Source organism: Rana temporaria, chromosome 1, assembly GCF_905171775.1.
Source record: "Rana temporaria chromosome 1, aRanTem1.1, whole genome shotgun sequence".
NCBI classification, from domain to species: Eukaryota; Metazoa; Chordata; class Amphibia; order Anura; family Ranidae; genus Rana; species Rana temporaria.
The window spans coordinates 290,115,408-290,187,496 of NC_053489.1; positions in this window are offsets into that span (position 1 = coordinate 290,115,408).

The following is a 72,089-nucleotide window of genomic DNA, read 5'->3' on the forward strand; positions in this document are numbered from 1 at the left end:
ATGCTGCTCTGATTGGATGAGCGGATCAGCTGCATGTTAGCATGGCTGGGAGGAACGTAAGTCCACTCAGCTGCAGCTTGTTAACATCAGTAGGCACGCATCAACACAAGGGGGGAGGGAGGACCCTGGCAACTATATAAAGCGGCACTAGACAGCTGGTAAGTAACCCCATGAAGAAATCATTTCGATGAAACATGTCGGGGAGTGATTACTGAAGTCACAACCGCACACCTTAACTTTCTAAGCTTGAACGTGGAATGGTCTAATCTGCCACCAGCTCAATTACCTAAGCAGCGGCTCCAGTACACCTGCACAAGGGCTGTGAGTAACACTTGGGCTATTCGTTGGTCCGCTGTGACCACTAGTTCACCTGGAGGATATCTTTATTTTTTGTTTTACACCGTGTCAGTTTTTGGATTTATAACAAGAGTTACCTTTGTGAGTGCATTCTTTGGGAGATTTGTAGTGTGTTATTAAAAGTTGTGTTACAGTATCACACTATTGTGCTCTCTTTTTCTTATTTGCATATGGCTGTTATCTTGGAGTTTTCTTTTTGCTTCGGATCTCCATCTGTTTAACTGAATGCTCCACTCTATATGAAAAGAAGGAGTTCTATCAACTAAACTGAGGGGGTCAGTTAACAAGCCTGTGTGCCTAAACACGAAAGTGTCAGGCCATTTGTTGCGGTGAATTTGCATTTCTGATGGGTGGTGGAAGCACGCAGTCACTGTGGTGTGGTGAAAGCACTTATTGAAGATCGGGAAGGATTTTTTCTTTTCCTTTGCTCTCCATTTATGAACTATTTATATATATATTTTTGTTCACTTAGACAGTTCATGGACTTTATTTGCCAACCTGGTATTTTTTGATGCGATTTTTGCACGGATTTTTGGACACTTATATATTGACTCACTTAGAGGGTGGATTATTTATTTATTTTTCACTATGTCACTGTACCAAGATTATATTTGTTGATTTACATTTTCACTTATTTTTTTGAGCGCTGTTTAATATCACATTTGGCACCTTATTTATAATAGGTATCACTGTATTTGCATATTAACTATTTTGGATTCTATAATTTTTAAAGCAGCAGCTCTTGCATATTTATTAATTTATTAATTTATTTTATAAATATCACTAGTGTTCACATTTATTCTCCAGCTACGCGCAGTGAGGGTGGCTCACATTAGACGGCCCTTATCTCCACCCCTTTTTTCTAAAAAATATATATTGCAATTGTCCTTTAAAACAAACTCAGTTATAAAATTCAGCAATGACCTATACTACAATTGGATTCTGCTCATATATTTAAATACTTATGCCTCGTACACACGATCGCGATTCCCGAAGAGAAAAGTGCGATGTGAGATTTTTGTCACAAATTCTGACCGTGTGTATGCTCCATCACACTTTTTCTGTGAGAATTCCTGTCAAGAAAAGATTGAGAGCAGGATCTCAATTTTCGTGACAGGAAAAATTCCTATCGGGAAACGCGATCATCTGTATGCAATTACGACGCAAAAAAAACAGCGCATGCTCAGAATCAAGCAGAAGAGCCAAACTGCCTATTGAACTTCATTGATCTCGGCTCGTCGTTCGTGTTTTACGTCACTGCGTTCTTGACGGTCGGAATTTCGTCCAAGATTAGTGTGACCGTCTGTATGCAAGACAGATTTCAGCCGATTTCCTGCTGAAAAAAAACGCTGTTTTCTTGTCGGAAATCGCGATTGTGTGTACGAGGCAAAAGTCATTCTGAGTGGTCATGAATGATTAATAACTAATTAGGTTTTATTATGTGCTTTAAATGCTTTCTTAAAATAAATGAATTAATTAGGAGCCTTATAAAGTTTTACTGTATGCCTTGGTTTCAGTACATCAAATAATTATGCAATTTGTAATAATTATTCACGTGATTAAATATTTGAGGTGGCAATAGACAGTTTTGGTGGCAGTGCACAGTTATCAACCAGAAAAACTATTCAATATGAAATGCTTTCGACCAGATGAGCCACATTCCTTTGAAGAGTAGCACAAAAATACTGGTCTCTATGGGCCTAATCCACAAAAACCCGGCGCAACGTATTTTTTCCCGTTTAAGTTACACCGCCGCAAAATCTCTACCTAAGTGCCCGATCCACAAAGCACTTACCTAGAAATTTTGAGCGGTGTAACTTAAATCCGTCCGGCGCAAGGCGTTCCTAATTTAATGGGGCGAGTCCCATTTAAATTAGGTGCGCTCCCACGCCGGACGTACTGCGCATGCTCCCGACGTCATTTTCCCGACGTGCTTTGCGCGGTTTTACGTTGCGCCGGGTTTTGAGAATCGCGACGGGCGTAAAAAAAAAAAAAACGAGTTGCGGCGGGAAAAAAATGTTTTTAAAAAAAAAAAGACAGCGACGCGGGATAGAAGGGTCTACTTTTACAAGGTGTAGACAGTTTAGGCCTTGTAAAAGTAGCCCTAATTTTGCGACAGCAAACTAAGCGTAAAAGCTTTGTGGATCTTCGTAAGTGCTAATTTGCATACCCGAAGCGGCATTTCGACAAGAAATGCCCCCAGCGGCGGCTGCGGTACTGCATCCTAAGATCCGACAGGGTAAGTCCCTTAGACATGTCGGATCTTCTGCCTATCTATGTGAAACTGATTCTGTGGATCAGTTCCATAGATAGAAAAAGGGATATGACGGCGTATCAGTAGATACGCTGGCGTATCCCTTTTGAGGATCAGGCCCTATGTTTTTTTAAGTGGAAGCAATGATCTCAGATTTCCATGTGCACCACTACAGGTAGGAGAGTGCAAGGTCTTGACTATTTTTTTCAGATATAATATGGGACTGTGAGAATATGCTTAACATTGTGCACAGTAAAGAGTTATACATGTACAAATGTATTATTCAGTTGAGAAGTGCTAGCTAATAAAAGAAAGCTGAAACTGAACTATCACAAATTTGTACATATATTGGATACAGATAATTGTATTGATATTGGTATTCAAACTGAACTGCTAATTACATTGATAATAATGTTGATAAAAATAACATAACTCTGTATAATTGCTATGGTGGAATTTATTAAATTGATGCTTTGTTGTTAATATAAATGCAATTTGGGCATTCGAAAATGGAATTAAAGTAGAAAAACACTTTTTTTCATTGAGTAAGGGAAGTTTATAACCCCTGTCAGCTTTTATTTGCCATCTGTGTCCCATTGGGAGATTTCCCTTCACATCCTATCCCATAGCCAAAACAGGAAGTGAAAGAAATTCCTCTACAGTGAGAGAATCCTGGGGTATTACCAGGGTCACTTGAACTAGTGTCCTCTCTGGACGATTTCTCCTCTGTTACTGTTCTGGTGTCAACCCAAAATTTTAGATTTTCTTTTGCCTTGGTGAAATACCAGTAAACAGGACAAATAGAGAGGGTGAATTTCTCTAACAGGGACACAGAAAGTAATAAAATATGACAGGTGTTCTAATCCCTCTCCTTGTTTTTTTTTTATAATCCCTTTTTTTTCTTTATTATGACCAGTTAAAAAGAAAAAAGACATTACAGATATACATCCTAGACATATATCAAACTATAAAATATAAAACCCTTTTACCGTGTAGCCTTCCTTCCTCTTTTTCTTCGGGTTACTCTAAATCCAATCTCTTCTTTTTTTTTTGGCCATGGACCTCCCTTACTTTCTTCCCTCCTCCAAAAAATAAAAAGGCACCCCACTCACTCCTCACTCTACACACCCCGTTTGTGCTTTTTTGGTTTCGAAAGGGGCTGAATTGCTCCTTATCATGTGTTTTCTCTACCTGTGTTATTAAATTCCCACTTCTATCTTGACTATCCTTTTCTCCTTATTAGCCTATTGCATTTCTTTTCCAGCCTTTCCCCGATCCTTCCCTTCTTACCGTCCCTTTATGTGTTATTTTAATTTACTCTTTTATTTAATACTTATTATTTTCTTTTACAGATGTGAATATTCTCTGTGAAATTCATAAAAGTGTCCAAAAAAAGGGGGGGGGTGACCTTCTTACCTTTCCCATTCATCCCTCCAGCACACTTTCCCGGGTTTGGGGGAGGCTACACTTACACACTCAACCCCCCCCCCCCAAAAAAAAACATACAAAAAAAAAAGACGGTCACCTGGCTCCCCCCCCCCCGGCTCCTAGACTCAATCCATCCCCCTGCCCATGTATCTTTGAATTTGTCCTGTTGGTCTCTCACTGTATGTACCCATCTCTCTACTTCCATAATCTTCTCCACCTCCCTTTTCCCTATCGTGGGGCATATGGATTGCTTCCAGTATCTAGATATTAGTGCCTTAGCTGCATCTAGCAAATGTGGAGTGACGCTTCTTTTATAACATTTTATAGAAGCTGGAATCCCGTGAAAGAGGAAGTGTGGCGGGGAGGGCTCTATAGATCTAAGTGTTAACTTTTTTATCCAAGGTGTTATCTCCTCCCAGAATTTTTTAATCTTGGGACAATACCACCATAAGTGGAGAAACAAGCCCCTCTGGTTACACCCCCTCCAACATTTGAGGCTTTAGTTGAAATTAAACATTATATAGTGAAAATATCATTGAAATAAAAGGCTATCTTGCATTTATATCACTTGATTTAAGGCTAAAGAAATGTTAACAACATGTAACTTTATAATGCAATATGTTTTATGTTACATTTGCTACTAAAGATTTATATAATTTGTATGTATATAATTTGTTTCTTTTCTTGTGTTAAGAAAAAACTTATATTATACTGTATATGAAAATATTTTTTAAATTAAGTCTAAAATTTAGCACCTACTTGAATATCATTAAATTTCCTTTGCAGATTTTACCAGCATTTTCCAATCTCTATAAAGAGGTAATGTTTTTTTAGTTAGAGAGACAAATTATCCAGTTTGAGATTCAGGGGTTGTTTCACTAGAACTGGAGAATGCTAAATTCTGTGCAGCTGTGTATGCTAGCCAATCAGCTTCAATCTTCAGCTTGTTCAATTACAGTGCCTTGCAAAAGTATTCACACCCCTTGGCTTTTTACTTATTTTTAATCTGAATTATATGTGATGGATCAGAACACAATAGTCTAAGTTGGTAAAGTAAAATTAGAAAAATATTACATAAAACAATTTTTCAGAAATAAAAAACTGATAATTGGCATGTGCGTATGTATTCACCCCTTTTGTTAGGAAACCCATAAAATGCTCTGGTGCAACCAATAATCTTCAGAAGTCACATAATTAGTGAAATGATGTCCACCTGTGTGCAATCTAAGTGTCATAAAAAAATATCCAAATCTTTGATGAATTAATATTACATATTAATATTTAACACTCAACTTAACACTGCTGAATACTGGGTAACAATGGTGTGAATGTGAAACACCCTTAGTTGACACAACAAAAATAAAACATTTTAAAGCTAAGGTCCACCCCAAAATTTTTTTTTTACAAAAAGACCAAAAATGTTAATTTTATTTTTTTATGGCTGTTGCTAGGCAGATCGTCCTAATCTGCCACTTCCTATTCCGCAGTGATCTTCTGTCTTCTCCTCCTCACATTGTCTTCTGGGGAATGGGGTGCGCTGTCTTCTGGGAACTGTGTGTGTCCCAGAAGAGAGGCTGCCATTCACAAAGCGTTGCGCGACTCGCACATGCGCAGTAGGAAACGGGCAGTGAAGCCGCAATGCTCCACTGCCTGTTTCTCTTACTTTAAATGGCGGCCCTGGGACCCGATTCGAAGGACGGATCAGCCTCGGGCGGCCGACATCACAGGCACCCTGGACAGTGTGCTTATTAAAAGTCAGCAGCTACAGTGTTTGTAGCTGCTGACTTTTAATTTTTTTTTTCGCTGGACCTCCGCTTTAAGCAGAAGGACTTTAAATTGACACAAACATATGCATTTTGAGAACAAGATACTGTTAGATAAAATTATATACTTTTTTTTTTTAATCCAAAGGAAACACTGGGAGGTTAGCTCTCAATTTTATGTGCATTCATACAACAAATGCATTTGCTCAAATATGTGCTTATGTGATTTACTGCTGTATACAGAAAATAGGAAGTTGATAATCTTTTAAAGTTTTTCCTAAAATGTGTAGTCCAGTGCAGGGATAATAAGGTTTGATCAAGTAACAAACTCTGCAAGAGATCAGTAAGAATCATTAGACAACTAAGCCTCTAAAATACAGTTCCCCACATGTAGTCAATATATCACTCTAAGTATTGTGGGCTACTCCTGTTTACCCTCTCTTCCGTAGCCATGTGGAATACTCATCTTCTCTAATCCTTGTCTATACCATTTCCAAAGTATTTTACAAGCTCAGAGTGAATGACTTTAATGCTTTGCAGCAGCTGAGCTAGTAGCACATGATATCTTAAATGTAACAATCAAAGGAGCATGCAAGATTTTGGAATTTCCGCTGACTTGCAGATGTGCAATGCCCAGATCCAATAGATCTAATACGACTTTAAACAAAAGCAGCTCAAACATAATAACATCTTACTGCCATGTGTCAACACTCAAAGCATTTGGGGAGACGAGAGGTAAGAGGTTCTCTGATGGGGATTTAATATGTTTTATATTCCTTAGTATCATGTCCACAACCATTCCACTTATTTCCTTCTTCAAAAGAAATGTACAATATGTATGCAATAAATTCAATAACTTGTGTAATACTAAACAGTTTGACATCATAATGACCAATCTTGAAAAGGAACACAAGATCTAGGGTTTAATAATAGTTTAGTTTGTATATTATTTTGAAAGCACAAAAATCTTGTGGACATGAATCAGTGGTCATGAGGCCTGTTCGGTCCCAAGACAATATCAGCAAAAGCAAATCAAAAAATCATTTTGTGCAATTACAACCATATTTTATGTAAAGAAGGAAATGAAGAAAATAATCCAAACTTACAAATATTTACAAAAATGGTATGATCTGTTACACACTATGTAAAAAAAAAAAAAATCTAACATTGGATATTGATTATTTAATTCAATTTAAAGTATTTTCTTATTCAAACCTTTAGTGGGCAACTTTAACAAAAATATAGTTCCCCTAATGCCGCGTACACACGGTCGGAATTTCCGACAACAAATGTTCGATGTGAGCTTGTTGTTGGAAAATCCGACCATGTGTATGCTCCTTCGGACATTTGCTGTCGGAATTTTCCGACAACAAATGTTTGAGGGCTGGTTCTCATTATTTTTTTCGATCGTCTGTATGCAAATTCTGACGCACAAAAATCCTACGCATGCTCGGAATCATTGAACTTAATTTTTCGTGACCGCGTTCTTGACTATCGAAATTTCCAACAACTTTTGTGTGACCGTGTGTATGCAAGACAAATTTGAGCCAACATTCCGTCGAAAAAAAATGCCACGGTTTTGTTGTTGGAATGTTCGATCGTGTGTATGCGGCATAAGAAGCTAAAAATTAGCATTACCCAAAATAAATCCACATTCCCAAAGCCAGGACCAAACAATGTTCAAGGAGTCTAAAGCCCAGATTTGCATTATGAAAGCGAAAAAGAAGAACAATATTATCAGAGATGAAGATCACTTTATAAAATCACAAAACCATGTTACCAAATATTACATATAAACACAGTTGCTGTAGACTAGAACCAATTTTTCTGAGCCAGTCCAGAAACATGCTATCAGTTACATATGAGCTAATCCACAACAATAATATTTGTGATAGCCACTGCAACAATAGAGTTGGGACCAGAATCATGTTACCATAACCATATCATCAAAGACAAAACCTTGTGTCTATAACTAAAAATTATCACCAAAGAGCAAAAGATCTAAAATCAAGGACAATGCATCTAGTCAATCTCTGCATCTAGTCAATGCATCTAGACATCACTGCGGCCCAGTGCTTAAAGCAGCATGACACTCAAGACTAAAAATGTTATTTATTGCAGTTTAAAAATCATTGATGTGGTGGATGCATCAGTTTTTAAAAAAAAAAATTCAGAGAGAGATTTGAGGCATTGACAACAGAATGATCAAGCAGTCTGGAGCCATCCATATGAAATCCTGTAAATGTCCATGTATCATTTATGGGATTTAGTATTGTTTATGTATGTGAAAGCGCAGCACTTTTTTTCTTTATAGAAAAAAAAAAACAGGTGTCATAGTCAAAACTACCTAAAAAAGTAAATTTTCTGCACCCACCTCCCCATTCACGGACTTCAATGAGATGTGAATGTAAGTTCAGAACTTTTGAATATTACATATAGTCGACATACTTCCCCTGGGCATAATGAAAAAATAAAAATGAGGAAACGATGCCACATATATTAATCTAACCCTGGGTATAACCTGATCACATTTGCTCATCCTTAGTTCATATACTTCAGTCATGTAGCTACACAGATTCTGAAAAATGTATTGGTAGGAGCAACCTAGTTTTTTTTAGCTAGGGTGCATATTTATAAAAAGCAGACAAATCTAAGCATAATTGCCTGCACATTGGTGCCAATTCTCATGCTGCAGCTTCAAGTTGAATAGGATATGAACCTGTAATAGTACAAAGTCGAATGGGAACTTCAGGTCAAATTCTTCCTTCTATGGTGTTCAATGTGCTGCAAACCTGAGCGTTGACTGAGTGGGGCTAAACACATCAAATCCTTCATATAAATCAATGATGGTAAGTAATAAAATGAATACAACTTTAAATGGTGAATGCAAGTTAAAGATTGCAACATCTGCCATAATATAAATAAGGTGAATGTAACGGACACTTGGAAAATCCAGTAAGCCAATAAATTACCACTTTTTAAATATGCCCTTAAATCTCTCAAAAAAGGATGTTTATTGGCACATATAATAATGCCCCTAAATCTTAAATCATTACAATCTTTATTTAGTAATTTACAGTAGGACTATCTTCCAGTTTTCTCCTGTTCTTTATATTACTCTGTATGTTTTTGTTTGTTCTCAGAAAATATAGATATTCTATATGCTCAGGAACCTAAAGTGTAAAGAAACACCAACAATTTTGTATGTCTTATTTGTTCCCTTTTGGTAAGCTAAATATATATTTGAAAGCGATTTGTAAGATCTGTTCAACAAGTGCAAAAAAATATATCCTTTGCTCCCTGCATAGGACAATGTGTGCTTTAGAATTCAGAGCCAAAAATTCACTGGGAATTTACTAATATTGTAGCAGACAGCATTTGGAACAGCTGTACTTAGTAACCAGTCAGCTTTTAGCTTCAAATTTCAAAGCTTTACTGAACAAATTTAAGCTAGAAGCTGATTGGTTACTTTTCACAGCTGCTCCTCCAGTCTGCTCATTGTGTTGCAATGTCAGAATGGAAAGTATGAGCTCATTGTTTGGACCGATTGTAAGTTTGGTTCCAAACGCTGACTGTTCGGATATTTGACCGAGCATTTAGGGTGTACAGTGTAGATGAACTTAACAGGCTACATCTGTCAATGGTTGCTAAGGAAGCAGCAGGTGCTTGTCATTGTTGTTGGAAAGAGGCCCTTGCCCTAATTAACATGGGGCCATGTGGCCTGGCATGGTTCAGGAGGGGGGATGCATACTCAACCACCCCTATTCCTGCTCGGATTAAGGGTCTGGTAGTGATTTTTATGGGTACCTCACACTTTTTTTGGTATCTGCAGATTTCAGATACTCACCCATCCAGGGGATCCAGTGATGTCACGCTGAGATCCACTCATGCCTGGCCACAGCTCTGTCCCATGTTGTCATGTCTTTTCTGCCGTCATCGAGAAGCCCGCCAGCTGTTCCTGGTTTAGTGGGCAGGCCTTCTGATGATGCGTCAATAGGCCTGCGCCTTCCACCTTTTCTGAATGGAAGGCTATGCCTCCTGGGATATGTGACATGCATATCCCGGGAGGCACAGCGGGCAGTATGCACGTCAGTCGCCTAAGGCGACTGACGTGCATGGGGAGGCAGGGCTGCACTTCTTACCTGAAAAAAAGGTAAATAAAAACAAGCAAAAAAAAAAAACACACACTGCAAGTTGTACAGGGGATTGAAGGAGGGTGGAGTGGAGGGAAGTAGTGGAAGAGGGTGAAGGTCTGCTTTAAAATGCGTTTTTCCTTTGTAGCTGTCAGTGGTATAAAAAAATTCACTGCTCATGGCTACATACAATTTTTAAAACATTTTCCCCAAGGCAGTGCTCACCCGCATGCTATTTTTTGTTACCCCCTTTCCTATTAGCCCAGTCAATGGACATTTTTAATGGACAGATTCAGCTCCCATTGATTTTAATGTTGTTCAGGTTCAACATCCGTCGAACCAAACCCAGAGAAGTTCTGCTCATCACTGGAGCATACTTTATTTCTGGCCAGTGTCAGGTTAAACTCTGTAGAGGCCCCTAGGCATTCAAAATCTTGGGGCCCTCTTCACTGGTTTCTGGGGGGTTTTCATACACGTGGCCTAGTGGGATAACATTCAATCAAAGTGGTTGTAAATGCATTAAGATAAAAAACCTTCTTCAAAGCTTAATTCTGGGGGATTTTTGCCTGCCCTACCCCGCTTATCCTTGGAGAGGGACTCACATGAAAAGGCAAGCAAGGGTGAAAGAGGGATTGAAATTGGCCTATAAATGTGCTACTCTGGAGCCACCTAGGGCAGGAACAAGAGGAAGGGGGGTGTCACCAGTCCTTTGCCCACTTATTATCTTTGGGCACTCAAAGTTCACATATGAGGATGAGATGGAGAAGGAATAGCTTAAGAAAGAATTGAAGGAGGAGTAGAAAAAGGAAAAGGTGGAGGTGGGAAAGAGGGATAAGGAAGAGGTGAAGGGGAGGAGGAGTAGAGGGAAGAGGACTTGGAATAGGGTAAGGATTGGGAGGAGGAGGAAGAAGTCAAATCAGCAAGCTCACCACCACCACCATGCGGCAGCACTCCTTATTTTCAGAAGGGTGATCAGCCTATCATTGGCAATACACTGTGTGAATTTTTGCCAGTTTCAGAGAAATTCCCTCAGAGGGTGGTCCTAACCTTTTAGATTGTCTAAGGAGCCTGCTAGAAAATTGTGGGGCAATCAGCGGCTGCTTAGAGACAGCCTCTGTTTAGGTACAGTAGGACATTCATTCATTGTGGATGGAGGAATCTTTTTTGGGGGAGGAATAGGTGGCGATACAGGGATTAACAGTGTGTTTGAGTCATGTGGGGTTGTGGTTCCAGTGTTTGTTTTTTTTTTTTTTTTCAGGTTGAAATGAATCACATTAGGTTGATTCTTCTATATTTAAGTAAGTCTAAATGTAAAATAAAAAAAACGATTTTGTATCCAAAATATGTGATGCCAGAATAACGTATTGCTGATTCTGTAACACAACATACAGCCTAAAGTTCAAAATGGCTACAATTCAGTATCAAGATCCTCACACCCCCCCCCCCCCTCATTTCCCTATAGGCAATGGGTTAGTTGCTAAATTCTAGTGCCATGAATTTCAAGCAGGATTCAGTAAACCATGCCTATAAATAGAGTAATCAGAAATAGAATAACAGTGTTACATTTACTCTACATTTCACTCAATAGCAGCCATGAACTTGGCTACATCTAGAACTTTGCTGTTGTATTTTAAGGGATATAGGCAACTACACCGATGCTTGATCACCTCTACAAAATCTTTGGACAACCCCTGCCCCCCACTACCACCCCATCACCTTTTGTTGGCATACAGGTATCTCTGGTTATGGGGTTTGTGTTGTCTTCTGTCCTTTGCCTCATTGAAAACGGTAGCAATCAGGATTGTCAGCAGAAAGCCTGATGAACATTAGACTCATGCTCACAAATCTCCCTGTGTCTTTGAAAGAACCCTGTCATCCAGATGCCAATGCAAGAGAAGGGGATACAAGATGTGGATCTGAAGCACACAGGAAATACATCTCCATAAAGAGGACCTGTCACTTACCTTTTGACAATGTCACCAATTCAGCCTCTTCTGACAGTAATACATTTAAAATAAAAATAAAAATATAGAAATCAAAGAAAGAAAAAGCATTTACAATGTTATCAAATAATTAAAAAAATATCAAACAAAACATTGTATGCACAACATATCAGCACACACATATTGCATGCCTGTAAGTATTCCTACACACATTAAAAGTTTAAATAAGATTATAAGGACAAAGTAGAAAAGTAATTGCCTTTAGTCTACGTTCCTTAAGAAATGAAATATCATGTGAAAATAAAATAAAAAAAGCTAAGTGAATTTTGCAATTGATTTTCACTTAGCACCTAATTCACTTAGATAAGTAAAAATGCCACTTTAAAAGTGAACACGTTCTACTCTTTTGTGTAGGGTCGGTGACTTAAAAACCCATATTGTCACAGTTGGTGTATTTAAAATTTTTAAGTATATGCTAAACAAAAAAGTTTACCTTGGATGTTATTTAGATTAATAACTATTCTGCCCTCTCAGTTTACCTTTAGATAGATTTAGCTACATTTATCTTATTTACACACATGCTGAATTTAGTAGCCCTTTATAAACATTTTCTAATATACTATAATATTTCATTTCATTTCTGTCATGTGGACTATTTTGGGTAACTGAGTCTTTTAGCCTTGTGGTTTGCCTTACCTTCTTGGCACTACATTAAAACATATATCTAGTATGGTCTAGTATGTTCTTATGTTCATTATGAATATTGTCAATGTTTCAGTGTTACAAAATAAACACATCCATATTTAGTGAAGTGAAGCTAAACCATATCCTTGTTCTCCAAAATGTATCCATACACATCTACTTAATTGCCCTGTAATCTATTTTTCGTTAAATAATTTTTTTACTGTGTTTTTCTTCTTCCTTGTAAATTTCTCTGCATCCTGAGCAGTGCATGTTAGTTGTAGTCATGTGCACTACTCTTTGGACTATGGAATTTGTAGTGTGCATAGTCCCTAGCTGGGAGCAAGCAAGTGAGCGTAGCTACATTTCTAAATTCAGTGGGACCATGGGGAACACATATAACCACCCTCTATCAGGAAGTTGGATCACAGCAGCAAAAAAGGAATTTGGAGGGGGCTAAGAGCAATAGAAGGGACTAAATATGGATTATTTAATAGTACATGATAAAATTATGAAATCATAGTTTAAAGGAGCCTCTTTCAACCAGGGTGCCTTGCCAAAAAAATTATCAAATATTGTATACAAGCCAGCAGATTGATCAAGCCTACCTTTTAGTTACACAAAGTCACTGGTTTTCATTGTGCACCATTGCAGCTTTCTAGAAACTAGCATCCTAACAACCAATGATGTCATCAATCGACAAGTAGGATGTCTGTTGTCTCCATGGCATCCCTGTTTGTCCCTCCTTTGCCCCTTTCCCTCAAAATTGGGGTCACATTAGCTGACTGATGGAGAGAAATTGAGGGAAAAGAGAAACGTTGGAACACTAATCAGTACTAGTGTTCAAAAGTGTATTTGCTTTGGAAGAATAAATCACCTCTAATGTTGGGTGTCCTACATGTTAATGTTGCTGCAAGGTAGAATAGTTTTTATATTTAAGAATGGGGTGCCTTGAGATTGTCCATAATTTTGGAGGGTGCCTTAAGATTGTCCATAATTTTGGAGGGTGCCTTGAGATTGTCCATAATTTTAAAGGATGCCCTGACTGAAAAAAATCTTGAGAAACACGGGTTTAAAATGTAGGGGATAGCTATGGTTACCTATACACCAAAGGTTATTTCATTAATTATCTGTTGATTGTTGGTCTGTATGTGAAGAATACATGCATTTACTGTTTGTATACAATCTGCCTGCCATCTCAGATAAAAGCGAAACAAGAAATCTGATCAGGCAAATACTGCATATGCCTATGCATATGCTTATGCCTGCTGTTCTAGCTCTCTGTGTGACTGAGATGTGTGGCATTAAAGGACAGCAACTAATAGGGATGAGCCGAACACCCCATTGGTTCGGTTTGCAGCAGAACATGCGAACAGGCAAAAAATTTGTTTGAACACGCAAACACCGTTAAAGTCTATGGGACGCGAACATGAAAAATCAAAAGTGTTCATTTTAAAGCTTAATATGCAAGTTATTGTCATAACAAGTGTTTGGGGACCTGGGTCCTGCCCCAGGGGACATGTATCAATGCAAAAAAATCTTTTTAAAAACTGAAGTTTTTTCAGGAGCAGTGATTTTAATAATGCTTAAAGTGAAGCAATAAAAGTGAAATATTCCTTAAAATTTTGTACCTGGGGGGTGTCTATAGTATGCCTGTAAAGTAGCACATGTTTCCAGTGTTTATAACAGTCTCTGCACAAAATGACATTTCTAAAGGAAAAAAAATAATATAAAACTACTCGTACAGATTAAAGTAAACATAAAAAAATTAAATGTGTTGGGTCCCCCTAAATTCCATTACCAGGCCCCACAGGTCTGGTATGCATAATAAGAAAAACCCTGCGCCAAATGTAAAAAAAAATGGCGTGGGGTTCCCCCCAAAAATACATACCAGACCCTTATCCTAGCACGCAACCTGGCAGGCCACAGGAAAAGAGGAGTGGATGAGAGAGCGCCCCCCTCCTGAACCGTACCAGGCCACATGCCCTCAACATGGGGAGGATGTCCCCATGTTGATGAGGACAAGGGCCTCATCCCTACAACCGGTGGTTGTGGGGGTCTGCGGGCGGGGGCTTATCAGAATCTGGAAGCCCCCTTTAACAAAGGGGAATTCCAGATCCTGGTCCCCCCCATGTGAATTGGTAAGGGGTACATTGTACCCCTATCATTTCACAAAAAAAAGTGTGAAAATGTTAAAAACTACAAGAGACAGCTAGAGACAAGTCCTTTAAAAATAAAAAAATAAAAATAAAAAAACGATTCCAGCGATGTAATCCAGTCTCGTTGTCCAGCATTGTAATCCATTCTCGATCTTCTCCAGCGATGATCCATTCTCCAGCGATGACACACACGATACCGCCTCCACTGGAAGCACTCGGCGGAATGATGCGCAAGCAGTTTGACAGCTCTTTTATAACCGAGGGCAGGGCCACTTGTGACGCATGACCCAGCCCCCTCTGACGTGTCACGAGAAACCCCCGTTGTGTCTGAGGGGGCGGGGTCACCCATTCACGTCACAGGTGGCCCCGCCCTCGGTTATAAAAGAGCTGTCAAACAGCTTGCGCGTCATTCAGTCAGGTGCCTCCGGTGGAGGTGGTATCGTTCGTAGTGGCGATCCAGGACCAGGATCGCAGAAGGATTACGGCACTGGAGGTTTTTTTTACCCCGTTACCAATTCACATGGGGGGGCGGGATCTGGGGGTCCCCTTTGTTAAAGGGGGCTTCCAGATTCCGATAAGCCCCCTCACCCGCAGACCCCCACAACCACTGGGCAAGGGTTGTGGGGATGAGGCCCTTGTCCTCATCTACATGGCTGTCGTCCCAGAAGGAAGCCTCTTCCGAAGGTGTGGCAAAGCCCGCAAACTGTTTGCTGAAGATAAGCAGACTAAGGACATGAATTACTGGAACCATGTCCTGTGGTCTGATGAGACCAAGATAAACGTATTTGATCCAGATGGTGTCAAGCGTGTGTGGTGGCAGCCAGGTGAGGAGTACAAAGACATGTGTGTCTTGCGTACAGTCAAGCATGGTGGTGGGAGAGTCATGGTCTTGGGCTGCATGAGTGCGGCCGACATGGGGGAGCTACATTTCATTGAGGGAACCATGAATGCCAACATGTACTGTGACATACTGAAACAGAGCATGATCCCCTCCCTTCAGAGACTGGGCCACAGGGCAGTATTCCAATATGATAACGACCACAAACACACCTCCAAGATGAACACTGCCCTGCTAAAGAAGCTGAGGGTAAAGGTGATGGACTGGCCAAGCATGTCTCCAGACTTAAACAATATTGAGCATCTGTGGGGCCTCTAACAGAAGTTCAGGATCGCAAGATCTCTAACATCCACCAGCTCCATGATGTCGTCATGGAGGAGTGGAAGAGCACTCCAGTAGCAACCTGTGAAGCTCTGGTGAACCCCATGCCCAAGAGGGTTAAGGCAGTGTTGTAAAATAATGGTGGCCACACAAAATATTGACACTTTTGGCCCAGTGTGGACATTTTCCCTTAGGGGTGTACTCACATTTGTTACCAGCGGTTTAGACATTAATGTTTTTTTTGAAGGGACAGCAAATTTACACTGTTATACAAGCTGTACACTCACTACTTTACATTGTAGCAAAATGTAATTTCTTCAGTGTTGTCACATGAAATTATAAAATAAAATATTTACAAAAATGTGAGGGTTGTAGGCAGAACTTTGAGAGGGGCAGCAAATTGAACCATGGCCGCCTTTCCTTCGCTTCTATTTACCCAGCAAATTGACGAGCAATATTTTTTTCCCAGCTATTTTGTGTGTCATGATGACAACTGCCCCCGGGCCATCCTGGCTGCCCTTATACTACCCTGGCCTGCACCTATACTGCCCTAGCCTGTCCATATACTACCCTAGCCTATCTATATACTATTTAATTATTATGATATAAAATAATGGATGTGGGGGGCTTCTGGTGGGCGTGACTTTTTGGGGGGGGGGGGGCAGCTTTTCTTTTCAAATGTTTTTATTAGTTTCATCAGATAAGAATAAGTAACAACAGTACATTGTTAACAGTACATTGTTAAAGTACAAAGCACTAACGATAAGATAACGCGTTGCACATACAACTACAGAGAAATTATCAAAAGTGAGGAGAACATTCCTGCTATTCTGGTTTTGTAGAGGAGACCTAGCCTCCTACCACTGAATGTGGAGGCGTCAATCTCTAAGTTGGGAAAAGTGCAGTCAAGAAACTCCCAACTCTACACAGATGAAGTCATTAAATGGACCTGTAATCTGACAAGCTGTTTATCAGTGCAGAGATTGAAAATAAAACAGTAACAACAACAACGGTTCCCATTCAGTTGAAACCTAGGCTTCAGGTGGCAGTGAATGGGAAAATAAGAAATAGCACAAGTAGTATTGTACAATTAAAAAAGAAAGAAAGAAAATAAGGTAAATAAAAATAGGTAAATAATAATTTGGCAAAGTGAAGTGTAGTATAAAATAAAATAAAATAATAAAAAAAGAAAAAAAATATGAACGAGAAGAACACATGTGTACCGAGGTTAGATGGTTAATATATATCAATAATAATTCACTAATTCAGCATAGTGCGGTCACACCCTATTGGGGCACGTTTTCAAGTAATGTCCCAGTCTAAGTTGGCTAATTTAGAAGTCCATGGAGTCCATTGACTTTCAAAGGCAGGAACTGAGTGAGATTGGATGGCAAAGTGTTTCTCATAAGAATATTGTGTATTGACCCTTTGGTATACTTCAGAGATGGTTGGCGCTAAAGTGGATTTCCATTTGGAGGTGATGGTAAGTCTGGCAGCAATCAATATATGAGTGATTATGTTTCTAAAGTTTCTTGGAATACTGTTAATGGTCAATGAGAGGAGGGCTAAATGAGGAGTGGGAGGCACAGAGGAGCCTGTGATGGACGATAGCAGTTTGAAAACTGTGCTCCAAAAATCACAAACCACTGGGGGGGGCAGCTTTTCATTCTTGGACCCAAGCAGCACAATGTCTTGGGCCAGCTCTGGTTCTATTCACTTTTGTGAGATACTGTATACTGGAATTTATGTAGCTATGGCACTATACTAGTAATGGCAATGATCAGCGGCTTATAGCGGGACTGTAATAACTGCGTGACTGCTTTTTCCACTGGACACAGCAGATCACAGTGCTTGGCACTGGGCCACTGTGATTATCCCAGGTACCATTTATCACTGTGACCAATCACAGTGATCATATGATAACAAGTAAACACAACTGTCATAAATGGCTTTCATTCATGACAGCTTGCTTACTACTGTCATCACTGTGATCCATTACAGTGATCGCATGGTACATTCACAGCAGCACTGTACCTTATTATAACTATAGCCAATCACAGCCATCATAGTAGCCATTCATGACAGTTAAAACAATTGTTTTTTGCAGTGATCATCACTGTACAAGAAATCATAGTGTAAACAAATCCAGATGACTTTCCCAGAGTAGTACAGTGTCACTATGGTGACAATACACTCCTCTTCTTCGAGTGCCCCCTCAGCAAGCCATGTGCTGAGGGGGCTCCCGTCAGCTTCAGTACAACCAGCCTGTCTTTCTTGTAAATTCACTTTTAAAAGAAAGAAAATGCATAATGTATGGCCAGCATTAGTATCTTATAACAGATTTATCTGGACACTCACAGTGCTATCACTACTAAGTACCAAACAGCAAAAAGCCTTTCGATCTGTCATATTCTCATACTAATCAAAAATATTCTTAACATTTTGAAAGTGCTGAGCACTGTTTAGCTGTTTTAGTGAAGGTAATTTTGGGTATGATTTGTATAATAATTTATACCCAAATACAATACACATCATAAACAGCTGAATGTAGTGAAAGTGCAGGCTGTGAGATGTAAAACTTTATACATCTTCCCCATCATCTCTAATCACATGGACACCTGCATCTTTACATCTATACAGTTTCTGAATTATTTGTTCTGCTTTTAAGTGTCTTTTGTGTATCTTTAAAGGTACGTAGCTGCTTCTTCTGTAGATATAGGCCCGGATTCAGATACAATAGTGTATCTATCGGCGGGCGTAACGTATCTCAGTTTCCGCCAAACAGATTTTTTCCTTCCAACCTCCAGCTTCATCCGGAACGTCGGGAGGCCCTGTCTGGGGCTGTTCAGGATCTGCTGGTCAGGGGAGTGATTGTGCCGGTTCCCTCAATGGAACGGTTTCAGGGGTTTTACTCCAATCTGTTTGTTCCCCAAGAAGGAAGGGGTCCGTCTAATCCTGGACCTCAAGGCCCTCAACTGTTTTGTCAAAGTGCAAAAGTTCAGGATGGAGTCGGTTCGCTCTGTAGTGGCGGCACTCAATTAGGGGGATTTTCTGGCATCCATGGATATCAAGGACCGTAATGCGAGGCTTTCTCCCCGGTGTGGTAAAAGCCTCTTGAGGGGGTGAGCAGGAGTGTCAGGACGCCCACTAACACACAGCTCCTTCCTCTATCTGCAAAGTCGAGAGTGTCCTGACTTGCCTGCTCGTCCCCTCAAGAGGCTTTCTATACACCAGGGAGAAAGCCTCGCATTACGGTGTTGAGTTACAGACAGAAGAACAGGAAGTGAGCATTTCTCAGAAGAAATAAGGACATTTAAAAGCAAAATCGAAGGATGAGGTAAGTGAAGGAGGACTGCACTAGGGTAAAGGAAGCTATTTAGGGGAAAAAAATCCTTTACAACCCCTTTAACGGAAACACCAAGAACATCTGCTTATCTTGGAATGCCGATACTTCCTGCATGACATTCCTGCATTTAGAAATCTTTAGACAAGACTGTTCTTTTAAAAATATGATTTTTTTTTAATCCACTGACAGAAACGGGTACATACCACTAGATAGTTGTCATCAACATTCATGGCCGTATAATATCACAAGAGGCCAGTTTATTCTCCTACGGCAAAATTGTACTCTTGAGGCAGATTATTACACACAGGCCAATGTACTGGCTGATCGATTCTTACAAAAGGGGTACACAAAGGAACATATAGCAGGTGACATCCAAAATATTGGGAATATGGATTGAGCCATCATAGTCGCAGATTCCAATAAAAATAGAAGTGATAATAAATTTGAGTACAAAATAATTTGAGAGTATAACATTCAGCATAAAAATGTTTTAGGTGCAGTATTACCCCCAAGATTTATTTACAAGAAACTACCTACTTTGAGGAATGTTTTGGCTCCAAATGTTGTTGACCCTCCTGTCACAAAGGAAAATAGACTTTTTACTTTTCTGTCAGGATTCTATGCATGCGGAAAAGGCCCAGCATGCAGGCGATGCAAACAAAACCTTAAAAAAAGGAAGGAGTTCACTGCCTCTGCCACCAAAACAAAATACCAGATAAAGAATCTCATAACATGCGACACAATTGGGGTGGTGTACATGTTAGAATGCGTAGAAGGGGTAATTGTGCAATTCGATGCCCTACTGGTGGCTGTTGAAGTTGAAGCATTATACGGCTCCATCCCCCACCAGTTGGGCGTCGGAGCAATTGGACACATTATATTGCAATCGCATAGGGACAATCGGCCTTTCAATGAGTTCATACTTTCCGCCTTGAAATTTATACTCACACATAACGTTTTTTCCTTTGATGGCTCCCACTACCTCCAGGTGCAGGTTATGGCTATGGGGACTGTGCCCCATCCCATGCCAACCTGTACCTGGGGAAGTGGGAGCAATCCTTCTTGGCAGATGAAAATCTGTCATATTGGACGGAAAACATTTTAAGCTGGTATCATTACATTGATGACATTTTGATTGTCTGAAGGGTTTCAACTGATCTGCTACCTCAATGTATTTCAGCTATGAATAAAAATACATGCAACCTAAGCTTCACTATGTCATATAGTTTACAAAAAAAATATTTTCTGGATGTTAACATATCTAAAAAAAAGCATGGTACATTGGCTAGCTCATTATACTGGAAAGACACATCTGGCAATACAGTACTTTATGCCAGCAGTGCACACCCACAATCTTTAATCAAATCTATCCCTTTCAGCCAATATTTAGGGATACAACGTAATTGTTCAGATTAGGGTTGTCTCGATACCGATACTAGTATCGGTATCGGGACCGATACTGAGCATTTGCCCGAGTACTTGTACTCGCACAAATGCTCCCGATGCTCCATCCGATACCCCCCCCCCCCCCCCGAGAGCGGGTGGAGAGGGGGCGGAGAGCGGGAGGAGCGGAGAGCGGGCAGAGAGCGGAGCAGAGCAGTCCTCGAGTATGGAGGGGAGGAGAGCTTCTGCCGCTGCCGCCTAGTCCCCAAAGAAAAAGCCAAGCCCCCCCCCCCCCGCCACTGCGTCTGAAATGAATAATAAAAAATACTGAATTAAAAAAAAAGAGCAGTAACATACCAGACATTTTTCCACGGTATCTTTCTGGTGTCACTCAGGGAAATAGAATAGTAAAGAAAACTGTCTCCTCTTCCTTCTGATTCCATTATTTGCCCATTAGCTGGGGCGTTTTTTTCTGTTCTAGTCTGGTAAGGTGAATACAGAAATTTTTGTCATTTGTCACGTGGCTAGTAGCTCCTGAATCAAGAGCACCATGCCTGCAAAGACGAGGTGCAACTTTTGGATTGAAAAACATATTCATTATCTGAAGCAAAATCTGTTTCTTCCGTTAAACTTTCGGCCTTTTGTAATTTAGTTTGTTTTTACATTCTAGCTTTTCAGATTCTGTAATCTGCTTTTAAATGACCTTGTTTCTTGCACACAAAACATTCACGTGTTTCTTGTTGCATGTTACTGTTTTTATTTTTCCTCTTTAAAGCAGATTCTGCAACAGAAGCACACTCAGTATTAATGCTTTCTGTTTTTCACTTATATCCATTCACAAACTTGCCCATAACATATTCCAATGTCAGTTCATCAAATGCTGTGGCAAGGGTTTCAAGACTTTCCATTAAACCACTTAATAATAGTACTGCAACAATAAAATATTTTATTTATTTTCCTATACCTCTCAGGCATTCAACCATTTCCAATGTGTGCCTTATGTAATCCTGTATATCCTGGCCTTTCATCAGCTTGGTTTGGTATAGCTTTCTAATCAAATACAGTTTTTTGCTGAGATTATCTCTTTCATGCACCTTTTGCAATCCTTTCCACATTTCTTTAGCAGGTTCACACTTACATGTCGATCATCTTCTATGCTAAGAGAGATTATACACTAAGGGCCAGATTCATAAAGACTTACGATGGGCGTATCAGTAGATACGCCGTCGTAAGTCTGAATCCGCGCCGTCCCAATTTAAAGCGTATGCTCAAACTGAGATACGCTTAAATGTTGCTAAGATACGGCCGGCGTAAGTCTCCTTCGCCTTTGTATCTTAACTGCATATTTACGCTGGCCGCTAGGGGTGTGTACGCAGATTTACGCCTAGAATATGTAAATCAGCTAGATACGCCTATTCACAAATGTACGCCCGGCCGTCGCAGTAAAGATACGCCGTTTACGTAAGGCGTTTTCAGGCGTAAAGATAAACCACCAAAAAGTATGGACGTCGGAACGCGTCAAATTTTTCACGTTTTACGTTGTTTGCTTAAGTCGTCCGTGAATGGGGCTGGGCGTAAGTTACGTTCACGTCGAAACCAATGAGTCTTTGCTGCGTAATTTGGAGCATGCGCAATGGGATACGTCCACGGACGGCGCATGCGCCGTTCGTTAGAAACGTCAAATACGTGGGGTCAATAGTATTTTGCATTGAACACGCCCCCAACCAGCCTATTTTGAATTAGGCGGGCTTACGCCGGCCCAGATTACACTACGCCGCCGTAAGTTAGAGCGCAACTTCTTTGTGAATACAGGACCTGCTGCTCTAACTTACGGCGGCGTAGTGTATCTGAGATACGCTACGCCCGCCGAAATCTATGTGAATCTAGCCCTAAGCTTTTTGGTCTTTCTCTATCCACTCATCTGAAGGATGTTCTGGCTTGACTTAATTTATACATTTTCACGTACCTTCTCTATTAGCATAATTTTCGTCTTGAATTTCCAAGACTGGTCTGGTCAAATTTTCAAATGAACGTTTTGTTGCAGTTTTCTTTCTGTTGCTGGGTTTTGCACTTATTTGCTGTAGCCCCCAACCAGCCTATTTTGAATTAGGCGGGCTTACGCCGGCCCAGATTACACTACGCCGCCGTAAGTTAGAGCGCAACTTCTTTGTGAATACAGGACCTGCTGCTCTAACTTACGGCGGTGTAGTGTATCTGAGATACGCTACGCCCGCCGAAATCTATGTGAATCTAGCCCTAAGCTTTTTGGTCTTTCTCTATCCACTCATCTGAAGGATGTTCTGGCTTGACTTAATTTATACATTTTCACGTACCTTCTCTATTAGCATAATTTTCGTCTTGAATTTCCAAGACTGGTCTGGTCAAATTTTCAAATGAACGTTTTGTTGCAGTTTTCTTTCTGTTGCTGGGTTTTGCACTTATTTGCTGTAGCTGGCTATGACTGGGATATAACTGGGTTCTCAGCTTTTCAGTGGCTGGGTGTTAGGCCTGGGCCTGGGCCTGGGTGTTAAGCCTGGGCCCATAACCTGTTAGAAATTCTATATATAGCCCTACAGAACAGCCAATGTGCAGTCCACATGGGCTTTGCAGCTTAACTGCAGACAGGAAACATAAACGTTATTCAGGGAAAAGACTTAGAACATACCATAGATGCAGCTACAAACTTATAAACACTGTCATCTACTGGTTGAATAATATATCTCAATGCCAATGTACAGTAGTTGTTGCACAAAATACAATTCTGTATTTCAACACTAAAGCCTCGTACACACGATCAGTCCATCCGATGAGAACGGTCCGAAGGACCATTGTCATCGGTTAACCGATGAAGCTGACTGATGGTCCGTCGTGCGTACACACCATCAGTTAAAAAAACGATCGTGTCAGAAAGCGGTGATGTAAAACACAACGACGTGCTGAAAAAAACGAAGTTCAATGCTTCCAAGCATGCGTCGACTTGATTCTGAGCATGCGCAGGTTTTTAACCAATGCTTTTGCATACTAACCATCGGTTTTGACCTATTGGTTACCAGTCCATCGGTTAAATTTTAAAGCAAGTTCTCATTTTTTTAACCTAAGGATAAATAACCTATGGGGCCTACACACGATCGGTTTGGACTGATGAAAACGGTCCTTCAGACAGTTGTCCTCTGGCTATCCTATAGTGTGTACAAGGCCTAAGAATTTAACATAGTATTCATATGTCTAAATTCAAGTTTCTAGTAAGGTTTGTCTTTGTCCTCTCCTCTGTTACTCTCCCTGCATACAAAAATAGTGTCGCCTTTGCTTCCTGTCATCATGGTATTTCTGAATTGCAGGTCATGGCCATGGAGCTGGGAGATAGATTAGGAACTGGTCCCTCAAATAAGCACTGTTCTGTTCCACCCATCCCATGGGGAAGACAACAAGATTTGGAGCTGCAGGACAACATCATCTGCATACAGTGCACTGTAAGTCTGTTTTAACGGTGATTCTATGGAGCAGAGCCAACGATAAACACCCCTGCATTTATTGCATAATATACATGCAGTCAATATTAACAGTAAAGAAAATTGCATTGGGACAATCAGATGAGAACCTTGTTTCTGTTATCTTGAAGTATATATAAACCCTCACCTTGTAACGCAGCCCATTCCGTTTAAAATAGAAAGGAAAAGCAACACATTTGTGTATAGATATGAAAAAACGGAAGAAAAAACAGCAGTATACTGATCTTCCCAGTGAATGGCTGTGCAGGTGGGTGGGGGGTGTGTTGGTACAAATCTGATTATTGGAGGAGAGCAGACTGTGTTCTCAGCGCAGCTAGAGAACTGACCACACTGTGCTGTCTTGCCTTGCATTGTCAGTTTTGATATGAAGGCTAAGGAACTGTCTGGAACACCGGAGATTTCACACAAAGGAAGCAATACAAAGAGAACAGGATACGTTTTCATTCAATTACAGCAGCCACATATGAGGAATATGAAATGTTGGGTTGACATATTCTTAAAGATTTGTGATGAGTGAATCTGTCTGGATTCAGTTTGTAAATAGTTTCACAAATCATTCTAAAAGGTTGAAATCTGCAAACTTTGTGACAAACCCAATTGAAATCTTAGGGAGGAAATCTTGCTATTCAGTTCTGCCTATTTTTAGAGATCTCCTTAACCTGTTCTTGACTGCGCTATAGCCAAATGAAGGCTGCAGCATGGTCATCCAGTTCTGGGAGGGCGTCTATTAAGGTCATCCCAGAACCACTTCCCCCATCTGTCCACTGTGCTCTGTGATCGCTGTGTCCTTTACCACGTGATCAGCTGTGTTTAATCACAGCTAATCACAATGTAAACACATTTGCCGGTTATCGCTATTCCTTTCCTCATGCACAGTCACAGTGTGAGGAGAGGAAAACCGGTAACCGATAAGTGTGACAGGGGACATCTACAATGATAATCAGGACACTGATTATCAGTGTCCTGATAATCAGTGCAGCCCCAACAGTGCCTTTCAGTGCTCATCAGTGCTGCCTACCAGTGCCCATCAATGCTGCCGTTCAGTGCCCATCAGGGCTGCCAATCAGTGCCCATCAGTGCTGCATATCATTGCCCATCAGTGCCACCTATCAGTGGTCATTAGTGCAGCCTATCAGTGCCTCCTAATCAGTTCTGCCTATCAGTGATGTCTATCAGTGCCCATCAGGGCTGCCTATCAATGGCCATCGGTGCCACCTTGCAGTGTCCGTCAGTGATGCCCATCAGTGCCCATCGGTGCAGCCACATATCAGTGCAGCCTCAGTAGTGCCCAACATTGCCTCCTCATCAGTGACCATCAGTGCCGCCTCACCACTGACCGTCAATGCTGCCTGATCACTGCCCATCAGTGAAGTCTATCAGTGCATTATTGAAGGAGACAAATTACTTATTTGCAAACTTTTTATAACAGAAGGTAAGAAAAACTTTGTTGTTTTCTTTTTTTCAAAATGTTCTGTGTTTTTTCATTTGTTTAGCAAAAAATGTAAAACCCAGTGGCGATTAATTACCACCAAAAAAAGCTCTATATGTGTGAAAAGAATGATAACAAAATTCATATGAGTACAGTGTTGCATAACCATGCAATTGTCATTCAAAGTGTGACAGCACTGAAAGCTAAAAATTGTCATGGGCAGGAAGGGGGTGAAAGTGTCCAATAGGCAAATGGTTAAAGTGGTTGTAAATCTCAGACATGAAATATAAACATATATATGTAAAAATAGTATCTCTGCCTTAACAGAACTGTCAGCTCTCTTTAACCACTTCTTGACTGCGCTATAGGGGATAATGGCTGCAGCACAATCATCCAGTTCTGGGAGGGTGTCTATTGAGGTCATCCCAGAACCATGCCCCCCACACGCCCGTTGTGGTGCGCATCCGGTGTGCTCTGTGATCGCTGTGTACTTTGGACACAGCTGATCACAGACTGGGGTAAAGGGCCAATCACAGCAGGCCTTTAGCATGTGATCAGCTGTGAGTGTGACCAATCACAGCTGATCACAATGTAAACACATTTGCCATTCCTTTCCTCCCAGGTAGTCACAGCGTAAGGAGAGGAGAGCCGGTAACCGGCAGGTGTGACAGGGGACATCTACACTGATAATCAGTGCACTGATCATCAGTGTCCTGACTATCAGTGCAGCGCCAAGGGTGCCCATCAGTGCTGCTTTTCAGTGCCCATCAGTGTTGCCAATAGGTGCCCATTAGTGCTGCCTATCAGTACCCATTAGTTCTGCCTATGAGTGTCCATCAGTGCTGCCTATCATCAGTGCCACCTATGAGTGTCCATCAGTGCTGCCTATCAGTGCGGCCTATCAGTGACCATCAGTGCAGCCTCACCAGTGCCCAAGAGTGCCTCCTCATCAGTGGCTATCAGTGCCCATCAGTACTGCCTAATCAGTGCCCATTAGTGCAGCCTATCAGTGCTCATTAGTGCAGCCCATTAGTGTCCACCCGTGCAGCCTTCTCAGCAGACATTAGTGAAGGAGAAAAATTACTTATTTGCAAAATTTTACAACAATAGCTAAGAACATTTTTGTTGTTTTTTCTAAAAAAATACGTTTTTCATTTGTTTAGCAAAAAATAAAAAACTCAGTGGTTATTAAATATTACCAAAAGAAAGCTCTCTTTGCGTGAAATTTTTTTTTATAAAAATGTCATATGAGTACAGTGTTGCATGACCACACAATTTTCATTCAAATTGCGACCGCCCTGAAAGCTGAAAATTGGCCTGGGCAGGAAGGGGGTGAAAGTGTCCAGTAGGCAAGTGGTTAAAATGGTGGTAAACCTTAAATATGAATATGAACAAAGCATATTCCTCTATATTGTGTACTTGTCTCAATCCAGAGCACTAAGTGTAATTTCTGTCCACTGCCTCATTCCTCTGTTGTCAGCATTAATAATTTCTGATGAGTTTTCCTGACATCAAGAGAAACATGGCTTGTGAATGACAGCTTCAGCTTTGTTCCTGTAAACTGTTCCTGTAAACTGTGTGAAGGGGAGTGTGCCCCTTCCCTCCAATCAGTTCTCAGAGCTTTCCTCACTGATGCTTCAGCTGTTCACCCCCTGCTTTTCAGAGCCGAGATATCCTGTGTAAATTCAGCTCTTTGATTGGATGTAGGCGAAAGATATCTGTGCATAAACAGGTACAACATATGTAGGGTGATTTGTTTTATCTCTGTGTATCACCTAAGGCTGAGGCATTTGTAATACCCTTAACACCTTCCCATATGGCCTAGCAGAATGATAGCTGGACATCATATGACAGTGGCACGATCTGTCACCGGCGGGCTGTCAGTAACTGTGACCATCGTGACAAATCACAGTACGTCACATGACGGTTGTACACAATGGATGGCTTCCTTTGATGCCATCCATTGTGTACAATTGTGTTGCTAGCTGTGATTGGTTAATTTGATCACATGGTACAGGTAGGGCCAATTACAGCCCATCTGTACCATGTGATTATATTTGACCAATCGCAGCTAATCAGTAAAATGCTTGCTTATAGCAACTGCTATAAGCAAACATAGTATGTAAAAAATAAATAAAAATGCTGATCACTTCACCAGAGTAGTATAATGTTACTATGGTAACATTATATTGCTCTGGTCACAGTGTGTTAAAAAAAAATAGTAAAAAGAAAAAAAAAAGATTTAATACATTTTTTTATTATACATTTTTTTCCGTGCTGTCACCGGTAGGGATGAGCTTGATGTTCGGATCGAACATAAGTTTGACTCGAACATTGGATGTTCGCCCATTTGTCGAAAAGCTAACATTATGGGGTGTTCACGGCAAATTTGAGCACTGCGAAACGCCCCATAATGCACGCGAGATTGCAGTGCATTTTTGTATGATGATTGGCCAAAGCATGCACCATGACCTGCATGCTTTGGCCAATCCCAGCGCCCTCTGCTAAGAGAGCCATAATTGGCCAAAGGCAAGGTGCGGTGTGGACGGAGAGATAATGTGATTTAGATTGAGCAGGCAGGTTATTCAGTTAACTGCAGTGTATTTTCATATATAGGGGTGAGCTTTATGTTCAGGACATTGGCTGTTCGCCCGTTCGCCGAATGGCGAACAATTTAGGGTGTTCGGCGACAAATTCGAAACAACCTTTAAAAGTCTATGGGAGAAATCAAAAGTGATCATTTTAAAGGTTAATATGCAAGTTATTGTCATAAAAAGCGGCTCCTAAGAGGGGGCGAGGTCACGTGACGGGTGGCCCCGCCTCACCTATAAAAGAAATATCACAGCTTCAGCGCGTCATTCGCCGGGCTGTGTCCAGCGGAGAGAGGAGGCGGGCGATGCTGTGCTCTGGATCCCAGATGATCTTCTCATCGCTGGACCGGAGAGGAGATCACCCGTCGCTGGATACAGACAATGTTGGAGCGGGGAATCGGGACCGAGTGGATTCACACCGCTGTTATTTTTTTTTTTTTTAAATAATAAAGGACTTTTTTCTACGGTGTGTGTGTTTTTTACAACTATTTTACACTTCCTTCATGAAATGGTAGGGGTAACCCATTACCAATTCACATAGGGGGGGCAGGATCTGGGGGTCCCCTTTGTTAAAGGGGTCTTCCAGATTCTGATAAGCCCTCCACCCGCAGACCCCCACAACCACCAGGCAAGAGTTGTGGGGATGAGGCCCTTGTCCCCATCAACATGGGGACATCCTCCCCATGTTGAGGGCATGTGGCCTGGTACGGTTCGGGAGAGGGGGGCTGCACTCTGTCCCCCCCTCTTTTCTGCGGCCGGCCAGGTTAACGTGCTCGGATAAGTGGTCTGGTGTGGATTTTTGGGGGAACTCCACGCCATTTTTTTTAAAATTTGGGGTGGAGTTCCCCTTAAAATCCACACCAGACCTGAAGGGTCTGGAATGGATATTTGGGGGGAACCCCACATAATTTTTTTTAAATTGACGGCGAGGTTCCCCTTAATATCCATACCAGACCTAAAGGGCCTAGTAATTGAATTTGGCGGGACCCCCATGCTTTATTTTTTTATTTTTATCAATGAATCCTCTCTGAATTGATTATAGCCGCAAGTCTGGTTTTAAATAACTTTTTTTCTTTCAGAAATGACACTTTGTGCAGTGACAGTTCTAAGTATGGGAAACATGCGCTTTTTCACATGCTAACTTTACACCCCCCCTAGGTACGAAATTCAAAGGAATATTTCACTTTTATTGTTTCACTTTTAGCATTATTAAATTCACTGCTCCTGAAAAAATGGCCGTTTTTAAAACTTTTTTTGCATTGATACATGTCCCCTGGGACAGGACCCAGGTCCCCAAACACTTTTTAGGACAATAACTTGCATATTAGCCTTTAAAATTAGCACTTTAGATTTCAAATGTTCGAGTCCCATAGACTTTAACGGGGTTCTAAAGTTCACACGAACATTTGGTGTGTTCGCAAGTTCTGGTGCAAACCGAACAGGGGGGTGTTCGGCTCATCCCTAGAAGCCATCAGTCCCTGTATGTCCATATATAACCACAACAAAATGGCCACGGTGGTAGACCATTAGAATAATCACAAAATGGCTGCTGCTATTCTAACTATATGTGGGCTACAAGAAAATGGCTGATCTGCATTTTTCCTATTCACTATATACTATACTAAGACACTTCCCACGTCCAGAATGTATCTTCGATGATGTCATGTGACAGTGACGATACGAGTCAGACACTAGGACACTGGAAGTGACGTTTGCACAGTGTGAGCTCGCTGCTCGTTTCTGATATACACTGCATTACTGTTTTAAATCTGTTTTACGTTGCTGACCACCCAGCCTGGAAGGAAGCCTTAACCCCCTAGGCGCCACACCACTGAAAGGACAGATAGGAGTTATCACCTTTACCCCCGAGTGATTCCATTGGTTTTATTGAAAGCTGCTTTCCTTGCAACCGTAAGGTAATTTGCTAGCACACCTTCGGGTGTCACCATACACCGAAGATTCACCAACAAGTCACCTTGCCACCTGCTGATGTAATTTAGCACCCAGCACTTCACTCACACTTTTCAATTTATTTTGATTAAATTGCATCACCTCTTGGACTGAGTCGCAGTTGCATCATCCATCATTGGTGTATATCAGTTATGTTCAGTCATTCATGTTCCACTGCGACTGCATATATTATCTTTATGCTGTGTTTCTATTTCTGCACCCAGCACTGTACTTGCACCTTGCAATTTCTTCACCTCTTGGACTGAGTCACAGTTGCACCATTTACACTTTGTAACAATTGGACAATCTTGCGATTCCATCCACCATTTATATGATGTGATTTTACTTACATTATACAGTCACCTATTTGTATGTATTTGCACTGTTATTCAGTTCACTGTTTTATTCCTCCATCAATGTTGTATATCAGTTATGTCCAGTCATTCATTTTGATTGGAGCATAACACCATCCTGCGATTTCCTCTGCGACTGCATATACCTGTGTGAGTATGGCACCAGGATAGGGTCAGTGGAGCTCTGCTTTTTTTCACCACGCCAGTGGCTACTGATCAAGGATGCATGCACTGTCCTGTCACCATTTGAGGAGGCCACGAGGATGGTGAGCAGTGACAATGCATGCATCAGAGATACTGTCCCTCTTGTCTTCCTGTTGGAGCATACACTTCATGGAATAATGAACAGGGCACTTGAGGCAGAACAGCGGGAGGAAGAGGAGGACTTCCATACCTCTCAAGGCCCCCTTTATCCAGATAGTATTCCTGCGAGCCTGCCAAACACACAAAAAGAAGAGGAGGAGGAGGATTGTGTCAGCATGGATGTGGAGGATAACACTCAGCAGCAGTCTTCAAGGGATCATTTTCAGTCCCCAGAAACCCATTGAGTTGTACATGGCTGGGAGGAGGTAGTTGCGGATCATGTGATCCTTAGTGACCCAGAGGACTCAGGATTGAATGCCTCTGTGAACTTACACTGCATGGCCTCCCTGATTCTGCAAAGCCTGCGAAAGGACCCAAGGATTCGTGGTATCAAGAAGAGGGATCATTACTGCCTGGCAACCCTTCTTGATCCACGTTACAAGGGTAAGGTTGCAGAACTCATCCTGCCTTCGCAGAGGGAGCAGAGGATGAAACATCTTCAGGGGGCCTTGAAGAAAGGTTTGTGCAATGTGTTTCCAGACCCTGGGAGGTTACAATTTCCTGATGCTGGACAACGTGTTGCTGAGGCTTCGTTCAGTCTGAGAAAGAGCGGTGGAGAAGGTGGCCGGCTGACCGATACCTTTAGACAATTCTTCAGTCCTCAGTGCCAAGGTCTGATTGGTTCAAACAACCATCGCCAGCGTCTTCATTACATGGTGCAGGAATATCTAGGGGCAAGATCAGACTTGAGGACCTTTCCAACAGAGCATCCACTGTGTTACTGGGTCTTGAGGATGGACCACTGGCCAGAGCTTGTTCAATATGCAATTGAGCTACTGGCCTGTCCTGCATCCAGCGTTCTTTCTGAATGCACATTCAGTGCTGCTTGAGGGTTTGTAACCGATCACAGAGTGCGCCTATTCACAGACTCCATTGATAGGCTCACATTCATAAAAATTAATCAGTCTTGGATCACCAGCTACCATGCACCTGATGCTGATGTAGCCGATTAATTTTTCTATGGATGTGGGATCCCTTGAAGACTGCCTATGCTGAGTGACTATCCTATTATGCTCAGTGACTATCCTATTATGCTGAGTGACTATCCTATTCCTCCTCAATCTTGATGATGCTAGCTTCTAAGAATATTTTTGGTTTAGGGCACCACCACCACTGCCTAAGGCCCAATTTTTCTACCCCTGTTTAACAGGGGCATGTAATTACAATTTTTGTTCTAATATTTCACAGCAGGGCATGTTCCTGCACTCAACAATAGTATCTGTGAGGGGTTACAGTGTTGTGGCACCAAAACTACTGCCTAAGACCCAATTTTTCTGCCCCTGTTCAACAAGGACATGTACTGTAATTACAATTGTTGATCTAATATTTCACAGCAGGGCCTGTTCCTGCACTCAACAAGAGTAACTGTGAGGGGTTACAGTATTGTGGCACCACCACCACTGCCTAAGACCCAATTTTTCTGCCAGTGTTCAACAAGGGCATGTAATTACAATTTTTGATCTAATATTTCAAAGCAGGGCCCGTTCCTGCGCTCAACAGGAGTATCTGTGAGGGGTTACAGTGTTGTGGCACCACCACTGCCTAAGACCCTATTTTTTTACCCCTGTTTAACAGGTCCATGTAATTACAATTTTTGATCTAATATTTCACAGCAGGGCCCATTCCTGCACTGAACAAGAGTATCTATAAGGGTTTACAGTGTTGTGGCACCACCACCACCAAGGGCCCAATTTTTCTGCCCCTGTTTAACAGGGGCATGTAATTAAAAATGTTGATCTAATATTTCACAGCAGGGCCCTTTCCTGCGCTCAACAAGAGTATCTGTGAGGGGTTACAGTGTTCTGGTACCACCAACACCTAAGGCCCACTTTTTTGCAGAGTATATAGGGCAGGTCCCCTACTTACAAACATCCGACTTACAAACGACTCCTACTTACAAACGGAGGGAGGCAACAGGAAGTGAGGGGAAATATACCCCTAGGAAGGGAAATTCTCTCCTGTAAGAGCTAATATGGGAAAAAGGTGTCTCCACTGATGCTTTATTACCAATCCTTGTTTCCCTAATAACCCAACATTTTCAAAATCCAATTGTCATTGGGACAGAAAGTGAGTGAAATCTTCTGAACAGGGGCACAGACAGCAAAATAAATATTACAGGGGTAATAATCCTTCCCTATGCTATCCAAAAAGCTTAAAAATAGATTTTTTGGCTGGAGCTGCACTTAAAAAATTTGCCTGTTCCAACTTACAACCAGATTCAACTGAAGAACAAGCCTACAGTCCCTATATTGTTTGTAACCTGGGGACCGCCTGTATACTGCTGTTCAGAGTAAATAGGGCCTGTGGGTGTGGGGTGCGGGGTTCCCCTTAATAGTCATACCAGACCCAAAGGGCCTGGTAATGGACTGGATGGGTGGGGGGAACCCATGCCTTTTTTCTCAATGATTTTCATCTAGCCGACAATACATTACAGCCGCTAGCAGTTTTAAATTACTTTTTTTCCTTTAGAAATGTAATTTTGCTGCCAGACTGTTCTAAACACGGGAAACTGCGCCACTTTACAGGCATACTATAGTCACCCCCTGGCACAATATTTAAAGGAATATTTAATTTCTATTGTTTCACTTTAAGCATTATTAAAATCACTGCTCCTGAAAAAACTGCAGTTTGTAAAACTTTTTTTTGCAATGATACGTGTCCCCTGGGGCAGGACCCGGGTCCCCAAACATTTTTTTATGGCAATAACTTGCATGTTAGCCTTTAAAATTTGCACTTTCGATTTTCCATAGACTTTAATGGTGTTCACGCGTTCGCACAAACTTTTTGCCTGTTCGCATGTTCTGCTGCGAACCGAACTGGAGGGTGTTCAGCTCATCCCTAGTCACCCGTCAGTGTCCTTGATTACCTCCACCATATATGATGAAGCTGCACTGGCGACAGTATGTAAAAACAAAATGTGAACATTTTTGTTTTAATTTTTTCATTTTCCAAAAAAGTATGACAAAAAATTGCAACTTGAAAAAAAGCCACCATGCCTCTTACTAAAAACCTTGGACTGTCTACTTTCCAAAAAGGGGTAATTTGGGGGGTATTTGTACTGTCCTGGCATTTTAGAGTCTCAAGAAATAAGACCATCAGTACATCAGGATCAATCAATTTTCAGATATACTGTAGTGTATACCATAGTTTGTGGACTCTACCTTTTCTACAGACTAAATAAATACATATACAATTATTTCGGTTATTTTCACCAAATAAATGTAGCAGAATACATTTTGGGCTAAATTTATGAAGAACAATTATTTATTTGCAAAACTTTATAAGAAAAACTAAGAAAAACATATTTTTTTGCCAAAGTTTTCAGTCTTTTTCCATTTATTTAGCAAAAAATAAAAAAACTGTGGTAATTAAATACCACCAATATAACGTTCTACCTGTGTGAACAAAATGATAAAAATGTAGTTTGTGTCGTTTGTAGTTTGTGTAAATTGCTGAATTACCATGCAATTGTCATTCAATGTTTGAGAGTGGTGTGGTTAACACACACTGACAATATGGCTGTTGTAAACCCATGGTAGCAGTGAACTTAAACCTCATCCCTGCTTAAAATGGTCACTCTTTAAAAAAGAGTTTAATCTGGCCATCATACTATAGTAACACCTCTACAGTAATGCCCACGCTGCTCCAATAAGTAGGTAATAAATAATGTAATAGTTATTATTTACAGAGCAACAATGTGTTACAAAAAGGAATAGTCAGGAGAAACCAATTGCATTTCATTTTAGTGAAAGTTAATAAAAGTTTTATAACTAATGGCCCATGTACACAGACCCATGTTTTTTTTTTTTTAACAGGGTGTAATATGCACAGGATACATCTCTCTTTACAGAACATTTTTCATGTAGACAAACACATGTTTAGGTACAGTTTCCTGAAATGGCTTACAGTACATTTACCATTTAACAAAATACAAGTTGTAGATCCATAAATCTCCCAGGTCTGCAGCCCAGGGCAGGTTGCTGTGGGTTTTGTTTTAAACATTAAAATTGTCTCAACACAAATGCAAAGAATAAAGATAACACAACCTTTCACAATCCTCATTTTTTGCAAGATCTAATGTGCCTGATTAATATAAATTGTTAATGTCACCTGTAATTTGACCAAAACAATACAATTGATTTCCTTGTTGTGAAAACAATTTCCAGCCACTAGTACATTTCCCGACATCATTTACATTGTTATTAGATCCATGTACAAATAGGGAAGCCACAGTATCACACATAACATAGCATCATTACCTTGATTGCATAAAAACAGTCATTAGAGATTTTTGGCTCAGCCTTGTGGTCCTATCTGTTTGTTTTAGCATTAAGACTTTGTGTTCCAATAAACAATCATTGTTATTAGATCGAACAGTTGTAATAGGAGTAGTCACATGTATTAAGCTTAAACATTATGTGCTAAACGGAGATCATAGTAATTTATTATATTGATTTGACACAATGTAAAATTCTACCTCAAGCGTAAACTTTATGCAACTACAAACACAGTGGATACTAGATTTCAGAATAAATACAACATCCACGTTGTGCCCAGTTTTACAATGAGCAAAGAAAAAAAATATTGCCTCATCATGCACAAGGTATCCATGTTTTTTTATTTTTTTAGCAGGTAGGTGTATATATATTTTGTTATTTGAACACTCTGGGCCAGATTCTCAAAAGAGATATGACGGCGTATCTCCAGAGTCTGGCCGGTCGTATCCATGCGCCTGATTCTTAGAATCAGTTACGCATAGATTTCCCTTAGATCCGACTGGCGTAAGTCTCTTACGCCGTCGGATCGTAAATGCATATTTACGCTGGCCGCTAGGGGCGTGTACGCTGATTTACGCTTAGAAATATGTAAATCAGCTAGATACGCGAATTCACGAACGTACGACCGGCCGACGCAGTACAGAAACGCCGTTTACGTTAGGCTTTTCCCGACGTAAAGTTACCCATGCTATATGGTGGCGTAAGTGCGGCATACCAATGTTAATTATGGCCGTCCTTCCCGCGTCAAATTTTTTATTTTTTACGTCGTTTGCGTAACTCGTCCGTGAATGGGGCTGGACGTAATTTACGTTCACGTCAAAACCAATACGTCCTTGAAGCGTATTAGGAGCAATGCACACTGGGAGATTTCCACGAACGGCGCATGCGCCGTTCGTGAAAAACGTCAATCACGTCGGGTCACAAGTTATTAACATAAAACACAAATTGTGAATTCATTATTGCTATTGAGACTTTTCCATGTGTGCTCAGCATTAAAAAATACAGTGTGTCATATCTGAAAAATGTATTGTATTAAAATGTCCATACTATTTCTTAATGTCAAAATACCAATAAAAACATTGAAACATAAAAAAAAAAAAAAATACAGTGTGTGAACCCTGGTCAGGCTGAATTTCAGTATTTACATATACGTAATAAGCAGCTAAAAGCCCTAATAGACTTCTCTAGCTGTAGGTACTGTGGAGTAATGTATTCTCAAATTTCATAACAGATGTGTTAACATCTTTATATCCCAGCATATCAAACCACCCTGTCCCATTCCCCAATTCTTTCCTCATATTCCGCAGAAGTTGTCTAATTCCTATTGTAAACACTTAGGGGGTTATTTACTAAAGCAAAATCCACTTTTCACTACAAGTGCAGTGAAAGTGCAGTGAAAGTGCACTTGGAAGTGAAGTCGCTGTAGATCTGAGGGGGGACATGCAAGGGAAATAAAAAACAGCCTTTTAGCTTACACATGATTGGATGTTAAAATCAGCAGAGCTTCCCCTCATTTCAGCTCTTCACCTCAGATCTACAGCAACTGCACTTCCAAGTGCATTTTCAAGTGCATTTGTAGTGCAAAGTGGATTTGCCTTTAGTAAATAACCCCCTAGGAGTCTACCTACAAAAAAATGTAGGCATACAACAAGCACAGTACTTATAAACTCAAAACCCAAATCATAGAAATAATTAGTAATGAACTTGGGTAATGAATGGGACTATTTTTATTCTGCCCTTGTGTATTTTCGCTTGTATATGCCTCTTCATTCATTCCTGGATTTAAGCACTTTGTTAATTTATGTTTTGTTTATTACTATGATCACAGTAAAGCATTTTGATTACACATATTGCCGTTAACAATAATGCTTTACATAAACTGTGATATTGTGGTCATAAACAAAAACATAAATCAAAAAAATGCTTAAATCCAGGAATTAATATAGAGGGATACTTTTCAAGTGTTTGGTGTAAAATGCTTTACATAAACTGTAATATCATGATAATAAGCACGATATTACAGTTTATGTAAAGCATTTTGATTACTCATATTGCTGTTAACAATAGACATTGGGGGAAAAGGCCAACAACCACACCACCCTGATCGTGCCTGATCTCAATTTGATCTTAGAAGCTAAGCAAGGCTGTGTCTGGTTAGTACTTGGATGGGAGGCATTGGGGTAAGATCTTGGTGATCCATAGGATTATTTTTCGTTACTATTTATTTTTAGTGTTGCTCACGAATATTCGTATTGCGAATATTCGGCTCGAATATGGCATATTCGAGTATTCGCGATATATTTCGAATTTCGCGGTGAATATTCGCAATTCCGAATATTCGTAATTTTTCAATTTTATTTTTAAAACAGATCACATCCTATCGACGTCTAAAAGCATTGCTGGTATGATTAGAGACCCTGGGCCGAGTAGCTAAGCTGAGGCGATCCTTTTATGTTGCCGAATTGAAAAAAAAAAATTGCGAATTTTCGCTAATGCGAATGCGAAAATGATTGCGAATTTTCGATAACTGTGGTAGGAGAACTCTGATTGTCTCTGATGCAAAAGGGGGGGGCTTTGTGTATGTTTCTGTTATGAATATTTGTATGTTTGATATTATTTTTTTTTGTAAGAAGGAAAAAATTGCGCATACCTTAAAAAAAGGGGAGAATACAGCAGCAACTCAAAAATGTTATACAACATAAATTAATACAAGACAGAAAATGGAGTCGCTCTACAAGAATAAAAAATATGTCTAGTGACAAGACATGTGGGCAAATTATAAAATAAGCAAGCGCAAATAACTTGTGAAATACACAGTGAAACAAATATATAAAGAAATATAGTCCCAATAATAGAAAAATAATCTTTCATAAAAATGTCTTTGATATGTGAAGTGAAAAAAAGTCCAAAGCATGCAGCATGAACGTGTTCAATCTTCAAGGTGTTTGATTGACAAACGGCTGTGACAGATGGATAGAGTAAAGAATCACCACCAATGCAAAACACTTTTTATTTTCTATTGTAAAATATCAAGAATATTCTGAGCCAATCAGAGTGCTCCTTCCGCATTTGCCGAATATTCGCAATTATTTTGTATTGTAAAATATCAAGAATATTCTGAGCCAATCAGAGTGCTCCTTCCGCATTTGCCGAATATTCGCAATTATTTTGTATTGTAAAATATCAAGAATATTCTGAGCCAATCAGAGTGCTCCTTCCGCATTTGCCGAATATTCGCAATTATTTTGTATTGTAAAATATCACGAATATTCTGAGCCAATCAGAGTGCTCCTACAGCATTTGTCGAAATTGCGCAGTAAATATCGCATTCGCATTTTGCGAAATTTCAAAAAAATATCAAGAATATTCTGAGCCAATCAGAGTGCTCCTACCGCAGTTATCGAAAATTCGCAATTATTTTCGCATTCGCAATAGCGAAAATTCGCAATAATTTCATTTCGATAAAATATCACGAATATTCGAATTTAGCGAATATATCTCGAATATTCGACTATATATTCGAGATATATCGCGAAATCGAATATGGCGTATTCTGCTCAACACTATTTATTTTTTATCAGTTTGCTTTCAAATTTGTAAGCTTCACACTTGTTACCTATATCTGTTGTGCCGAGTATCTAGGCACAGTGTCAGCAGCTATTATATACATAGATTGACCAAAGTGCAGATATTTCACTACTACTTTCCTTTATAAAAATAAATGTACTTTGTGAATATTTCAGCATTCCTGTCAAAGTCACAAACAATACCTGTAGTTGCTATACACAATGTTGCAAAGACATAACTCTGTTATTTACCTTTGGTGATCTGTTGCTCACCTCTGAAGGGATTTAGTAGGGTAAACTTGTTAAACAATGGTGTTCACTCCACTCAGCAGCTGGTTCATTACACTGTCGGTGGTGAGAACAGGTGTCTCCATACACTTTGTACACAGTTCAGAGGTCTCCCCCATATTATTTCCTCTTCCGGTTGAACGTTCTTAACCTGTAGTGTTAGCTATTTTCTCTGTTGGTCAAATGTTCTTTAACTCTCCTGGTCAAATGTTCTTAAAGTTTTTTTTTTCTCTTAGAAATGAATGTTAGGGAATGTTACATTTACTGTATCCTGTTAAGGTAACACATAGAAACTGTAATTTCACACATATTATAAACATTGTGGGTATTGTTTGTGACTTTTGCATGAATGCTGACAAAAAGGACTTTTTTTAATAACTAGACTCCTGGGTGTGATTTTTAGAAACATTGACTTTAACCACTTCACATCCGCGCTATAGCCGAATGATGGCTACAGCGTGGACTCGAATTGCTGGGAGGCCGTCAATAGACATCCTCCCCTTCCTCGCTCCCTGTGCGCCCCCCTGCAGGGATCACAGAGTCACTGAGACTCGGGTGATCACAGATCTGAGTAAGGAGCCGATCTTGGCCTCTTACCACGTGATCAGCTGTCAGCCAATGACAGATGATCACGTAATGTAAACAATAGCTTGATAATCATTTTTTTTTCTCTTTGCTGGCAGTGTGAGGAGAAAAAAAAGCCGATCACGGCTCTTGTGCAAGGGACATCAGTCCTGAAGAGGAAGGAACACAGGCACCTATCAATTCCCACCAGTGGTGCCAATCAGTGCCTCATGAGTGCCACCTAGCAGTGTTGCCTATCAGTGTCACCTACCAGTGCTGATCAGTGCCCATGTTTGCCACCCATCAGTGCCCATCACTGCCACCCATCAGTGCCCATCACTGCCACCCATCAGTGCCCATCACCCTGACCAGTTATCAGCGCCAGCTATCAGTGCCACTTCTCAGTGCCCACCAGTGCCACCTATCAAAACCCTTCAGTGCCACCCATCAGTGCCACCTCTCAGTGTCACCTCTCAGTGCCCACCAGTGCCACCTATCAGTGCCCACCAGTGCCTCCTATCAGTGCCCAGCAATTCAGCCTTACAGTGCCCATCAGTGCAGCCCATTGGTGCCCATCAGTGCAGCCCATTGGTGCCCATCAGTGCAGCCTCATCAGCGTAGATCAATAAACGGCAAAAATTACCTGTTTTTGCAAAATTTGAAAACAAAAAACGGTTTTGTATTTTTTTTTTAATTGGTATTTTAAAAAAAATGTAACAAAAAAGAAAAACTGCAGAGGTGATGAAATACCACCAAAAGAAAGCTCTATTTGTGGGAAAAATATATACAAATTTCATTTGGGTACAGTGTTGTATGACCGCGCAATTGTCATTCAAAGAGTGAGATCACTGAAAGCTGAAAATTGGTCTGGGCAGGAGGGGGGTTTAAGGGCCAGATCCACAAAAGGGATACGACGGCGTATCTGCTGATATGCCGTCGTATCCCTGTTTCTAACTATGCGGCTGATTCATAGAATCAGTTACGCATAGATATTCCTAAGATCCGGCAGGTGTAATGGACTTACACTGTCGGATCTTAGGATGCATTACCGCGGCCGCCGCTGGGGGCATTTCTCGTCGTAATCCAGCGTCGGGTATGCAAATTAGCACTTACGGAGATCCACAAAGTTTTTTCCCTTCGTTAAGTCGCCGTAAGTGTTAGTTTGCCGTCGCAAAGATAGGGCTACTTTTACAAAGTGTAAAGTTAGTACACCATGTAAAAGTATACCCGTCTTTCCCGCGTCGCTGTCAAATTTTTTTTAACATTTTTTTTTCCCGCCGCATCTCTTTTTTACCCGTCGCGATTCACAAAACTCGGCGCAACGTAACGTAACGCAAAGCACGTCGGGAAAATAGCGTCGGGAGCATGCGCAGTACGTCCGGCGCGGGAGCGCGCCTAATTTAAATGGGACTCGCCCCATTTGAATTGGCACGCCTTGCGCCGGACTGATTTAGGATACACCGCCGCAAATTTCCAGGTAAGTGCTTTGTGGATCGGGCACTAACTTGAGCAATTTGTGGCGGTGTAACTTAAATCACAAAAGTTACGTTGCGCCCGCTGGTTGTGGATCTGGCCCTAAGGGCCAAATCCTCAGCCAGGCGGCGTAACTTAACTTTTTCCATTTAAGTTACACCGCCGCAAATTTCCCAAGTTAGTGCCCGATCCACAAAGCACTTACCTGGGAATTTGCAGCGGTGTAACTTAAATTCCGCCGGCGCAAGGCGTTCCTCTTCAAATGGGGGCGATTCCCATTTAAATGAGGCGCGCTCCCGCACCGGCCGTACTGCGCATGCTCGTGACGTCATTTTCCCGACGTGCATAGCGCGAAATTACGTTACGCCGAGCTTTGTGGATCGCGACGGGTCAATAAAGTTGCGTCGGGAAAAAAAAAAGATACGGCGAAAAAAAAAATATTCAAAACAAAAAAAAAATCGCGTCGCTGGACAGAAGGGTCTGCTTTTACATTGTGTACTAACTTTACACTTTGTAAAAGCAGCCCTAATTTTGCGTTTGCAAACTAAAACTTACGGAGAAAAAACGAACCTGAAAAGCTTTGTGGATCTCCGTAAGTGCTAATTTGCATACCCGAGGCGGCATTTCGACACGAAATGCCCCCAGTGGCGGCCGCGGTACTGCATCCTAAGATCCGACAGTGTAAGTCCCTTACACATGCCGGATCTTCTCCCTAACTATGGAAAACTGATTCTGTGGATCAAGTCCAAAGATAGAAACAGGGATACGACGGCGTATCAGTAGATACGCCGTCGTATCTCTTTTGAGGATTTGGCCCTAAGTGCCTAGTAAGAAAGTGGTTAAAGGGTTGTTACATATTTCCCTGAAGTGAAATTTCTTAGTTTTGCTCATTGAGCTACTTAGGCGACTTTAGTTTGAGAAAAAAGTAGTTTATTTGTTTCATATAGGGGTTGATTTACTGGAGAGTGCAAAACATGGTGCAGCTCTGCATAGAAACCAATCAGCTCCCAGTTTTTTTTTTTTTTGGTCAAAGCTTAATTGAACAAGCTGGAGTTAGAAGCTGATAGGCTGCCATGCACAGCTACACCAGATTTTAAACTCTCCAGTTTTAGTAAATCAATCCCATAGTGTTCTTTGTGTGTTTTTTTTTACTAAAAGATAAGCATTACAATTATATTGTAGACCAGCATAAGAAGAATTATTTACTATAGCTTACAGGCCAGCTTGTTTAAATGTAACAGTGCTTTTTGCATGTTTTTTTCTATCTTCAGTAGTCATGAATGTTGGTATATTTCATATCTGGTGGTACATTGGATTACGAGCATAATTTGTTCCAGAAGAATGCTTGTAATACAAAGCACTCATATATAAATGCGAGTTTGCCCATAGGAGTCAATAGAAACTCAGATAATTTGTTCCACAGTGACTGCTATTGTATGCAGTACCGCATGTGACCAGAGGTGGGGGGGCACCGGAGACACCCGGAAACAGTCGGAGAGACTCAGAGACACTCGGGAACGGAGTGTTTCCGAGTGTCTCCGAGCGGGTAAGAGTGTCGCCCGGAGCCCCCGCACCTCTGGCCAAATATGTTACTGCACACCCCAGAGGCTTGAATCCTGCTTGTTTTGCTAGACAACGCTTGGAAACTGAGTCAGGATTTTAAAAGAATAATAGATTGTATTGTGAAACGCTCGTAAACCGTGTTACTCGCAATCAGAGGTATTACTGTATTTATTTGTTTATTCTTAGCAGCTTTGTTAAAAAAAAAATCCTATTCCATTCTGTTCAGATGGGTCTTCTGGAGTTTCAATAAGAGAGAAGATTATGATAGCAAACAACTTCTGCTATGCTATCTTTAAACCCATAATGCTCTGTAGCGCAGTTTTAAGTCCACTCTGTTTATTTGTAAAAAGAAAAAAACTGTCAAATGTATAAAACATCAGTTAAAAACATAACACTAAAAAGGAAAAATAATATTAATCTAAAACTATTATAATCTACAACAAAACAATATTCCAAAGTGTGCTGTCCTTCTACAAATTATTAAATCTCATGAAAAAAACTATGAAAATACACCTACAATACCCAAGGAATAAAACAGCATGTGTTACAAACAGCCAGAAGGTCCAAGCGGTCAGCCCGACTTGCAGGACGACGTCACGTGTGAGGCCCCTTCCAATGCGTTTCACCGTAACAAGCGTTGTCTGAGGAGCCTCAGCTCTCCAGATGGCACTTTTAATGTAGAAATGCATTTGGAATATTGTTTTATTGTAGTTTATTATACATCTTACGCGGATTGGTGATTTAGATGCAGCAGTCCTTTTAATAAATTTTTGAAATTTTAAATATATTTTTGTTACTAGTTTATTCACTAATAGTGATCTAAATATTTTCTAGCTAGAATATTGTTTGATTTAAAAACACTATTATAATGCCCCCTTTTTTAAAATAATGCAAAGTGCAGTGACTATGCGTAAAGTGTTACATATCTTTATCATACCTTGCTCATCATAAATAAATATTTAGTACAAGGTGAGCTCACAAGCCAAAATTATTGTTGCTAGAAAACCCACTACTAATACTATTGTGCAGTATTTGATATATTCCAAAGTTTTTTTAAATACTTGTACAGTAGTCATGAAGAGGTCAGTGGAGAGAACAAGGGCAAAAAATGATGGGCCATGCATCTGACACACCCAGATGTATCCAATGTAGTAGTTCTTTCAGAAAGCTTTCTTTTTAACCACATCCCACCCGGCCATTGCATATACTGTATATATATACGGCCGGGTGGGCACTCTCTCCTTCTGAGTGGACATTCAGGAACATCCCTCAGAAGAAGGGGGATTGCGCGCACGTGCCCGCGCAGCAGCTCCATACCGATGCGCTTGTGTCACCAGACACGGCACATCTCCGATCGGCAGGAGGGCTCTGTGATTGGCTCTCCTGATCACATGATGGCTGTGTCCAATCACAGCCTTCATGTGATCTAAACAGAGAGCCGGTTGCTATGCGATCGACTCTCCTCTCCTCACACAGAAGCTGTTTGTGAGGAGAGGAGAGCAGATCACTGCAGCCGGCTGGTGATCAGTGTGTATGATCTGTTTTTTGCAGCTATTTACACACTGATCACCAGCCTAGTGTCCACACACAATGTAAAACACGTCCCCACACATGTCCCCACATAGTAAAAACACCTGTGCCCCACATATGTAAAAGTAAAATCACATGTCCCAATGATTATCTGCACACATATGTCCGTGATCACCTGCACACATATGTCCATGACCACCTGTGCACATCTGTACATTATCATTTGCTTACATCTATCCGTGATCACACAAACCAATTATTATACACTTAACAGAATTTCTTTTACCAAAGACATATAGCAGAATACATTTTGGCTTAAATGTATGCCAAAATTCGATTTTATTGGATTTCTTTTAAAATAGAAAGAAGAAAATATAATTTTTTTCCAAATTTCCACTCTTTTTTCGCTTATATCACAAAAAATTCAAAACTGAGTCGTGAATAAATACCACCAAAAGAAAGCTCTATTTGTGCAAACAAAATGATAAAAATGTCATTTGGGTACAGCGTAGCATGACTGCGCAATTGTCATTGAAAGTGCAAGAGCGCTGAAAGCTGATACTTGGCCTGGGAAGGAAGGGGGTGAAAGTGCCCAATATTGAAGTGGTTAACCCCCTTAGCGGTAAACCCGAGCGTGACTCGGGGTGGGTTTTCGATGTTAGGATCGGTATCCCCGAGTCACGCTCGGGGTGGACGTGCAGAGTGTGCAGCGGCGCGGCTTACCACCCCGCTGTGTGAGCGAGCGGGTCCTCGCTCGATTCACAGTCTCCCCGTGTGCCGCCGATCTCCGTTCCCTGCAACGTTACGACGCACGGGGGCGGAGAACGGCGCCAAATTCAAAAAAGTAAACAAACACTATACATACAGTATACTGTAATCTTATAGATTACAGTACTGTATGTAAAAAATACACACCTCCCTTGTCCCTAGTGGTCTGTCCAGTGCCCTACATGTACTTTTATATAATAAAAACTATTCTTTCTCCCTGCAAACTGTAGATTGTCCAAAAGTGTCCCTTTATGTCAAAAATGGTTTTAGATCAGCTAGAAAACAGCGATAATAAATTATAATCACTTGCAGAATTGTGCGATAGCGATTTGTGGGGAAATTCATCATAAAAAAATAAAATAATGACAGCAACAATTCTGCAACTGAGCAAATTTCAGTGATTTTGAGTTGATTACATTATTGAATAATTTTTATTATAATTATATTATTATTTGTTATAATTATTTATAATTATTTATTATATTATAATTTATAATTTTGTTTTAAAAAAAAAATCATACCCGGGATGCCTACTAGACTCTTGTTTGGTCAGATTTAAGTGAGTTATTCCTAAAAATTACAGACCTACAGTATAAAACGCCAAATTTCCTTGCAGAATAATTGTACCGCTTTTGGTACGTAATTCCAGACAGAATCATACCGCCAGGGAGGTTAAGGAACAGTTCAGCAGCACAGGTAGGTATTAATTGTTTGGTTTGCAGGAATTAGTTATTTTCATTTTTTTTTATTAGCCAAAGATCTGCTTTAAGCATAGAATGGCAAAAAAAGAAGATATATATTGCAAAACTTTAGTCAGTCCCAGTCTGCTAAATTTCTCAAACTTTGCTTAAAAATAATCTTACGTGTAATATTTTAGAAAAACAGAAACACCCTGACTTCCTGTATACGTATTGGTTTTAGTAACTGGACACATTTAGTATCAGAGAACAAGCTTCAAGATCACAACATTTTTTTTATTATTCATAAAATATTCAAGCTCATAAATTACACACTGGAAAGTGCTCAGAACTTTTCAACTTGCTGGAAGAAGATAATGCATAAAACATCATTTCCTAAGTTGGCTGTGTTTACCATTTTACAGTCATTTAAACTTGCATTTTCACTCATGTTTTCAGTACAGGAAATTAATTTTTTACATTTACAATGATCAGAGAAAGGTAAAGAATAAGCAAAAATTGTAGAAGGATTTAATAAATCCTAGTTCTATATGTTAAAATTAAACAGATGTTATTTGATTGCCATTAAATCTGAGCCATACAGTTCCCCACTAAACATTACATATGATGATGTTTTACGGCAATAGATGAAATAGATTGATTTAAATTACTCAATTGTTTGCAGATCAAAGGGATTATTGTTGACAGTATCTTGATGTCCTCATGCTGTTTGGTGAAGGAGTTTGGCCAATGTACTGGTAACGCTAGGATACAAGGAAATACATGTAAAGTTCTAGAAAAAAACGCCAAATGTTGTGTATTTTATACTGACCTGATTAACCGCTTCAGCCCCAGACCATTTTGGTAGTCAAAGACCAAGCCACTTTTTGCGATTTGGCACTGTGTCGCTTTAACTGACAATTGCGCGGCCGTGCGACGTGGCTCCCAAACAAAATTTACATCCTTTTTTTCCCACAAATAGAGCTTTCTTTTGGTGCTATTTATTCACCTCAGCGGTTTTTATTTTTTGCGCTATAAACAAAAAATTTTTTAGTTTTTGCTATAATAAATATCCCCAAAAATATATTAAAAAAAACATTTTTTTCCACAGTTTAGGCCGATAAGCATTCTTCTACATATTTTTGGTAAAAAAAATTGTAATAAGCGTTTATTAATTGGTTTGCAAAAGTTATAGCTTCTACAAAATAGGGGATAGTTTTATGGCATTTTTATTATTATTATTTTTTTACTAGTTATGGCGGCGATCAACGATTTTTATCGTGACTGCGACATTATGGCGGACACATCGGACACTTTTGACACCATTTTGGGACCATTGTCATTTTTACAGCGATCAGTGCTATAAAAATGCATTGATTGCTGTAAAAATGACACTGGCAGTCAAGGGAGTTAACCACTAGGTGGCGCTTCATGGGTTAAGTGTTCCCTAGGAAGTGATTCTTACTGTTAGGGGGCATGGCTACTCGTGACACGTCTCTGATGACTGTTCCCGATCATGGGGAACGGTCATCAGTGACAGTGTCACTAGGCAGAATAGGGAAATGCCTTGTTTACCTCGTGTTCCCGGGACCCGTAGCTGCACTCGCGAGGCACAGGGCGGGCACACACGCATGCTGGGCGGTGGATTTAATGTACCTGTACGCCAATCTGCCTGCCCGTGCCATTCTGTCAATGTAAATAGTTGTGCTGCGGCCGGCAAGTGTTTAAGAAGAGCTTGAATTTCAAAACCTCAGTGGCGGGCCTTATACTGACATACTGGTGCAAACAATTGCACAAATATGTCAATCTGCAATTAAAAACGGACTTACTTTTGAGTTAAAATGTCGGTTTATTAAAATACTGAAATTTAATTTATGGATGTAAGACTATTTTCTGATACACACTCTAGGAATTGAAATTAGGAATTCCGGCATGAACTGCTGTTATTGATCAACAAAAAAAATAATAAGAATAGAAACAACACTATTTAAAACTACTTGCCGACTGCCTAACTGGGAATGTACGTCATGATTTTGACTTTAAATACTGGGATTATGGCTGCAGCTAGAGGCCATAACTTTCCAATAAAAGCGTATTCACCGCAGGATCACTTTTATAAGTGGTGGGAGTGGAGCTCCCCCTCCTACCGCTTCCCAATGGCTACGGGAACTATCCAGCGCTGGCAGTTTCTTCACATGCAATGAACTTGGAGGACTGGACCGAAGTTGACCTCACTTCCGGTTCTCGGGCCATGTAAATATGTTTTATTTTTTATTTTTGCAAAAGATTATTTTTTATTTTTATCTTTTGCTTGTAAGCATAAAGGAGAGATTTGGGGTCTTTTAGACTCCAGATCTCGTCATAAAGAGGACCTGTCATGCTGTATTGTTGAAGAGAGACAGCGTACACAGCGGGGAACTCCGAGTCCAATTTGAAAGATCCTTTTTCAGGTGCTCAGGCTCAGTGCATCCTTGCACACTACAGCAGAAACAAGTAAAAGGATTGAGCCGGCAACTCTGTAGTCCATATAGCGATTTTAATGGTTGGTTACAAAAAGTGACAAGCAAAATAGCTGACGCGTTTTGGCAACAGACTTAGCATGTTAAATATAATAATGGCAATACATTTATACTCATATAAGCTCCACCCCAAAATCAATTTGCATGGTAAATTGAAACAATTAACTGAGCAATTAAGAGGTTAATATCAAAGTGACAAAATGCCGGAAAAAGATTGAGACAAAATATATAAAAGCACAGTTAAATACCATACATGATCATCCTACACAGGCACGGGTCACAAAAAACAAACATACTGTAACCTGTAGATGCTGCAATCAATTACACCAACCATTAAAATCGCTATGTGGACTACAGAGTTCCTGGCTCAATCCTTTTACTTGTTCATGCTGTATTGTTATCGCAAGGGATGTTTACATTCCTTGCAATAGCAATTAAAGTGTTAAAAAAAAAAATCCAAAGGGAAAGTATAAAAATTAAAAAAATGGTAATAAAATGAATAACAAATGTAAAAAATGCAAAGCGCCCCATCCCCACATGCGCGCATGCAGTAGTGAACGCATATGTAAGTCACGCTCACATACAGTGAGAGAAAAAAGTATTTGATCCCCTGCTGATTTTGTATGTTTGCCCACTGACAAAGAAATTATCAGTGTATAATTCTAATGGTGGGTTTATTTTAACAGTGAGAGTCAGGATAGCAACAAAAATAACCAGAAAACGCATTTCAAAAAAGTTCTAAGATGATTTGCATTTTAATGAGTGAAATAAGTATTTGACCCCTTCGCAAAACATGACTTGGTACTTGGTGGCAAAACCCTTGTTGGCAATAAAAGAGGTCAGACATTTCTTGTAGTTGGCCAACAGGTTTGCACACATCTCAGAAGGGATTTTGTCCCACTCCTCTTTATAGATCCTCTCCAAGTCATTAAGCTTTTGAGGCTAACATTTGGTAACGCGAACCTTCAGCTCTCTCCACATATTTTCTATGTGATTAAGGTCTGGAGACTGGCTAGGCCACTCCAGGACCTTAATGTGCTTATTCTTGAGCTGCTCCTTTGTTCCCTTGGTTGTGTGTTTTGGGTCATTGTCATGCTGGGTGACCCATCCACGAACCATTTTACATGCCCTGGCTGAGGGAAGAAGATTCTCACCCAAGATTTGATGGTGCATGTGCCCCATCCATCATCCTTTTGAAGCGGTGAAGTTGCCCTGTCCCCTTAGCAGAAAAACACCCCCAAAGTATAATGTTTCCACCTCCGTGTTTGACAGTGGGGATGGTGTTCTTGGCATAGATGTGCGCAGCCTATTGTATTAGGGTGTGCACCCCAAAGCTCAAACGCACGTGAATGCCACCTGCTGTCACAGGGAGGAGACTCTGATGGTGGGAGACAGTGGATTGGGAGCATATTTTGTTACATCCTAAGTATAGGTGTAATGTGTTCCTACAGTTGAACCTAGTCTTTATAATAATGGGGGGGCATTTACACTGCCCACTGGGACCCCAACCCCCCACCTGGTGCCACCCATGGATAATGCTAATGCACATGGGGTGATTAGGATGTGCCCAGGCACACCCGGCACACCCTATGTGCACGCCTATGGTTCTTGGGGTCATAGGCAGCATTCCTTCAAACACGGAGAGTTGACTAGATGCCAAAGTCCAAAGAGCTCGCTTTTGTTCTCCTCTGACCACAACACTTTCACCCAGTTCTCCTCTGATTCATTCAGGTGTTCATTAGCAAACTTCTGACGGGCCTGTACATGTGCTTTCTTGGCAGGGGAACCTTATGGGCACTGTAGGATTTCAGTCCTTCACGGTGTAGTGTTTTACCAATTGTTTTCTTGGTGACTATGGTCCCAGCTGCCTTGAGATCATTGACAAGATTTTCCTGTGTAGTTCTGGGTTGATTCCTCACCGTTTACATGATCACTGAAACTCCAGAAGGTGAGATCTTGCATGGAACCCCAGTCAGAGGAAGATTGGCAGTTATTTTGTGCTTCTTCAATCTTCTATGGGTAGCACAGTGGTGTAGTGAGTAGCACTCTCGCCTAGCAGTAAAAAGGATTGCTGATTCGAATCCCAACCACGACACTACCTGCCTGGAGTTTGCACGTTCTCCCTGTGCCTGCGTGGGTTTCCTCCGGGTACTCCGGTTTCCTCCCACACTCCAAAGACATGCTGATAGGTTAATTGGCTTCTGTCTAAATTGGCCCTAGTATATGAATGTGCTATATAAGTACCTAAATATTAGTAATAATTTGCAAATAATCGCACCAACTCTTGTCACCCTCTCACTAAGCCACTTGGCGATTGGCCTGTAGCCCATTCCAGCCTTGTGTAGGTCTACAATCTTGTCCTTGACATCCTTGGACAGGTCTTTGCCACGGTGGAGAGATTGGAAACTGATTGATTGATTGCTTCTGTGGATAGGTGTCTTTTATACAGGTAACAAGCTGAGATTAGGAGCACTCCCTTTAAGAATGTGCTTCTAATCTCAGCTCATTACCTATATAGAAGACACCTTGGAGCCAGAAATCTTGCTAATTGATAGGAAGATCAAATACTTATTTCACTTATTAAAATGCAAATCAATTTATAACTTTGTTGAAATGCGTTTTCTTGGATTCTTGTGTTGTTATTCTGTCTCTCACAGTTAAAATAAACCCACCATTAAAAATATATATTTCTTTGTCAGTGGGCAAAATGGACAAAATAAACAGGGGATCAAATACATTTTTCCCTCACTGTGTGTAAACAGTGTTTGAACCACACATGTGAGGTATCGCCACGAATGCGCAAGCGAGAGCAATAATTCTAGTACTAGACCTCCTCTGTAACTCTAAAATGGTAGCCTGTAAAATTTATAAAATGTCACCTATGGAGATTTTTAAGTATCGTAGTTTGGTGCCATTCCACAAGCGCACACAATTTTAACCACTTTCCCACCGCGCCATAGCGAAAATACTAAAGTGTGGGGGTGCTCTCGCGCCTACCAAATGAAACTTGAGATGAAAAATAAAATAATATAATGTGATAAGTAATAATGCTGCTCAATCTAATAATGTATAAATATGAATAAATACAGTAGAGTGATGAAAGATAAAGTGATGAGCGCAATAATAGTGACTGTGTATCAAAAATGTTGGTCAGTGAATCAAACTGATGATTAACTAGAAATAAAAACACAGTGCCAAAAACATAGATAATAAATGATTAACCTAGCCAGCATGTGGCAAGTGAAAAAAACATGCACAGACAACTGTGATGCTGTGAAATGTCAGCAGACAAATGAAATCTCAATAAGTCCTGAGAAACGTGGGCTAATAATGAAGCCTTTGAATAACATGTGCATGAATAAACAAAAAACATTCAATGTGATTGAAAAAGTTCCATAAAACAAAAGCTCTCCAAAACAGTGATGTGGTGATTTCAGGGATCTTCCAATGTAGATCTTCAAAGAATATGTGCTCACAAAGCGCTTACCTTCCCAAAGAAGTAATCAAGCCTTGATTATATGGATGTCCATAAGGGGTGCTGTTAGGTCTGCATCTGGCTATAGATGTCCAAGACGTCCTGTATAATCCTGTATTTGTAAGCTCCCGACTTCTAGTGGACCTCTGATGAAGCCACGTGACGTGGCGTAACATGTAAGGGACGGGCTTATTATAGGAACACACCAGGAAGCTGTGATCAGCTGTTTTCCTTTCGTTTTACCTCGTTTTTTAAATGTAAATGTAGCGTTTTTTACAAATAAACCAGCCCTTGTTTACTACACTATGGGAAGCTATCTTTTTTATTCTTCCATGCTGAGCACCATCGTTGCCCACTAGAAGTCGGGAGCTTACAAATACAGGATTATACAGGACGTCTTGGACATCTATAGCCAGATGCAGACCTAACAGCACCCCTTATGGACATCCATATAATCAAGGCTTGATTACTTCTTTGGGAAGGTAAGCGCTTTGTGAGCACATATTCTTTGAAGAATATCCTCCCAGAATCCTTCACTCGCGCGCCCCCTGGGACCGGCGTCATGTAATGACTTACCTCCTGTTGTGCCTATGAGACAGGAAGTGAGGGCAATTTTCTCTTTTTGTTTGTGTAAATTCTTATCTCAGCACTTGCAGTTTACAACTTGCAATGCTGCTGGCTCCAGCTCTCTCAGTGCTGCTTCCCTAAATCTTTAGTCTTCAAAGGGAAAACTTAAAGTGAGTCTAAACTATTTTTTTAAAATAATAAACAGGTTATACTCACCTGCTCTGTGCAATGGTTTTGCACAGAGAACCCCCGATCCTTCTCTTCTGGGATCCCCCACTGGCGCTCCTGGCTCCTCCTCTTCAGTGAGTGCACCCATGGGGCACTTGTGTGAGCTCAATACTGAGCCATGCTGTCTGCATCTATAGACACCGATAATGCGACTCGGACCCGCCACCCACTCCTTTATTACAGGATTTGATTTACAGCAGCAAGAGCCAATGAATCCCACTGCCATCAATTTTCCACCATGAGAAGGGAGAGAGCACAGAGGTAAATAAATACTGTACCTCTTGTCCCACCTGTCAGTTAACCGCTCCAGTGACTCACTTCCATAGCCCTTTGGTTCCTCTGCTCATAATTCAGGTCTCATTTGAAAAGGATAGTAATTGATATCGTGGTTCCCTTGGTAAAGTCTGCTCAAGGTCACTCCTACATACTGGTGATCCTCGACTATGCCATCCGATATCCTGAGGCGCGAAATACCTCCTCTAAGGCTTTTGCCTGGGTGTTATTCCAGTTTTTTACACGGACTGGCTTTCTTAAGGAAATACTCACAGACCAGGGCCCTCCATTTATGTCGAGGGTTATGGCCGAGGTGTGCAAGCTGTTCCAGATTAAACAGCTGTGCACATCAGTCTACCATCCCCAAATGGATGGCTTGGCAGAATGCTTTAATAAGACTTTTAAGTCCATGCTCAAGACCGTGGTACAAAGGAATGGGAAAGACTGGGACTGCCTGTTACTGGCTTTCCTGTTTGTTATGCAGGAAGTGCCCCAGGCCTCCACTGGGTTTTCACCCTTTCACCCTTTGAGTTTGTGTATGGGTGGAGATCTCGTGGTTTGCTTTACTTTGTTAAAGAGGAATGGGAAAGCGAACCTATTCAGCATAAGAGTGTTCTCAAATATGTCTCCCAAATGCAGGAAAGGATCATAAGTGTGATGCCACTGGTCAAGGAACATTTTCATAAAAGCCCACAAGGCTCAGTGGTGGGTCTATAACAGGTCCGCTAAAATAAGGCACTTCCAAGTGGGGGATCAAATGGAGGTGTTGATTCCCACTGTGGAAAGTATGTTCTTGGCCAGATAGCAAGGTCCCTTTGAAGTTGAAAAAATGGGGGGTAAATTATAAAGTCCACCAACCAGGTAAGAGCAAGCCGTATCAGATATATCACGTGAACGTGTTAAAGCCCTGGATGAACAGGGAACTGGTGACCTCCCTGGCTGGTGCAAGACTTGAGCCACAGGTTGTGATGGAGAGTGTCTAAGTAGCAAATACCCTGTCTAAAACCCAGCAAATACCCTGACTGTCAGCAAGCAGTTCTTGCAGAGAAATTTTCAGACTTGCCAGTCCTAACTAATGTCATAGAGCACAACAATTATAACGGAACCAGGAGTCAAAGTTTTGTAAAGCCTTACCATATCCCAGAGGCTCAAATGAAGGCCATTTCAGAGGAAGTGAACAAGATGTAAGACCTGGAGATTATTGAAGAATCGCAGAGTGAGTGGTCGAGCCTGATTGTGTTGGTACTGAAGCTCAATGGGACTTTGCTATTCTGCAATGATTTCCGGAAGCTTAATGAAGTTTCAAGGTTTGATGCCTACCCCATGCCCCAGGTAGATGAGCTTATTGAGAGACTAGGTCCAGCCAGGTATATCACTACATTAGACTGTACTAAGGGATATTGGCAAATCCCATTAACTAAGGCTGATAGAGAGAAAACTGCTTTTTCTACCCCAGAGGGGAGTTTTCAGTACAAAAGAATGCCTTTTGGACTACAAACTGCTCCAGCCACGTCCCAGCGAGCAATGGATAGGATATTACGCCCTCACCAGGAGTATGCCTCCATGTACATGGACGGCATAGTCATTTTTAGCAGAGACTGGGAATTACACTTGCCCAAAGTCCAGGCAGTGCCAGACTCCCTTTGGAAAGAGGGGTTTACAATAAACCCTAAAAAATCTGCTTTGGGAACAGAGGAGGTGAACTTCCTGGGATATATTGTGGGTAGAGGGCTGGTGAAACCTCAGGTCAGCGAGGTAGAGACTAGGGATGAGCTTCGTGTTCGAGTCAAACTCATGTTCGACTCGAACATCGTATGTTCGACCGTTCGTCGAAATACGAACGTTACGGGTCGTTCGCGCCAAATTCGAGTGGCGTGTCACAGGCCCATAATTCACTGCAGCATCGCAGTGCATTGCTGGCTGATGATTGGCCAAGCATGCACTATGACCCGCATGCTTGGCTAATCACGCACAAAAAACGGAGAGCCATAATTGGCCAAAGCAAGGGTGAGGTAGTTAGATAGAGCAGGCAGGCAGGCAGGCTAGTCAGTTAGAGTTACAGGGCCAGATTCAGAAAGGAGATACGACGGCGTATCTCCGGATACGCCGTCGTATCTCTGAGTGTGCGTGGTCGTAACTATGCGACTGATTCAGAGAATCAGTTACGCATAGATTTCCCTAAGATCTGACCGGCGTAAGTGTCTTACACCATCGTATCTTAGGCTGCATATTTACGCTGGCCACTAGGTGGCGCTTCCGTATAGTTACGCGATGGATATGCTAATTAGGTAGATACGCCGATTCAGAAACGTACGTCCGGCCGGCGCATTTTTTTACGTTGTTTACGTTAGGCTTTTTTCGGCGTAAAGTTACCCCTGCTATATGAAGCGTAGCTAATGTTAAGTATTGACGTCGTTCCCGCGTCAAGTTTTGAAAATTTTACGTCGTTTGCGTAAGTCGTTTGCGAATAGGGCTGTACGTAAGTTAAGTTTACGTCTAAAGCAATGACGACTTGCAGCGTAATTTCGAGCATGCGCACTGGCTCCTCGTAAAATACGTCAAATACGTGGGGTCACAGTGAATTTACATAAAACACGCCCACATCATCCCCATTTGAATTAGGCGGGCTTACGTTACGCCGCCGTAACTAAGGGCGCAAGTTCTTTCTGCATACGGAACTTGCGCCCTAAGTTACGGCGGCGTACCGTATCTGCGATACGTTACGCCCGCCCATAGATAGACCATTCTATTTGAATCCGGGCCACAGTGTGTAGAGGATATATATGCATCCCAGGTGCTGTATATTTATTTATACACTGTATTGAGTTTAGCTAGATCCACTCTTTCTAATATACTGACAGGCAGGCAGGTGATTGTGCTAGCTGCAGTATTCTCACTTGGTGTACTGTGTCCTCTGCACAGTGTGCACCTAAAGCTACGTGAATACAATTGCTGTTGTTCTCATATTAATACCACAGGCAGTAGCTGATCAGCAAGTATTCTCACTTGGTGTACTGTGTCCTCTGCACAGTGTGCACCTAAAGCTACGTGAATACATTTGCTAATATTTCACAGCAGGGCCTATTCCTGCGCCCACCAAGAGTAACTGTGAGGGCTTACAGTGCTGTGGCACCACCACCACCACCACCATCACCACCACCAACAACAAAGGCCCAATTTTTCTGCCCCTGTTCAACAGGGGCATGTTATTACAATTCTTGATCTAATATTTAACAGCAGGGCCCATTCCTGTGCCCACCAAGAGTAACTGTGAGGACTTACAGTGTTGTGGCACCAGCGCCAGCACCAAAGGCCCAATTTTTCTACCACTGTTCAACAATGGCATGTAATTACAATTCTTGATATAATAGTTCACAGCGGGGCTTTCCAGCACCCACCAAGACTAACTGCGAGGGCTTACAGTGTTGTGGCAACACCAACACCTAGGGCCCAATTTTCTGCAGAGTATATATGACAGGCCCCTACTTTAAAACTTTTTTAGAAGGAACTTGCTCAGATATGCATCATCACAGGGTGACACCGTGAATGCATCAATATAAGTGTGCCAATGTCCCAGTATAATGAAAATGGAAACTAATCTAAACTAGAAAAAAATTACTCACACGAGTAATGAATATAAAAATATATAGATATTTATTATAGAAAACTGTATATAAAAAAGTTTCTAAACTCATAATACAATATTACATCAGCATAGGAACCCAGCGGGTATTTTAATATGTTAGGTAGTTCCAGCGCCCACCACGACTAACTGTAAGGGCTTACAGTGTTGTGGCAACACCAACACCTAGGGCCCAATTTTCTGCAGAGTATATATGACAGGCCCCTACTTTAAAACTTTTTTAGAAGGAACTTGCTCAGATATGCATCATCACAGGGTGACACCGTGAATGCATCAATATAAGTGTGCCAATGTCCCAGTATAATGAAAATGGAAACTAATCTAAACTAGAAAAAAATTACTCACACGAGTAATGAATATAAAAATATATAGATATTTATTATAGAAAACTGTATATAAAAAAGTTTCTAAACTCGTAATACAATATTACATCAGCATAGGAACCCAGCGGGTATTTTAATATGTTAGGTAGTTCCAGTGCCCACCACGACTAACTGTAAGGGCTTACAGTGTTGTGGCAACACCAACACCTAGGGCCCAAATTTCTGCAGAGTATATACGGCAGGCCCCTACTTTCAAACATCCAACTTACAAACGACTCCTACTTGCAAACGGAAGGAGACAACAGGAAGTGAGAGGAAATCTACCCCTAGGAAGGGAAATTCTCTTCTGTAAGAGATGTCTCCTGTCCACTGATGCTTTATCATCAATCCTTGTTTCACCAAAAAAATTTTTTTTTCAAAAAAACATTTGTCATTGGGACAGAAAGATGCGCACAGACAGCAAAACAAATGTTACAGGGGTGATAACCCTTCTCTATGTTTTCCAAAAAGCTTAAAAATAGATTTCTTGGCTGGAGCTACACTTTAAAAAAGTACCAATTCAAAATTACAAACAGATTCTACTTAACAACAAACCTACAGTCCCTGTCTTGTTTTCACCGCCTGTATACTGCTGTTCAAAGTATATAGGGCCAAAGGGGCTGGTAATGACCTGGGGGGAGGGGGGGAAACCCATGCTATTTTTCTCAATGATTTTCATACATATTGCAGGGACCAGACCTTACATTAAAGCCGCAAGCAGTTTTAAATGACTTTTTACTTATAGTAATGTCATTTTGTGCAGGGACAGTTCTAAACACGTGCCACTTCACAGACATACTATAGACACCCAGCAGGTACGATATTTAAACACATTTTTCACATTTTGTTTTTCACTTTAAGCTTCATTACAATCACTGCTCCCGAAAAAAACATCCGTTTTTAAAACTTTTTTTCTATTGATACATGTTCCCTGGGGCAAGACCCGGGTCCCCAAACCCATTTTAGGACAATAACTTGCATATTAGCCTTTAGAATTAGCACTTTTGATTTTAAACGTTCTAGTCCCATAGACTTCAATGGGGTTTTAAAGTTTGCGTGAACGTTCGGTCCGTTCGAAGTTTCTGTTGCTAACCGAACGGGGGGGTGTTCGGCTCATCCCTAGTAGAGACTATACAGAACTGGCCCTGCCCCCTCATAAAGAAGCAGATACATGCATTACTGGGCATGACTGGATACTACAGGAGGTTTATTCCAAACGTTGCCACATTGGCGGCTCCATTGACCGATCTGACTAAGGGTTGGAAATCGGTCATGGTTGACTGGAATGCAGACACTGAAAATACTGTTTTGGAGCTCAAGTCGGCACTGTGCCAACACCCTGTCCTGAAACCACCCAATTTTTCAAAAGAGTTCATTATCCAGACTGATGTTTGCGATGTAGGATTGGGAGTGGTTTTATCACAGGTTGTTCATGGTGAGAAATACCCATCTTCCTCAGTTGACACCAGCGGAAAATAAAAAACTACGCTATAGTTAAGTGAGTGTGTCTGGCTATTAAGTGGGCTCTGGAATCCCTCAGATATTATCTCTTGGGGAGGAAGTTTAGGCTGATTTCGGACCATGCCCCTATAACATGGATGAGACGAGGTAAAGGGACTAATGCCAGGATTACTGGTTGGTTTCTTGTACTTCAGCTGGGTCCTGGAAATATGCTATATTTCCCCTCTGTTTGGACTGTGGTTCCTTTAAGTGAACAAAAGCGTTAACTCACTGGTCAGAGGAAGTGGGTTTAAAAAAAGGACAGGAAGTTGTAGGTGTGTGTGGAGGAGCATAGAGGAGACTGTGGCTGGTGGACGGTGGATTTGTGTGTAGCTGTGAAAGTGCATGGCACTTTCCTGCCTGGGAACCTGCTAGCAGGGGAAGTTACCCTCTGTAAAAATCAGGGACTGTTTAACTGCGATGGCTGTTCTGAACTCTGCAAGACTTATATTTCCTTCTGTTATTTTGCTGCCATGAAGCTGTTTAAGTTTAATAAACATTACTTTCATTGCAAAGCCTTTGACCTGCGATCTAGCTGGTTCCCTGAACATTACAACACTAAGCTACATTGTGGGCTACTGCACATTAATAGCACCAATAATATTTCCTTTTATGAATATAATACTGTTGTTTAAAGCATAGAACAACAGAAAATATTTATTTAGAGTAGCAAATACAACAATAGTCTTTATGTCAGATGCATTATGTTTTATGAACAATGTACTTAATCGAATATAAGACCTGGCAAGAAAAAAAACTAAAATATACACAAATCAAACAGTGAATCCTAAGAAAGGACTGCTAGAATTGGCATTGCAAATTGACTTTGTAATATATGATTAATTTTTCATTAGTAATTGACAACAAAGGAAGTATAGTTTATGAACATCATGAGTTTTCAAGCATAACAACATCTTCAGTTCCACTAATGTATAAAGCGTTAGTTGAAGAACAGAATATTCCCTGACATAGTCATACCCACTATTCATAATGTTCCTTAGCCAAAGACAGCATGAAGCCATTTTGAAACCTGCCCAAGAATTTAAAAATGCTCTCAGAGCTAAGATAATGCTAAGCAGCTGCAATGAATTAAAGTCACCCAACTGTCCCACTTGGCTTGATCTCTAGTTTTGATGAGCAAAACAATCCTATCCAGGTCAACTATAGATTGCAAGCAAGCAACTTTATCTGCTTCTGTTCTACAGATATTGAGTTAGCCATTGCCAGTGTAATTACCAAATACATAAACTGTAGGGAGGGTATGTCTATTCTATAATGGATGGAACTTTTGCAAAAGTGGCCCTTCAAAATTGTTTAGCTGGGTATACAAACAGGACCACAAACTACTAGATGCCCTACAATCAGGTTTTCGCCCAGGCCACGGCACAGAAACGGCTCTCCTCAAGATATGGGATGATGCTCTCGAAGCAGCAGATGACGGAGAATCCTGTCTCCTAGTGCTGCTGGACCTTAGTGCAGCCTTCGACACGGTAGACCACAACATATTGCTCACGCGACTCAAGGAAGTAGCAGGAGTCTCTGACGCGGCCCTACCGTGGTTCGCATCTTTCCTAGAAAATCACACTCAGACCGTGAAACTTGGAGATTTCACATCAGAAACACGGACCATCACATGCGGAGTCCCGCAAGGATCACCCCTCTCGCCCGTACTCTTCAACATCTACATCCACCCGCTCCTGAAAATCATCAGCAAACAGGACCTGTGCTACCACTCCTATGCGGACGACACACAGCTGTACCTTCGAATCACCAACAAAAAAGACCAATTTCATGAACTAGGAAAATGTCTTACACTGATCGACAATTGGATGACGGAAAGCTCCCTCAAACTCAACGGATCCAAAACAGGAAATCTATCTCCAGGACCACATGGACACCACCCACCATCCTCGGACAAACCATCGCGCCAAGCAATAAAGTCAAAAGTCTCAGAGTCATCTTTGATGCAGACATGACGATGGATGCACAAATAGGATCAGTCGTCAGCGGTTCTCATCATCTGCTCCGCATGCTACGTAGACTCATCCCCTTCATCCCGGAAGAGGACACAGCAGTAGTGGTTGGAACAATCATCAACTCACGACTCGACTACGCAAATTCACTCTATTTAGGACTACGGAAATACCAGATTTCACGTCTACAAGTCGTCCAAAACACGACAGCCAGACTGGTAACTGGTAAAAAGCCGTGGGAACCTATCTCCCCGGCCTTGAGGTCCCTCCACTGGTTGCCCGTACAGGACCGGGTGACATTCAAGACACTCTGCCTCACCCACAAATGTACACAGGGTAAAGCTCCTCAATATTTAAGCGAGAAAATAAAACCCTACGTCACCAAGCGCGTGCTCCGATCAACCAACCAAAACCTTCTCCAAATCCCCAAATCTCACTACAAATCTAAGGGAGAACGTAGATTCTCGGTCCAAGGACCACGGCTCTGGAATGCTCTACCCACGACCATCCGCTTGGAAGAAAACCATCGGGTTTTTAGGAAAAAACTGAAGACCCACCTCTTCTGAAAGACCTGTACAACTCTGGATGCCAAGCGCCTTGAGGCGATTAAGTTCGCATTTGTTGCGCTATATAAGTTTCTCACTCACTCACTCACTCACTCACTCACTCACTCACTCACTCACTCAGGAGCAGACAGAGTCATAAACAAACAAAAGGGCCTAGCCCAGATGCCAAAGCATTCAGAGAACTCTGATAGCACAGATTAACTCACTAGGATAAATCAGCACTAGTAGGCAAGGACAGAACTCCTAAATTACCATAAAATACGGAGTAGATGAGACACACTAGTAGAAGAACAGAAACACACACTGACAGAATACCATATTTGAGATATTAAAGAGGAAATCACCAGACTCATAACAACTTGTTGTGGGTGATTGGGCAATGTAAATGATCAATGTTTTATATCAAGATTGCAATTTAGAAAAATAAAAATGATATACCCTTGTTTACATCCTTCAAAATATTAGAGGTACCTTGGTCTGACCACACACCAGTGGTTCCCACAGTCTCTGATATTCTTAAGGTCAGCTCATCCTACTCGTTGCGACTGAATGAGGCCCTCCTTGGTACCCACACTATTTGTTTTAATATAGTGCTGCACTTGAAGGAATTGTTCAATATCAATGACACCATGACAACCTCCCCACGGGTTATTGGGTAGCACATATAGCTTCAGTTAGGCATACTCATTCAGCTGGCCTCAATATATAATAAACATTCTGAGACCAAAATGAATTAGAAGTGACGATCTTACTCAAAGATCTTAAACAAAATCCACACCTTCATTTATGGAGTAAAATAGAATCAGCTTGCTTAGGACTCAACATATGTCTCACGACTAAGGCAGAGAAACATCTTAGATGGACAACCACCAAATTTTACCACCAAGCCGATCATCCTGGGAAACTGCTAGCTCAGAAACTTACTCCTAGACCACTAAATATATTGGGCCAGATCCACAGCCAGCCGCCGTAACTTAAATATTCCCATTTAAGTTACACTGCCGCAAAATTTCTACCTAAGTGCCCGATCCACAAAGCACTTACCTAGAAATTTTCGGCTGTGTAACTTAAATCCGGCCGGCGTAAGGCGTTCCTATTCAAATGGGGCGAGTCCCATTTAAATTAGGCGCGCTCCCGCGCCAGACGTACTGCGCATGCTCACGACGTCATTTTTCCGACGTGCTTTGCGCGGTTTTACGTTCCCCCGGGTTTTGAGAATCGCGACGGGCGTAAAAAAAAAAATACGAGTTGCGTCGGGAAAAAAAATATTTAAAAAAAAAAAGACGGCGACGCGGGATAGAAGGGTCTACTTTTATAAGGCCTAAACAGTTTAGGCCTTGTAAAAGCAGCCCTAATTTTGCGTTTGCAAACTAATACTTACGGAGAAAAAACGAAGCGTAAAAGCTTCGTGGATCTCCGTAAGTGCTAATTTGCATACCTGAAGCGGCATTTTGACGAGAAATGCCCCCAGCGGCGGCCGAGGTACTGCATCCTAAGATCCGACAGTGTAAGTCCCTTACACACGTCAGGTCTTCTCCCTATCTATTGGAAACTGATTCTGTGGATCAGTTCCAAAGATAGAAACAGGGATACGACGGCGTATCAGTAGATACGCCGTCGTATCCCTTTTGTGGATCTGGCCCATTAGTCTCTAAACTTAGAAAGGCGGGGGCATGTTTACCCAAAACCCTTTGGCAGTGCTTAAAGAATTTCACTTATTCTACCAGACCTTATACAAAGACACACATGTATAGACCTACCAAGATTTGAAGACTTTATATCCCATCTACCTCTTCCCAACTAGACTCCCATAAGGAAATACTAGAAGGGGAAATCACCCAGGCTGAAGTTCTATTTGACATTAAGCAATTTAAATATGCTAAGGGCCAGGGACCTAATGGGTTCACAGTCCTGTATTTGCTTTGATCTTGACCCCTCACTTAGCTAATTACTTTAACGCCCATAGGAGTGGTGGCTCGATTCCAGTAGAGCTTTTATTAGCTCCAGCATCCAGTGATGTAGCTATATATAGGCCGATTTCCCTGAATTGTGACCTGAAGCTACTAGCAAAGATCTACGCTACTAAACTGACTGTCGCTACATCCATGTACACCAAGTACGGTTTGTACGTGATAGACCGGCAATGAAAAGGAATGTTGCTTATGCTTGATATCCAGAAAGGACCCTAAACAGATGGAACTTTGGCCCTCAGTTTCTTTCCTTTCTTCGTACCCTGCATACTAATCCCACAGCTGAGATTTGCTTGAAGGGCTATAATTCTGAACCATTGCATCCAAAACTAGACAGGGCTGCCCTCTCTCCCCTCTTCTATTTAGCATTGCCACTGAAACCTTGGCTTTAGCAATCCATTTTCATTCTGATTTCCTAGTGCGGAAAGTAGAGGCAAACAATACAAATGTGCATTGTCTGCTAATGACTTGCTGCTTTTCCTCACCTCTCTGCCTACTTCACTCCTGTCTCCTGTTCTTGGATGATTTAGACACATTTCTGGTTTAGTAGTGAACTTGGAAAAATCAGAAGTCCTCAACATCAATCTGGATGAGGATGTCCTACATGATTTAAAAAGCCACCATCATTTTATCTGACCCCAACTGTAATGACACTCTACAATGCTAATTATTTGCATCTTTTCAAACACTGACTACAGTAAGTTAAGATGTGGTCTTCTTCTTCTTTATCCTGGATGGGCAGAATGACCTCCGTTAAAATGGTACTTTTACCTAGAATCTTACAGGTGTGCTCATAAGCTTACATCCTGTCAGAATTTATGATTTCTTGGCCATTTTTCAGAGAATATGAATGATAACACAAAAACAAAAATTTCTTTCACTCATGGTTAGCATTTGGCTGAAGCCATTTATTATCATGAAACTGTGTTTACTCTTTTTAAATCATAATGAAAACAGAAACTACCCAAATGACCCTGATCAAAAGTTAATACCGTGTATTGCCCCCTTTAAAATCAATGACAGCTTGAAGTCTTTTGTGGATGAGGCTTTTTATCTTCTCAGATGGTAAAGCTGTCCATTCCTCTTGGTAAAAAGCCTCCAGTTCCTGTAAATTCTTGGGCTGTCTTGCATGAATTGCACGTTTGACATCTCCCCAGAGTGGCTCAATGATATTGAGGACAGGAGACTGAGATGGCCACTTCAGAACCTTCACTTTATTCTGCTGTAGCCAATGACAGGTCAACTTGGCCTTGTGTTTTGGATCATTGTCATGTTGGAATGTCCAAGTACGTCCCATGCGCAGCTTCCTGGCTAATGTTCCTCCAGTATTTTTTTATAACATAAATAATGCATTCATCTTGCCATCAATTTTGACCAAATTTCATGTGCCTTTTTAGCTCACACATCCCCAAAACATCAGCGATCCACCTCCATGTTTCACAGTATAAATGGTGTACCATTCATTATAGGCCTTGTTGACTCTTCTCCAAATGAAGCATTTATGGTTGCGACCAAAATGCTAAATTTTGGTCTCATCACTCCAAATCACTTTGTGCCAGAAGGTTTGAGGCTTGTGTCTTTGCTGTTTGGCATATTGTAAGCAGGATACTCTGTTTCCAGGCTATGGAAAAGCTCCACTCTCTAAAACTTAAGCCCACACTGAACCCCCTCAGGTGTACTATCTTTATCCTCTTCTAGGCAACCATAACGAACACACATTTACAAAGGTTTGGGTAGGGTGGGGGAGGGAGGGTTGGAGAGGGGAAGTGGGGTTAGATGAAAGGGGAAATAGTAGTAAGAAAGTATTTTTTTATGTTTTAAGCTACTTGTAAACTGTTTCTCTTTTGTTTTCTGTTACTTGTTTTTTTTTTTTGTATAATCAGTATTTATTGAAAAAATAAAAGGAAAACAGAAACATAAAAGGGGAAGGGGGAAGAGCATATAAGACAAAAGTCAGATACACCCAACAGGTTATCATTACATAAAGATCCGGCCACGCAGGGCCGTCAAACAGTGGAGTTATATATCAAACAATGCACATTGTGTAAGCAGGTATGGACCGCCAGTGTCAGACGCAAACTCAGCCATGAGGGCCGGTCCAGCAGCCAACACCCTAAGGTCGTCCGCGGCCGGCTCGGCCCCCCCGGCAACATGGTGGCCACATGGGCCACAACCAGAGGGGGAAGAGCTGAACTTTCCGCTAGACCACCCGAGCCTGGGTATGAGCCAGGAGGGAGATCTGCACGAGAGCCCTGCCACCCCAGGCGAGCCATAGGGCTCAAGACCGAACCAGAAGCCCACGTCCGGGGCGGAGGGGGGGGTACTGAGACCTCCAACTAACCACCCACCACCCCCAGGTGAGCTCCGGGTCAGGGCCAGGGATCGGCAAAGGCCCCCAGGCGGGCTATGGGGTAAACCAAGGTCTAACAATTTGCTCCAACTAGCCCAACACCACACTCAACATTCTTAAGGAGTAACATCTCCATCACCGGTCACAAGCCGTAACAATAAAAGGGAGTAGACTTTGGGAGGGGAGAGGATGAGAGGGAGATAAGGGTCTGGGAAAGAGAAGGAGCACAGGTAAGACATGTAGGGAGAAAGGGGAGGAGAGGGGAAGAGGGGGGGTAGAAAAAAAAGAGTAGAGAAAGGAACAGTGCATACCTTGTTAGTGAGAAAAAATAAAACTTGTCCGCTTCCACACCGGGCGCTCCACCCCAACAACAAACATCAGTGCCGGACGGCCATCTCCTTAACCAAGTGCTGGTGGATCCAGCTGCTCCCCAGCGAGAGCTTGCAGCCTGCGAGTCTTAAGGGAGGGCTCCGCCAATTCCAGCAAAGCCACGTCTAGACTAGAGGGGACAAAAACAGGGTCCGAGACATAGTCTGTCCACGGTGCCCACTAGGTCATATGTCGGTCATGGCGGTCGCGACAGATCGCCACCCATCTCTCAGCCTCTCCGATGTCACTTACCGCCCGTATCCAATCTTCGCGACCAGGTACTCTAGACTGCTTCCAGTACACCGGAAGCAGCCTCCTGGCTGCATTGAGTAAGTGTGGAATTACACTCTTCTTATAGTGACTGAGAGGAATTGTTGGGACATGGAGAAGAAAGTGCACCGGAGAGAAGGGTATGTCAACCCCGGTGATCGTCAGTATCTGATCTTTAACGTCCGCCCAGAAGGGCTCAATCAGAGGGCAGCTCCACCATATGTGGATGAGTGTGCCCCTGTGCCCGAACCCACGCCAACACAGCCCGGATTCAGTTGGGTAAATACACGCCAAGTCCACCGGCACACGGTACCAGCAAGACAATAGTTTAAAATTTGTCTCTTGTGTTTTAGAGTCCACAGAGGAAGAATGAGTGAGGCGGTATAGATGGGTCAGTTGTGCGTCCGTAAGGACCTGATCCAAATCTCTCTCCCATTTCCGTATGTAGGCGGGCACGGGCAGAGGGGCAGCAGAGCCCAGCAAACGGTAGAGTTCAGACACCAGGTGTGGGGTAGGTTCATCATTAATGAACAGACTTTCAAACGGGGTGACAGAAGAGGGATCCCTTATCCTGTGGCCCTGTTTTTCAAAAAAGTGGTGTAGTTGCCTATACCGCCAGAAATTCATCCGTGGCCCCTGTCTCCCCGTCGGAAGGGTCTCGTAATCCAGGAGTTTACCATCCTTCATGAGATTCCCGCAGCTGGCGTTCCCGTCCTCTACCCATGGCCCAAAAAAGGCCATTTGCTCCCCCGGAGGGAACCAAAGGAAGCCACCTAATGGGGCCAGCGGCGACACAGGGGGAGACAATTTAAGCGAAACGTTCAGTCTATCCCAGAGCGCGAGCACATGGGTCGTCAATGGAGAGGTTGTCTCTGATAGACCTCTGTGTTCCCGCTGTAACCACGGTGCGTACGATAGGTTCCGCCCCGCAAGGCATTTCTCCAGAGATACCCAGAGCTTTGATTGAGAGTGGAAACGCCAGTTCAGTATCCTTTGGAGAACAACTGCCCTATAATATCGTCTAATGTCAGGAAGTCCCAGTCCGCCCTCTGTCTTAGAGCGCTTTAACGTCTTGAGAGCTATTCGGGGCTTACGCGCGCTCCAGATAAATTCAGTCAGCATGCTAGAGAGGCGATCAAAGAACAGTCTAGGCAATCTAATCGGGAGCATCTGGAAATAGAAAAGGATACGCGGTAGAATGTTCATCTTCACCACGTTCACCCGGCCAAACCAGGTGAAGGCAGTGCGAGTCCACTTAGTAAGATCATCTTTAATCGCAGCGAGCAAAGGGGGGAAGTTTGTCTTGTACAAGGCTTCATACCTATCCGTGAGTTGTACTCCCAGGTAGCGTAAGGATGTGTTGGCCCACGAGAAAGGGAAGGCAGCTTTGAGTCTGTTTGTTAGGTCTGGGGTCAAGTTAATAGGGAGGATCTCCGATTTGTCAAAATTTATTTTGAAATTGGATAGGGTGCCAAAGTGGTTAAGTTCCTTCAGCAGGACCGGCAACGAGAGCAGTGGGTTCGCGAGATGAAAAAGAACATCGTCAGCGTAAGCTGAGAGTTTATGTTCCGCATTCCCAACCTGCAAGCCCCTAATATCACCATTAGCCCGAACTGTACGGAGCAGGGGCTCCAGTACCAGAGCAAAGAGGAGGGGTGAGAGTGGGCACAACTGCCTCGTGCCGTTCCTGATGGGGAAGCGGGAGGAAAGGGTACCATTCACCTTCACCTGTGCACATGGATCAGAGTACAGAGCCAAGATGGACGCCAACATACGGGGGCCCAAGCCCAAATGTTTAAGTACCTCCTGCAGGTACGACCAGTCCACCCGGTCGAATGCCTTTTCGGCATCAGTGGAAATGATGAGGTAGGGCTGGGGGTCTGCACAGGAGCGGGCCCAGTGAATGAGCTGAACCGCCCGTATGGAGTTGTCCCGCGCCTCCCTGCCCGGGATGAAGCCTGTCTTGAACATCATTATTATTATTTTTTACTACTAACATTCCATATATTTATGTACATATGAGGTTTCCCCTGTTTATGCATTGTTTTTTGTATGAATCGTAAGAGGTGATAAAACCACACTAATGAAGGGTTTACAAGATCCTAATATGTTATATTGTTCAGTCCGCGGTAACCGTAAACATCCCAAGGGAATTGACTGCTTTCAGCTAACCCACTGATTCGGAGGGAGCCCTGCAACAAAATCCTGATTGGTTGATGCCTTAAGTGGGCGGGAGGTTACACGCTGACGTCTCTTATATAAACTGGAGGAAGAGGTAGGCGTGTACCCGCTTCAGAAGACGTGATTGGACGAAACGATCGTCAAGCGGATACACGCATACCCCCACGCACTTCCGGGAGACGAGCTGGGACGCATCTGGAGCGCACGCCGCTCAACCAGCTCTGTCACAAGCACCGGCTTACAAGTGCATAGTGGGACACTGCTGGCACAGCAGTTTTTAGTTTTTTGCTTTTATCACCCTAACGGCTGGCAAATCCAACCAGCCTGGACCTTTTATTTAATTTTACTTTTCATTTTTTTATCCCAATATATTTGAGTCCCTGTACTCTTGTTACCTGTATTTCGTGCTGGCATAGCCAATAAATCTTAGCCTGAGTGCTATCTCTTAAAATTACTACACTATGGGAGTCCCTGTCCTTTTTATTTCCGGAGGTATATAAAGACAGCCGTCTTTATATTTTTTGCCCCGCTGTGGAATCTAAAGGGAACGTTGGGAGATTTGAGTGCCTGGAGATCCGAGCTGAGGAGCACCTGGTGGAAATCCCTACCTACGCCTGTTACCCCTGTAGGGGTGTTCAACTCTGGTGAGTGGGGATACATAAGGGGGAGCACCGGAGCCACAGCGACTGCACTCAAATAATTTTGTCTGTTCACCTAGCAAGTCACCAAGATGACACCCACCGAATGAACTTTATATCTGCTGCTGTTTATTATTTATTGTTTACACTTCAGAGTTACTAAATTGGAAGGACTATTTCAATTTTTATATATATACTTTTTTGATCACACTATCAGATGAATGAACACCTGATTGACCACTGATCTGTTACACGTTTTGCTTCCAACTGTGGATGGTAGTACTACGTTCACAGTGTATAATATGCATAGATCTGTATGTCACTGAAGAGTCTATGTATCTACCTGAATCATTATTGTTTACGGTTTAAACACTCTACAACTAGTCACATTTTGATCACATTTCTACTACCACATTTATTTAGGTATTTTCCATATACCGCCATCTAGTGTATATTTAGCATCACTACATCACTGAGTATCCAGCTTGGCTATTCACTTAACCTGTTGATCCTTGCTATTCAGCATTAGGATTGATTACAGGTCCATACCCTGGTCACACAGGGTATATAATAGACAGCGCCACTACCCCCATCCCCTTTTTACCTATATTATTTATGTTTTCCTTGGACAACATGTTTTAGGGGGGGCAGCAGTCTGTTACACTTTTCTTTTCCCTTCCTTATACCTACTTTACATACGCGCAGGCAACACCTTTTTTTCTTTTTTTTTTTTCTTTTTTTTTTTTTTCTTTTTTTTCCTGTCTGATCAAGGTGCACAAGTCCAGGCAACAGATGTTTGAGCCTATTGGCCAATATTTTCGCTAGGATCTTCACGTCTAAGTTAAGGAGCGAAATAGGGCGGTAACTCTGTGGGGCGGCGGGATCCTTGCCCTCCTTCGGGATCACAGTAATATGGGCTAGTAAAGCTTCCGGCGGAATTGTCGTACCCCCCGCTATAGAATTAAAGTAGCGCAATAGTGGGTTTTCCAAGTGGGAGAGAAAGGTCGCAAAGTATGCCTTGGTAAACCCGTCCGCGCCCGGGCTCTTCCCAGCGGGTAGAGACCCAATCGTCGATCTAAGTTCAATCAGGGTGATTGGTTGTTCTAAAGCTGAGGACTGGTCGTCCGTGAGCGAGGGGAATCCCGACGAGGTCAGGTAGTCTCGAATCGCCTGACATTTCGCGGCCCGCGCCGAAGAGGAGAGATCAGGGTTCAAATCATACAAAGCGGCGTAGTACTCCCGAAAGCCCGCTGCAATTTTAGAGGACAGCACCGTCGGAGCCCCCGAAGGGGAATTTAATTTATGAACATGCATCTGCGCCGTCCGTGTCCGGAGCGCCCGTGCTAGCATGCGACCGCACTTGTTCCCATGTTCGTAGAACCTATGGGACATGTGGCGGAAACGCTTGTGTGTCTGCCTGTCCAGAAGCCGCAGGAACAACTCCCGCAGTTCGGTCAGGGTACGCAGTGCCTCTGGGCCCCCCGTCGTTTTATGGTCGAGTTCAGCTTTCTGGAGGGCGGTGTACACCCTGTGAAAGTCCGCCATGCGTTCTCGCTTCAGCCGGGAACCTTGAGACATCAATGCCCTACCTGATCACGGCCTTATGGGCCTCCCACAACGTGCCCTCACTCACGTCAGCCGTGGAGTTCTCGGAAAAATAGTGGGACAAGGTGCCTGCGATTTCTCCCACCACCCCCGCGTCGTCTAGTAGGTTGTCATTCAGTCGCCATGTCCAGGATCGACGTGAACCCGAGGGTAAGGCAAAGACCGCCGACACCGGCGCATGGTCCGAGATGGTGATCTGTCCTATGGAGGCAGATCTCAAAAGCTCCAGGGTGTTCCGGTCCACATACAGGTGATCTATGCGGGTGTAGACGTCATGTACCGTAGAATAATAGCTAAAGTCGCGGTCAGACGGGTGTAGTGTTCGCCAGCTATCCGTCAGGAGGAGGGATTGGAGGGACTTACGGAAGTGTTTGAGGAACGCGTAGGAATGTGTGGGCCTAGCATGAGAAGTGTCAAGTAAGGGGTCAGGGCTGACATTGAAGTCCCCCCCCAGGATCAGGAAGCCCTCCCTAAACTCGCCCAGACGTTCCAACATAGTGTCGAGGAACCCCAGCTGATTAACATTAGGGGCATAGATAGATGCGAACGTGTAGGTGTGTCCAGCCAGGGAGCCCTTCAGAAATACGTAGCGGCCTAGGGGGTCTATTCGGGTGTCAGTGGGCTGAAAGGGGCATGACCTGTGTATAGCTATTGCGGTACCCCTGGATTTAGGGGTTGGAGATGTACTAATAAACCACTGGCTAAAGAGGTGTTTAGGGAGCCTGGGTAGCGACTGTGGCGTAAAGTGGGTCTCTTGCAAGAAGACCACCTGCGTTTTGAGCCTTTTCAACTCCCACCAGAGCTTGCTGCGCTTGTGGGGGAGCATAAGCCTCTAACATTGTAGGAGCTTACCTGTAGGGTGGCCATAGGTGTGTCCGGAGAGGATGGAGTCGCTGATAGATACAGGGCGCACGGTGTGGAAGGCGGAGCAGCAAGACGCACCTAGGAGAGAGAGGAGTAGGAGGAAGGCGAGGGGAGGAGAGAAGAAAAAGGGAGAAAAGGACAGGTGGAAGAGTGGGAAGAGGGGAGACAAAATGACAAGCATCAATAGTCAGTAAATGCATAGTAAACACGGCAAAAACAAAAAAAACATAGATAAAAGGAGAGGGGGGGAAAGGCCGAGACCAAACAGTCTAGCCAAGTCACTATGGACCCTGTCCGGGACCTCGATCCTTTACGGAGGGGGGGCCCGGACCCTAGTCCAAGATCCCAAAGGGGATCAGTACCCAAAAAACAAAAAAGGGTAGCCTACTGGGGGAACGTGGCCAACACAACAAGAGGGAAAGGAGGGGGCGTCCGCCACCGACCACCGCATCAGGCGTGGAGCGGTATGTGGGAGAGGAAAGGGAGCTAAGTGTCAAAGGTGGCAGTCCCAAGGGGTATAGGCAACAGGGAGCCCAAACAGTTGGGAATGGGCACATCGGTATCAGGAATCATCAAGCATCTCCGGCCGGAGATGGAGTAAAGGAGAATCAGTCTCCGACTGGAGCAGGTCCTTGCGAGGACTCGGAAAGGCGTTGGCTCCGTCTCCGTCTGCGGTTCCTGCATTTAGCCGTTTGCCAGGGGCCCGAAGGCGGGAGGGCGAGATTAGGGACCTCCGACGACGTCCGCCAGTCCGGGAAGTCCACCGGGTCCAGGTCAAGAGACGAAAGAAAGTGTGGCAAATCATCCTTCGTGCGTAGAGTCACAGTTCTGCCATCTTTGGTAGCCTGAAGATATAGGGGGAAACCCCAGCGGTATGTCAGGCCTGCGTCTTGTAAGGCCGCCAAAAGGGGTCGCAGCAGCCTTCTCTGCATAAGGGTGCGCCTTGAGATGTCCTGGTAAAATGTCAGACGGGCACCATCAAAATCGTAATGGGTTTTACCCCTAATCTTCTGCATTATACGGTCCTTGAGTGTGTATTTATGGAGTTTGCAGATGACATCTCGCGGGTTGTTTACGTCTTGCGATGGTGGTTTAAGTGCTCTGTGTGCGCGGTCAATCTCCACCGCAGCCGTAGCAGGCAGGCCTAAAATGTCTTTAAATATGTCTTCCAATGTAGGGGTTATATCCCTTGCTCCGGTCGCTTCAGGCAAGCCCCTTATCCTGATATT